This window comes from Lacerta agilis, chromosome 13 (assembly GCF_009819535.1).
Source record: "Lacerta agilis isolate rLacAgi1 chromosome 13, rLacAgi1.pri, whole genome shotgun sequence".
Classification (NCBI taxonomy): domain Eukaryota; kingdom Metazoa; phylum Chordata; class Lepidosauria; order Squamata; family Lacertidae; genus Lacerta; species Lacerta agilis.
The window spans coordinates 26,732,950-26,793,959 of NC_046324.1; the positions used below are offsets into that span (position 1 = coordinate 26,732,950).

General features: G+C 53.0%; 5 protein-coding genes across 7 annotated transcripts; 4 read left to right on the top strand and 1 right to left on the bottom strand.

Annotated features, from left to right (window-relative positions):
• Positions 1-9,664: 9,664 nt before the first annotated feature.
• On the top strand, positions 9,665-35,842 carry SEMA4B (semaphorin 4B). Its single transcript, XM_033167003.1, has 14 exons — positions 9,665-9,840; positions 24,442-24,602; positions 25,499-25,561; positions 25,740-25,838; positions 26,609-26,720; positions 26,995-27,111; positions 27,847-28,007; positions 29,504-29,682; positions 30,378-30,528; positions 30,773-30,986; positions 32,772-32,887; positions 33,366-33,532; positions 33,646-33,731; positions 34,159-35,842. The coding sequence occupies exons 1-14, from the start codon at positions 9,747-9,749 to the stop codon at positions 34,944-34,946; spliced, it is 2,508 nt and encodes an 835-aa protein (XP_033022894.1). The 5' UTR covers positions 9,665-9,746; the 3' UTR covers positions 34,947-35,842.
• Positions 35,843-37,149: 1,307 nt separating this feature from the next.
• CIB1 (calcium and integrin binding 1) lies at positions 37,150-41,033 on the bottom strand. The gene is made up of 7 exons (XM_033166983.1): positions 40,892-41,033; positions 40,496-40,530; positions 39,771-39,873; positions 38,805-38,958; positions 37,656-37,774; positions 37,420-37,508; positions 37,150-37,224 (listed from the first exon to the last, which is right to left on the bottom strand). The coding sequence occupies exons 1-7, from the start codon at positions 40,940-40,942 to the stop codon at positions 37,203-37,205; spliced, it is 573 nt and encodes a 190-aa protein (XP_033022874.1). The 5' UTR covers positions 40,943-41,033; the 3' UTR covers positions 37,150-37,202.
• Positions 41,034-41,092: 59 nt separating this feature from the next.
• On the top strand, positions 41,093-43,482 carry GDPGP1 (GDP-D-glucose phosphorylase 1). Of its 2 annotated transcripts, XM_033166981.1 has the most exons (3): positions 41,093-41,233; positions 41,325-41,492; positions 42,127-43,482. In XM_033166981.1, the coding sequence occupies exon 3, from the start codon at positions 42,175-42,177 to the stop codon at positions 43,336-43,338; it is 1,164 nt and encodes a 387-aa protein (XP_033022872.1). In that variant the 5' UTR covers positions 41,093-41,233; positions 41,325-41,492; positions 42,127-42,174; the 3' UTR covers positions 43,339-43,482. The 2 variants fall into 2 exon arrangements, with proteins under 2 accessions (XP_033022872.1, XP_033022873.1); XM_033166982.1 differs by lacking the exons at positions 41,093-41,233; positions 41,325-41,492 and adding an exon at positions 41,781-41,860.
• A 1,414-nt stretch (positions 43,483-44,896) lies between these two features.
• Positions 44,897-55,996, top strand: LOC117056487 (tubulin polyglutamylase TTLL13-like). Of its 2 annotated transcripts, XM_033166895.1 has the most exons (16): positions 44,902-45,059; positions 47,055-47,354; positions 47,643-47,683; positions 48,018-48,136; positions 48,974-49,104; positions 49,286-49,442; positions 49,623-49,766; positions 50,129-50,214; positions 50,684-50,909; positions 51,990-52,174; positions 52,671-52,859; positions 52,984-53,155; positions 54,153-54,353; positions 54,792-55,158; positions 55,524-55,761; positions 55,842-55,995. In XM_033166895.1, exons 2-16 carry the CDS (start codon positions 47,068-47,070, stop codon positions 55,852-55,854), a joined length of 2,556 nt encoding a protein of 851 aa, XP_033022786.1. In that variant the 5' UTR covers positions 44,902-45,059; positions 47,055-47,067; the 3' UTR covers positions 55,855-55,995. The 2 variants fall into 2 exon arrangements, with proteins under 2 accessions (XP_033022787.1, XP_033022786.1); XM_033166896.1 differs by lacking the exon at positions 49,623-49,766 and having other exon boundaries at positions 44,897-45,059; positions 55,842-55,996.
• A 1,353-nt stretch (positions 55,997-57,349) lies between these two features.
• NGRN (neugrin, neurite outgrowth associated) lies at positions 57,350-59,025 on the top strand. Its single transcript, XM_033167550.1, has 3 exons — positions 57,350-57,507; positions 57,600-57,710; positions 57,888-59,025. Exons 1-3 carry the CDS (start codon positions 57,392-57,394, stop codon positions 58,393-58,395), a joined length of 735 nt encoding a protein of 244 aa, XP_033023441.1. The 5' UTR covers positions 57,350-57,391; the 3' UTR covers positions 58,396-59,025.
• The last annotated feature ends 1,985 nt before the right edge of the window (positions 59,026-61,010 follow it).

The window sequence follows — 61,010 nt, forward strand, 5'->3', positions numbered from 1 at the left end:
CACTTCCCCTGGCAGAGATTAACGCGCGCCTTGCCCGTTTCCTCCACTGATTTGGCCATCAACCGACAACGGGGGGCGCGAGGGGTTTCTGTTGCTGTTTGAAAAGGGCTTCTTTTGCAGCATCTTCGGCTGACAGGGGTGAGGGTCGTGCTTACCTGACATAGGGACAGGAGGCGATTCTGTCCAAGGGGGCTGGGGTGACATTTCGGGGTCCCGTCCCCTCCCCAGCCTCCGATCAACCCGCCACACCCCCGCCTCTGCATTGTGTGGACCCCTCCCCGTATTCAGCCCCCCCCATCTCCTCCCTTTCTTGATGTCACCAGTTGGTCTGGAAGCACCGCCTCGATCCCGCCCCCCACCCCGACGGCGCCCCGCGATTCCGGCACAGACAGGGAGGGACGCACTACAAAGAAAGGCGACGGCGGGCCACGGCAGGAGAGGCTGGGGCCGGGGAGAAGGGGTCGCGTCTGTGCAAGAGGTGAGAGAAAGAGAGGCGGGCGGGCGGGGGGTGTCTCTGCCTTCAAAGGCTGGCTCTGTGCAGGGACTCAGCCCCGAGACCTGTTAGCAGTCAAGACAGACAGTGCCTCTGCCCATGTGCCGAGAGTATTTTCTCCTGGCAGTGGCAGGACAGGCGGAGGGAAGCCCCTCTTCCCTGGCACAATAACGCGCCCGGAATTTTGCCCCCCCCCCAAAAAAAGAAAGCCCCTGCAGTTATCGAAATTTAGCGTGGGAGGGGCAGTGGTTTTATACAGTATTGCTAAAGGGCTTCCGAGATTTGGGGTGTGTGTATGGCCGTCTGAATGGCTCTTTTCAACATTAGAGGGGCGCAGGTGATGGCCCCTCTGGCGCGCCCCCCCCCCCAAGCTTAGCCTTGGCTGGGGATGTGACAACCAGTATAGCTTGCAACGGAGCTGAACTTTGGGGTTCTGCCGTGGCCCTTGGCAAGCAAAACAACCTGATGCCCACGTGCCCCACCCATCTTAGCAAGGCGCTGGACCAGACCCCGGTCACCACACAGCCAGCCCTCAAGGGCCACCCTTGAGGAGAGGAAGGCATCGCAAGCGGGGTTCTAATGGCCCCCGCACACTATCTCGCCTGCATTTGCAAAACCCTTCATCTGCTGTGCCCCCACACCAGGCTGTGCTGCCAATCTGGGCTCCCATTAACGAATGTTTGTATCTGTCTTGGATAGAGCATGCTTGCCAACTCAGATTCTGTGAACAAAAGTGTATTTCGGAAGGACTGTCTGCCACAGGGGGGCGGCAGAGAGAGAAAGAGAAAGGGAGGGGGGGAGAAAGAGAGAGACTGTCTCCCCAGAACCCTAGGGCACCACCTGCTTTATAGGAACATATTTTTAATTGCTTTTATATTCAATCTTGTTCTCCAATGAGTTCAAGGTAGTGTATAGGGTTCACTCCTCCTCAATTAATTCTCTCAAACTTGGGGCACCATCTGCTGTTGGACTACAACTCCCATCATTCCTAGCTAGAGTGCCTGTGGTCAGGGATGATGGAAGTTGTAGTCCAACAACAGGTGGGGACCCAAGTTTGAGAAACACTGGGTTAGTGTGTCAGTCTAGGACCCAGGAAACCAGGGTTCAAATCCCCATGAAGCTCATTGGGCCAGGTACTGTCTCTCAGCCCATGGTTGTTGTGGATCCGGGATCCACATGCACACCACCTTGAGCTCCTTGGAGGAAAAGCTGGGATAGAAATGCAATAAACAAATACCAATCATCCCCAAAACCTCTTTACTACTGCACCAGCTGCCCATGTTGCAGAGAACTTTGCACTTCATGTCCGTGGACCATGACATCTTGAGAGCTTCAGGCTGGGGAAGGCTGAGATAGACCATATCTTTCAACTATTCCGACTTGGTTGGGAATTTTCATATTTAAAACCTTATTTCCTTCTCCCTCTCTCCTAGGCCCATTCTGAAAGCCCCAGCTGACCTCAGCATCGTTGGCCTCCTAGCCAGGTAAAGCTAGTTCCTTGCATCTTAGCATCCATGCCAACTGCTCAGAGCTGAAGGAGGTGAGTGTGAGGACCCTCAGCCTGTCAGCTTGTGTGCTTCCTTTATGAGATGAAGCCTCAACAAATGGGCAAAGAAGTCGAAACAGCTGCCAGCCGAGAGGGTATTTGGCATCTTCTGGGAAAGGCTGGGCAATCAGTGAGGGAACTTGTCTGCAAAAAAGGTTTCTCCCCCCCCCATGAATTTGGGGCCTTCCTTGGTCAAGTGCCATTCTGTGAACCCCAGCCTACAATAGTGGGACCCACCAGGGTTATTGGGGAGGGCTTCCCCTGGTGTCATGTGGTGGGAGGCAGCGCACAGCCACATATCTTTCTTTCTGACAATATCCCGAGCTATATAAGGGTAGTGTGTGTGTTGGGGGGGGGGAGAAGGGATTGGGAGTCACCATGTTTTTAGGGTGGCAGACATTTCCTTCCTTCTCTCCAACCTTCCACCAAAATGTCTGAGAACTCAACTCCTACCAGGGCATCAACGGAAATAAAGGAAGTAGCCTGGAACAGCCAGGTCAGAGTATTTTTCCCTTGGCTTTATTAGAAAGCTAGAAGTGGGGAGGAGTGGCTGTGGTGGTGATGATTTATTCATTTATGTACCACATAGATTAAGGTTACCAGACGTCCCTGTTTCCCGGGGACAGTCCCCGGATTTACAAATCAGTCCCCATAGAAAATCCATTGAAGTTGAAAAGTGTCCCCGGATTCATTGAAAAAACTCTGGGAACCTTTGCATAGATGCCAAAATGGTTTCTAAGCAGTTTACAATGACAAAACCAATATGCAGAGTACACAGCGGCATCAAAACTCCCTTATTTTTAATTTACAATGAAACAAGCAATTTAGAAAGCATGACGATTAAAGACAGTTTGAAAAAACAATAAAACCACAAGTTCAAGTTCAGGGAAAGGCTTACCTAAGCAGGTGTGCAACCAGGTGCTGGCAGAATGCCAACAGTAATGGGGTGTCTCGAATTTCATCAGGGAAGGCATTCCACAACACTGGTGCCACCAGCAAAAAAATTAAATAAAACCCAACCTCTCTGTTATCACAAGCCGATAATCATGAGATTGTGGCCCCTGCTGTGGTGCTGACAACCTGACATTTGCCCAAGGAAGCTGCATTACAGAATTGCTGTGTTGTTTTTTTTATGTGGCTGAATCTCTCCCTCTACCTGCCTTTGTTTCTGCCACCCTTGGTGCCCTCCAGACCACTCACCTCACAGAGTGTTTGTTGTGGGGGAGGAAGGGAAAGGAGAATGTTAGCCGCTTTGAGACTCCTTTGGGTAGTGATAAAGTGGGATATCAAATCCAAACTCTTCTTCTTCTCTTCTGGGGATAGTTTTTTTCTCCAAGGGAGGAGAGGGGGCATCTGATGGTATGCACTGGGTCATCCAACTGGACCAGTGGCTGGATCTTGCTTCAGCATTGGCAACAGGACAGCACCCAGCACTGCACTGGGTCACACCCACCCCATACACATTGAAAGTGCATGGTTTCCCCCAAAGAATCCTGTAGTTTGCTCCTCAGAGAGCTACAATTCTCAGCACCCTTAACAAACTGTAGGATTCTTTGGGGGAAGTCATGCACTTTAAATGTGGGAGAGTCCCTGAGGGCAGGCAGTTGTGGAGGGGGTGCAGCAGGTCATATGGCACATGGTGGTCTGTCTCCCAATACTTTGGAGGGGCTCCCTCTCTCTCTCCCCCCAACACAGCGCCTGGATCCTATAGGCCAGGGGTGGCCAACTCCCAAGAGACTGCGATCTACTCACAGAGTTAAAAACTGGCAGTGATCTACCCACTTTTTGGGGGCTCGGGTCAAAGTTGTTGAGTTTTTTCAGGGAGGAGGTAAAATGTTGAGCTCTTTTTAGGGGGGCCACAGTTGTTCAGCTTCTTTGGGGGGACCCAATGATCTACCAGTGATCTACCGCAGACGTCCAGTGATCTACCGGTAGATCACAATCTACCTGTAGGACATGCCTGCTATAGGCAACAGGGCATGGGGTTGCCCTTCCCTTCTCTGAAGGCTGAAAGGGCCAATGCTGAGCTCCTACTCAGTCTCTACAGGCTGGTCTCGCAGCTGCCTGCCCCTGCCTGCAACCAGATCTGGGCCCTGCCCTGAGCTAGGAGATCAAATGACACCATTGATGATTGTGTGCTTGATCAAATGTGCTTCCAAACGGATCCCTTCCTCCCAAATCCCAGGGCACGACAATAGACTTGGGCCAAGCAAAGCTGGCTGGCTGCATTTTTCTCAGGCCCAGAGGTGTCCTGTGGGTGGGCAGCCAGCCAGCTAGCCACCTGGGCAGCCACCTGGAACCTCAGCCTCCAGAAGTGGAGGAGAGTCCAAGAGAAGGCTCAGCAGGGGACTAACTGCCTTTTTGATAGGGAAGGAGTGCATGCACACTTCGACATTTGCCCTCCTGGCCACCTTGTGAGGGAGCCCACTGTTGCCAACAGGAGGCTCCCCAGGCTGCTAGTCCACAACAAGCAAGGAGCCCCAACACGGGGGTGTGGCTGTGTGGTCTGTAGATTGAAGAAAGGGGTCCAAGCCCAAGGGCGCCTCCTTACTCCAGGCATGGGCTGCCAGCCCCACCCCCATTTATCCATTGCCTCTGCCCGGTTGAATTGATGCATTTGTTTCAGTGGTGGGGTTGGGTAAGGATAGCGGTATTAGAAACGGACCTGCCACTGGAGATGCCTGAGCACCTCTGCAGGCAAATTGCAGGATTGCAAAGGGAAGGGCAGAAGCTCTGGGCAGTTTGGTTTAGAGCCCTCTAGCCCCCTTCTTTCTTCTAGCCACTGGTTGCCCTTGGAGAGCTTTGCTCCCTCATTCCACCTCTCTGCCCAGGAAAGGGGAGGCCTGGGGTGGAGTTGGCCTCTCTCCCAAGCTGCTTTTGTCCTGGCTGCCAGGGCTTTGCCTCCTTCCTTTTGCAATGGGTGCTGCTGCTGCCTCCGCCGCCCTTTGCTTGGGACCAATCCAGAGCCACATCTTGGCCACCCTCCCTCTGGAAAGATGAAAACAGCCACTGACTTTCCTCCTCCCCCACTTCCTCCCCCCCCCCCCCGCCTCTCTCTCCCCCCCTATTTTGCTCCGCTGGGCCCCTGATCCTCCCCGTGCTGATGCCAATGCTCATTGACCCACCACCTCGACCCTTGCTAGTTCCCTTGCTAGTTCCCCGGGCCATTCTCTCATGCTCCTTTGTTGCCATGGCAAACCAAGTGGCAGGCATTCATCACGGGTTGCCGTGGTTACTGCTGGACGGATGCAGCTAGGAGGTCCTAGAGGGGGCTCCTGAGCAGAGTCCCACCTGGACCCTCTTCATCATCCTCTCCCTCCTGACAGCTGTGTTTTGGAGGAAACAAGCCTACTCAACGTCTCAGCGCCCCAAAGAAAGAGAAGCAGGGAAAATTCTTTTTGTTTAGGGCCAGGTCTGTGCATTGAAACCCTCCCTCCCCCATCTCCTCGAGTGCTTGTTCCTCTTGCTGCACAGTTTGTTTTCCTAAAGTGAGTGCTCTGGGTGGGACTGTCTTTGAACGTGGTTTTGAACCTGTAATGGTTATAGAAAGTGGCAGCCGAGGTTATATCGCACCTATACTGTGCTGGTTAACTGCCTGTTCATTCCTTTGCCCAGTTCAAGGTGCTGGTTTTGGTCTTCAGGGTCTTAAACCATTTAGGACCAGGTTACCTGAAGGGCCGTTTGCCCACCTGAACATTGAGATCAGCGCCTGAAGTCCTAAGGTCTGGCCTGCCAGCAGGAGAGGTTAGATTGGTGGGCAGCAGGGACAGGGCCTTTTGAGTGGAGACCCCACGTCTCTGGAAGCCTCTCTCCAGGGAGAGATGTACCGGTATATCTTGTTACAGGTAGGTAGCCGTGTTGGTCTGCCATAGTCAAAACAAAAAATAAAATAAATTCCTTCCAGTAGCACCTTAGAGAGCAACTAAGTTTGTTCTTGGTATGAGCTTTCATGTGCATGCACACTTCTTCTGTGTATCTGAAGAAGTGTGCATGCACACGAAAGCTCATACCAAGAACAAATTTAGTTGCTCTCTAAGGTGCTACTGGAAGGAATTTATTTTATTTTTTATTTTGTTATGTATATCTTGGACACTGATAGCCTTTAAGGAAACTCTGAAGATGTTTCTGTTCCAGCCTGTGTTTGATTATTTCATATGCTGTGCTTGAATTTCTTTTAAAAATTAGTGGTTCTGTTGAAATTGCTGCTATCTTTATGAGCTTAAAACAGCATGTGAACAACTTTTAGAAGGTGGTGGGTTATAAATATTTGAATAAATAAAAACTCAAAATACAGCACAACAATACAACACATACCATCTTTAGGCATTACTGCCCTGAAGAGGAAGCACACACATAATGGAACAGCACTGCCAAATCATTGTCCAGCTAGTTCTAGCTTCTCCATCATTTGACTGCTATTCCTGAAGCAGATAGCTTCCTGTGCTCATGGAGGCTCCCCGCAAATGCTCCCACAGTGCAGGAGGATTCCTGCATTGTTGTTGTTGTTGTTCAGTCGTTCAGTCGTGTCCGACTCTTCGTGACCCCATGGACCAGAGCACTGCATCAGAAGGAAGGGACTAAATGGTGCCTGAAGAGGACTTCAGTTAAAACCAGCTCCAAAATATGTTGGGTGAGCAATAAGAGCATCTTTGCCTGGCACCCAAAGGACATCAACACCAGACGAGAGTCTTGGTTGCAGATGCTGAGGTGGGCGCTGCACTGGGTCCTCTCTCTCTCTCTCCACAGTTGCCACCCACTGGACTTCAGAGGGCTTCTGCTGAAGGGCTCAGGTGACAATCATAAAGTCCAGGTGGGCTTATCTGTGAGGAGGAGGAAAGATCCACAGCTGTGCCTGCCTGATATTGTAAAGCTGCTATTACAGAAAATACCCCAGGGTGGCTTCCAACAGCATAATTGAAAACAGACACACGTAGCAATAAATATAAAACCAGCAGTAATAAAAAAGAAAGCAAAACAAAACAAAAACCCATAGCCAGTTTACAGCTTAAAGCTGTAAGGAAATGCAGAAGTCCTTTGCCTGGCACTGAGATGACATCAGGCCTTTAATGGTGACGGGCAGCACTTTGAATTGTGCCCAGAAATGGATGGGCAGCAGCCTGGTGGCCAGGGGTCCTATGTAGAGCCAGTCCCAGCCCAGCAGCTGCATTCTGTCCTGACATTTCTGGGGAACCTTCCAAGGCAGGCAAGCAGGCCCATGTGCACCGCAGATTGCAGCTGTGGTTTAAGCTAGGAAGCTTCAGCTCTCTAATTATTCTTGATGGAGGGGTTGAGTTCTAGTCTGAAGAACATCAGAAGAGCCTACCTGCAGCAGCTGGGTCATACCACAGGCTCACCTAGTTCTGTACAGTATCTTGTTCCCAACCAATGCGGAACTCATAAGCAAGCAGGCCCTGAGCCCTCCTTTGCACTGGGCAGCACAGGCTGTTTGGAAGCAGGGCATAGCTGCACACTGGCATCTTAAAGCTTATGTGATGCAGGATTAGGCTTCCCAGGTCACCTTCTGAAAGGTAGAGGGCTCGGCCTAAAAGTGCACCCAGGGCAAAGGCAGAAGAACCTTCAGAAACCATCTAGTCAATAGTGTATTAAAGAAAAGAAAAAACTGGCACAGAATTAAAGCATTAAGAATTCAAAATAAACACGTCCAAACAAGCTGACCAGGAAACTCAGCTCAGCACAGGGGTTGGCATTTGCAAGTCAAGGCCCAGAGAACTTTCTATTGATTGTTACAGCTTTTGTACAGCCATAGAGAAGGAATTAATCCGTTTATTCTTTAGCTGAAACAACTTATATACAAAAAAACCCTCCAAAATATTAGACCAGACAATTCAGCAACAGGCAGAAGGCAGGAAACACATTCAGCGAATATTATAGTCACCATTTTAATTTATTGTCTGTTGTTTGTTTAACAAACATAGACATAGGATGCTCAGTCAAGTGGTCCCCCACCTCTGCCTCTCCCCAAATCATGGGTCTTGGCATCAGGATCAGCATGGGAGAGTTCCTCAATAAATAGTTACTGGGGAAACAGGAGGGGCAAGAAAGACTAGTGGGCATCAACGGAGCTGAATGTTGGGAGACTGAAGACAGTTAAGACAAAGCACTTCTTCATGCAGTGCATAGTTAAACTACGGAAACTGCTCCCACAGGAGCCAGTGATGGCCACCAACCCAGACTGCAGTAAAAGAGGATTAAACAATTTGATGGAAGAAAAGGCTATTATTGGTGACTACTAGCCATGATGGCTCTGCTCTGCACCCGCACTTAAGAGGCAGCAATGCTGCTGAATGCCAGTTGCTGGAACCCACAAGCCGGAAGAGTTGCTCTGGTGCCTGGGTTCAGCTTGCCAGTTTCTCACAGGCATCTGGTTGGCCACTGTGAGAACAGGATGCTGGACTGGATGGGCCATTGGCCTGATCCAATAGGCTTTCCTGATGTTCTTTTGTTTACAGAGAAAAAGCAAGACACCCACTGGGACATGATAATCTTCAAGGTTCCACCCTCCAAGGCAGATGGAGTCTGTGTTAAGAGATTCAGCTCATTCAGGATAAGATTTTACATAAACAAAATCAAGGAAAGGGGTGTGATCCCTGCTCAGGAGTGTTGTAATGATGGTGTTGATATTTCATATTTTACTTCCACCCTGCTGATGGAGAATGTGGTCCCTGACCCAGGCAGCTGATAGGGTGGACTCTCAGCCATTCACTGCTGATGCACCAGAGGGAGTTGCAACCCAGGAGGAGAAGGAGGGTCAGACTGGGCAGAGCCAGGTGCCCAGGGCAGGCTCAGAGCAGCGGGCCAGTTGCCAGGGGAACAGGCAGGAGCCTGTTGCAGGCCTGCCTCTCTGAGGCTGCCCTGCTGGTTGGCCCCACAGTCTGTGTGTCTCTCCCTCTCTGTTTGCCAGCCCTGCCTGGGCGCTCTGCCAGGGCGGGGTGGGCACGGTGCCCAGGAGAGCATGGAGATTAGCCCAGAGTTCAACAATGCCCACAGGGCAGAGGAGCTGCCAGGGAGGTCTGGCCCAGTGCGGGGGGCATGCGGACACCCCAGTGGGGTGTCCTTGAGATGCCCCCAAGCAGCCTAGCTCCTGGGAGAAGCAGGCATGGAGCCCAAGGAAGAGTCGGAGGGGAGGGGCGCCGGGGTGGGGCTGTCTTTGTCATAGTGCCCCGGAGGGAGGGAGGTTGCCTTGGGCCCAAGAGGCTCTTTTGTTTTGGGCTGCGGTTTTGGGGTTGGCGGGAGGGGCACCCATGGGTGCTAAAGCTGCCGTGTGCTTTGGTTCGAGGATAGCTGCCTAGCTCGGGATTGGGGCGTCAGTTTTGGAGGGCGGGAGAGAGGAGGAGGAACCGCATGGAGTGGTGCGGTTCTGGGAGAGATTAGCAAAGGGACGTTCACGGCTGCTTTCAACGGCCGGGGGAAGGTGTTCGGAACTTTCCCCACATCTCCTCCTCTCCCTCTCTCTCTCTCTCTCAGGTCCGGACCTGTCTCTCCCCGAGGGAGGGGGCGGAGGCGCGGCTACTCCCTCCCCGACGGGGGAGGAGGAACCAGAAAGAGCAGCAGCCAGAGCAGCTCCGAAGTTTTGCAACTTGATCCGCCCGCCTGCCTGCCTTCCTGGTCGAGCGAGCAAAGCCTCCGACGCTCCGCGGCCCGCCGCCGCCGCTGCCCAGGCCCCGCTCCCCTCGGACCCACCGCGCCATGGGGGTCCGAGAGTCGGCGCTGCTGTTGTTGGGAGCGCTCCTGGCCGCCGCTGCCGAAGAGGAGCCGGTGCCGCGCCTGAGCCTGCGCCTCGGTAAGCCTGAGAGGTTGGGGGCGGCCCAGCCACAGCGGAGGCCCCGTCGAGGGATGCTCCTCGCCGGGGAAGCGGCGGGGACCGGACCGACGCTGGTCTCTCGGCCTGCCCCTTCGGGTCTAGTTGGTGGGGGGCGCTGATATTTCATGCTGCTGGTGGGGAGAAGATCTCTGCAGGCTGGTGGGACGCTTTAGTATCTTGCGGGGGCTGGAGGACGCGGAGCCCAGGGTCTTTTCCTTCTGTTCTTTGTAAAGCACACACAGCCCGAATACCGTGAAAGGCCCCGTGAAGAGGCTTTCGCTTTGGGCTTCTTCCTCGACGTGGCGAGGACTGCCCTGGCACTTTTGTTCTCCCCATTGGAGTCGGAAGCCTTGAAAGGGGGCTGCCAAGACCATCTAACCCAACCTCTCACCTTAGGAAAGGATTTCTTGACTGGAGAGCAGTGCCGCTCCATGAAATCAGGAGCTGGACCTGACTTGTCCCATGGCCGGACTCTGGCCAGCATCCATATGATAGCTACACATGTCTTGCACCTTGGTGGGTGGGTGGCACCAAAAGCACCCTGGCCAGGGCTTTGTTACCCTTGTTTTCCAGCCCACCCAGTACCAACCCCCTTTGATCCAGTGGGGGGCTTTGGCCAGGGGCTCCTGAGCATGTCCCTGGGGAAACTGTGGCTTCGGACAGCTGATGTCTGTGTGGATGGGGTCTTTTGGAGCTGAAGGGGAGTCCAGCTGACCCTGCAGCAGTCGTGGGCTGAGCCTGAGAAGGGGGCTCCCTGTTCCCTGGGCACTCCCATTCATTGCCAGAGCAAGAGTAGCTGCCAGCCTCTCGCATTTCAGGGGGTCGACAGTGACTGCCCCAACATCTCTTGCTCCACAGGGCCTGGGCAGTGAAGGAGGTCCTTCCTCCCCTGGGAGGTCACTGCAACCACTCTTGTGGTCCGTCAAGGCCACTGCTGCTACCCCACATCCACAGCAGTCCCCACTCTCCCTGGGCTGTGTTTTTGTTGCTCCCCAGACCAGCAGGGGGCAAGAGGAAGAGAAGGAGAAGCTTGAGCACCCTCCCTCCCTCAGTTTTGTCTGAAGGTGGCGGGACCTGCCCCAACAAGCTTTTCTGGCAACTGCATTTTGCTTCAGTGGAGCTGATGAAATAGAGGCTGGGTAGCTACTGGGGACCTCCAGAGATCCAGGGAGGGATTGGGGTCTGCTCCTGTGCATGTGCCAGCCAGGTGCCAGCTGCAGTGGGTGACCCGAATGGTCCCAACAGACTCACCTGTGGCCTCCTTGAAATACTTTCTTTTGTGAAAACCATTAATTATATGGGGAGCTGGTTTATGGAGGGGATTAGTAGTAAAGAACTGCTTAGCAAAATTGGGTATAAGACAAAACACCCATCTAGTGAGCAGACTTTGGGGTGGCTGCTATTTCCTCCGGCCTTGGTTGGGTGTGTGCGTGCAAGAGGCAACAAAGTGCTGTCTCAGCTTGCAGGTTGCTTCTTCCAACACAGGGCCAGGTGTGCAGGTTGAGTGGGTTTGAGGAAGAGGAACCCATCCTTCTGACAGCTGCCACATCAAGTGACAACTTGCCTATAGGAAGCGCTCATCACAGGGCACAGCCCTATGTGACCTCAAAAACAATCCCTTCTGATAAGGGTGCTTCACAGGACTTTGATTAGGAATAAGCCACTGGGAAATGAGATGGGCTCACCTAGGTGCCTCTACCTGGAAATGCCTCTTGCTGACCAGGAAGGGGTTGGAGTTTGGAAGACTGTGCTCCCTCTTGCTGTTACTCCCCTCATAGAAACCAGTTGGCTGCCCCAGCAGTAAGGAAGACATGTCATGTCCTGGAGGACCCAAGCTAGAAGCATCTGCAGTCAGACAAGCTGTTGCATCTCCTTCCTTCTCTTCCCACAGCTTGCAAGGGAAAGAGAGGGCAATTTTTTCTAGTGAAGCTTCACAGTTTGAGGTTCAGAGCAGGTGCATAGTTGGCCACCAACTTTTCCAGTTTTTAATGGAGGTGGTTTGTCAATGGCTACTAGCCATGATGGCTGTGCTCTGCCACTACAGTTGGAGACAGCAATGCTTCTGAATGCCAGTTGCTGGAAACTGCAGGGGGGGGGGTGCTCTTGTGCTCAAATCCTGCTGGTTCCCAAATCCCACAGGCACCTGGTTGGTCACTGTGAGAAGAGGATGCTGGACTAGATGGGCCATTGGCCTGATCTTACATTCTTATGGAGGCTTTAAGAGATGATTAGACAAATTCATGGAGGAAGATACCAAATTCTTGGTGCCAGTGGCTACCAGTCACAATGGCTATGCTCTCCCTCCACTGTTGTCAACAGAATGTTGCTAAATGCCAGAGAGTTGCTGCCATTGTGCTCAGGTCCCATTGGGGCATCTGGTCGGCCACTGGAGGAACTGGGTGCTGAGCTAGATGGACCCCCTTTGGCCTGATCCAGCATCCACATTCTTCTTAGGGCCTTGTTTTCAGTGTCCATGGGAATGTTGAACCCCACAGCACCATGTCCTGAATTCCTCTTGCTTGACCAAAGGTATGGTTCCCTAAAGCATCACAGCCGATCCCTTTCGTGGACACTGTTGTCTTTTGGTTGTGCCTTTGGACTCTCTTTTGCTGGTGTAGGAACTTGGCCAGCCCAGTCCTTTCCCCTCATATTCACTCATTTCCTAGAGAGCTGCTGCAGCAACAAAGTTGTCAAATGGTTTGTGATACTATTGAGTCTAGACCAGGAAATTCCTGGATTGGATAGACTGGTGGGAGTGGCCCTCTGCCCCTTCTGGGTCACAAGCGAGGGCGAGAGATTGCCCAACCCTGTGACGAGGTACGGAGTCACAGATGTGTGCTGTGCTGGTGCCCACGGATCACCATCCTGTGGAAGCTGGCTCATCCAGACTGACAGGCAGGTGCCTGTTCCTCGGGGAGAGGCAAGCCTCCTGTTCCCTGCTTAGCTGTTTCCCTCTTGCCTTTCCCATAGTTGGACCATCTGTCCTCTGCTGGTGAATGTGAGCTGGGGCTTTTCTAAGGGATAATCGGAACTTCGCAAGTGCTATGTGATTGTAGTTTGCAACACACACCTCTGCATTTTCTCTGCGAGCGCGTGCACACACACACACACACGCTTTTGCTTGGAGTCCTATTCCAATGGCATTTGGAGGACAACACAAGAGTAGCAGAGAAGCCTCAGAACTGGGAAATCTGGCAGTGCTAACACAGAGACGTTTTATATTCACTTATTTATTTAGTTCATTAAATTTATATAGTGCTTGATTGTAGAAAACCTCAAAGTGGTTTACAGAAAGAATGAAACAGCAAGGTCATTAGCAAAGCAATTAAAACATTCAAAAAATTAGAAAGCAGCAATGAACTAACAAACACATCAGCATTCTAACATGTCTGGGTAGGCTTGTCTGAACAAAAATGTTTTTAGCAGGCACTGAAAAGAGTACAGCGAAGGCGCCTGCCTGATTTCAATAGGCAAGGAGTTCCAAAGTTGTAGGGGCTGCCACCCTAAAAGACTGAGTTACTACAAATGTGGAACAGATATTATGTGACGCCTGTAACAGTTCCACAGATCAAAGTGGTCAAGAGGTCACATATGGGGTAAGGCAACCTCGCAGGTAGACTGGTACCAAGTTATTAAGGGCTTTATTTGTATGCTAACAGTAACACCTTGAACCTGGCCCAGTAGCAAATCGACAAACAATGCAGGTCTCTGAGCACATCTGTTATATTCTGGCCCAGTCTCACTGTCAGTATTATGCTGCAGCATTTCAGCTTCACACAAGAGATGTCATGAACTCAAACAAAACTATGTTTGGAATAAGAGAATAAGAATAAGAGATTTTTTAAAAGTGGAGGGATGCACAAACATCAGTACAACTGAGCTCAACTCTCCCACTTCCCAGTACACAGACTATATTGGAACCAGGAAGTCAGCTCTTAGAGAAATAGTAATCTTTGGTATCACAGATCCCATTCATCACCCAGAGACGAAAGCGTTAGTAACTTCCCAGGCACGTGGTCAGCTTTGTTAGCTAGTTTCTTCCTGCTTCTGGGAGGCCACAGGGCTGGAGAAGTGGGGCAACTGGGAGAGGCTGGAGGAAAGCTCCTCTCTCTTGCCTTGAGAGCCACAGAATCGCCTTCTAGGGCAGTTGCGGGAGCTCCCAGTGTTTACAGAGGTGGCCTGTGTGAGCTGCTCTCTTGATTGGAGGACTTCGCTGTCGCTCTGTGTTGGAGTGGGGAGGGTCGGGCATGGTTCACTCTTGTTGTATGTCAGGAGACAGAGATCATGTGTGAAGAGGGTGATTGCAAGAGCTTAGATGAACATCCTTCCTTGGGGCCTCTTTGAAGTCAGGATGTGGCTGGCTTCTTATTGCAGTGACAAATCTAGACAGCAGATTTCTGTAAATAAAACAGTGTTGTTCCTGAATGTTTATCGTCTTGTAGTATTTGGAGGAATCTTGGGGCGCTTCCAGATGAGGGTGTCATATTGCAAATGAGCCATTTAGATCCAGTTTCTTGGTACAGTCTCTTCCATACACTGTTTGGGTATTTGTTGCTGCACATTCTGTTGGGCAGAGATTGATATATTTGTGCTATTCTGGACATGCACACAGGATTTTCTGTACCTGAGCACATGCAGGTTTTTTTTTTAATAAAAAAAAATCAAAAATCACCAGAAGCACACAAGCAAATGTCAGCAGCTGTTAATTATCACATTTCACAACAGGCCAAATGGAGGGCTGACCCCTGATCTAGCCAGTGCCACTTATCCCCTGGCTAGTGGGGAGCAATATCCATTTCCATTTGAGTTTTTAAAAAATAATACTGAGGTCTTGCACAAGAGTGATTTCAGGTTGACTGCATCCAGCAGCTTTGTAAAAAGCTGGAGGGGCGGGTAGGGGTAGGATGGAATATTGTGGGACCCTCAAAGCACAAATGCAACTGAGTTAAGTGGAAAACTACCACGTTATCTTCTGAAACTGCCTCCGCAAATAGAAGCAGAACCTCCATGTCTCTGTGTCCCCTATTCCCAATTACATGTTTGGTCCAGCAATACACTGTGGCCAGTGATATCAAAAGATATCAATAGTTTTAGTCGGGTCAAGAGAATCACAGAGGTCATTTATCAGGGCAACCACGGTGTTTTCAGTACCAAAACTGAGCTTACACCCAGCTTGAAATTGCTCTACCCTCAGTGTCCTCCCAAGATGCCTGCAGCTGAGTTTCTCCAAGTCCCTTCCCCAAGGGAGTATTACTATCTGGACAGTAAATGGCCATATTTATTGGGTCCAAAGTGGATTTCTTAAGATGTGGTTGCTCAGCCACCTCTTTCAAGGCAGCTAGGACTACCCACTCTCTGAAAGAAGTGTTGCTTACCTCTCAGACCATCTAGCCCAGGGGTCAGCAAACTTTTTCAGCAGAGGGCTGGCCCACTGTCCCTCAGACCTTGTTGGGGGCTGGACTATTTTTGGGTGTGTGTGTGTGAAATGAACGAATTCCTATGCCTCACAAATAACCCAGAGATGCATTTTAAATAAAGCACACAATCTACTCATGTAAATAAATAAAAGCACAAATTCTACCCATGTGGGCAACCTAAGGCCTGGGGGCTGGATGCAGCCCAATCACCTTCTCAGTCCAACCCACAGACGGTCCAGGAATCAGCATGTTTTTACATGAGTAGAATGTGTCCTTTTATTTAAAATGCATCTCTGGGTTATTTGTGGGGCATAGGAATTCGTTGAGGGTTTTTTTTTTTTCAAAATATAGTCTGGCCCACCACATGGTCTGAGGGACAGTGGACTGGCCCATGGCTGAAAAAGGTTGCTGACCCCTGATCTAGCCAATGCCACTCATCCCCTGTCTAGCTGTCAATAGCCAAGACGGGCAAGGATCAAGGGTGTGGTCAGCCACACCTTTGCCAGGTGCTTTATCCACATCCTCAGGCATCCTCAGTTGAAACTGATCCCAAAAAGAGACTAGACACCTTCATAGGAGCTGCATCCAAGTTGGTCAGGTTCACAGTGAATACCACTTTAAGACACAAATGTTTCATGTCGCTTTCCTTCAATAAGGTCCCTGCTAGGACTGCTCTGTTTTCAGTCTTCCCCAGCCTGGAGCTGTCCAGAAGTTTTGGACTACAGCTCACATCAAGCCCAGCCAGCACAGCTGTAAAAAAACAACTGGAAGGCACCAGGATATTATTATTATTATTATTATTATTATTATTATTATTATTATTATTATTATTATTATTTATTTATTTTATTTTGCTATAATCCTGGCACCACCACCCTCATAAAAACACTTGACAATTCTGGACTCTATACTGGAAGGGATCCCTTCAACTTTGAAACTTTGGGGAACCTCTTGAGGACTAGAGTAGTGTGGAGACTGCAGTGACTGTGTTTGAGGAGGGGAAGAGAGATGGGTGGCCTGATCAGGCTCTAGGGTTCTAGAAGAGCCCAGACTGCTCACTAGATGCCCTCACTTTTTACAGCAGTAACATAATACTGTACAACTTCTGCATGACACTTGAATTTCAGAACTGCACAAGTATTTGGAGGGGAGAGTGCACATTTCCCCTCCCCACAGAACATCACACTTTGTGTCCAATGGGTTGGAGGGAGTTTCCTGGTCCTCCCTGATCATGTGGTGGTGGTTGTTGTTGTTGTTGTTGTTGTTGTTGTTGTTGTTGTTGTTCTTCTTCTTCTTCTTCTTCTTCTTCTTCTTCTTCTTCTTCTTCTTCTTCTTCTTCTTCTTCTTTTCTTCTCCTCCTCCTCCTCCTATCATTATTATACCCCGCCCATCTGACTGGGTTGCCCCAGCCACTTTGGCTGGCTTCCAACATATATAAAAACATAATAAAACATTACACATTAAAATATGATGGACTCTGCCTTTCTCTGCCCCATGGTGGTCCCCACAAGACACTGAATGGGCAGCCGGAGACACTCCCCCTGTGTCTCTTGTTAAAAATTTTCGCAATGCCTGCAGCGGCCCTCTGAGATGTTGGCTGTTTTCTGTGTAAACACAAGCTGGCTGTGTTATCAGTGGGTTTGGGAGGCGTTGATTTGTCCAGCTGCTGCTGTGGCCATTCAAGGGGCAGGAAGTCATGGGGCGGCCCAGCTCCAGCAGGCAAATTCTGGTAATTCTCCTTCACCTCTTCATGCCTGACCTTCCCGCTAGCTACGCTGTGCTTGGGCCTCTCAGCCGTTCTGTTGCACTGCCCCACAAACTTACTGTTATCCTGCTCTATGAACACTTGCAGAAAAGCAGGGATTTCAACAGTCAGCTGTTTTTCTCAGGGATGAGGAACATGTGCCCCTTCCCCAGAAATGGTTGCACTACAATTCCAATCATCCATGAGCCATGCTAGCTGCTAGGGCTGCTGGGATTTGAAGTCTAGTACCTGGAGAGCTTTCTGTTGTTCCCCATCCCTGCTGGACACCCATATAATTTTATTTCTATTTATTAAAAAATTGCATTGCTTAATTTAATAAATGCTTCTAAATGGTTGACACAAAAACAATGCAAATACCACCACTCAGAAAAATGTCCCAAAACTAGAGAAAACTAAAACTGAGTAATCTGCAAAACAGAAAACTTTGAGTCAGAGTTCAAGACAGCTTAGGTAAACATAACGTTTTAAAATAGTTGTTTAAAGGTCATTCCTGCCTCCTTCTCACAAATTACCCAAGGGGAGGGCATTCCAGGGGTTGCAATGGCTTAACAGACCAGGAAAGCATTCTGAGAAGATGCTTTTGGGGGAGTGGTAATTTTCCTTCTCCATACTTTCAGGGTTGAGATTTTTAAATGTCCTAGATCAGGAATGGCTAATCTATGGGCCCTCCAGATGTTGGACTTCAAATCCCATCCTCCCTGACCCTTGGCCACCCTGACTGCAGCTGATAGAGGGCCACAGATACACTCCACACCTACTCTAGGTCTTTGGCCTGGGTCTTCCTGACACCCCAAGCTAGCTGCCTGAAGCGGCCGCCTCAAACTTTGCCCTGCCTATCTAGGCTAGCATCCTGTTTCCTGCAGTAGCCAAAGAGATGCCTTCAGCCCACAAGCAGGACATGAAAGCAACAACTTCTCTCCTGGTGCAGGGCAGGGAGGGGGAGTGCTGCTCCCCAGCAACTGGTATTTAGGCACAGTTGCATATAGCCATTATGATGGATGACTACTGACTAATGATAAGACTTCTCCTCTTCCTTTGTGAATACCTGTATGTCCCTCTTTTCCATAGCAGAATATTCTTAATTGAGGTTTTATTTTAGAGATGGGGTGTGTGTGTGTTGATTTGACTTACGTTTAGTAAACAAAACTTGTAATTTAATTTTACATTTGTAGATAGATGGGAAGACACTTCAAATGTGTTTTCAATAGCCAAAAGTAGTTAAGACGAAACATTTGATTGTGGTGGGGAGATCAATAAAGGGCACAGTGTGGTTTATATTCAAATGAAATGAGAGCAATTCTTGGAAACGGATTTTATGGGAATACTTGTAACTGTCTCAAGAGATGTCAGCTCAACAGTTTGAACTTACCTTTTATATTAAATTTGGATTTGAAGGAAATTTTGGCCTGCTTGAAGAACTGAGCGGAATAATATCTGCCCTTCCTATGGAGAAGCAAAAAAATTCCTTCCAGTAGCACCTTAGAGACTCTCCTATGGAGAGTCGCCTGAAAAAGTTATTTGCAACTTTGACTTTAAGCTGTGGCCTGCCACTGTGCTGCTGCACTCAGCCAATTCATTCGCTTGCTGGTTAACTTTATGAAGCAAGGCATTTCTAAAGGTAAGCTTTGCATGGAGAAATGCAGCAATGGGAAAATTGCTGGTGGAAGTTGTCAGAATCGGGGCCTCTCCAGCCTTCCCAGAATGCTGCTGTCTGTCACCCAGAAGGAGTCCGTGGTCTCTAGAAAGCAATGCAGCTAGCCCCTCTGTGATTTCATAGCCCTTTCACTGTGTTCATCCTCTCCTCTCCTCTCCTCAGCGCAGCTAAACTTGTTCTCCTGGGATAGAAGGGGCTTTGCTGAATCCCACCCGCTCATCCAGCCTGCCAAAAAGCATTGTGCTGCCCTCAGCAAAACCCAGCCAGCTCTGTTTGTGCTCACAGATCTCTTGCCAGGCACAGCTTGTTGTCCCAGTGTTTGAATCTTATGGAGAATCCCATAGGAGGAGCAACTGTTGAGCTGGAGGGAGATTCTGTCCAGCGCTTTGCTTTGCTTGGATGGGCTTATGGACAGGCTGGGGCAGGGTAAAGCCTTGCCTCCCCCCCCCCCGGGCCTACCTTTAGCCACTCTTGGGTCCCTTTGCTGATGCAGCTCTCTGTGCTGTCTGTAAGCCTGCTTCAAGCTTAGTCAAGGCTTCAGGGCACAGTGGCGAGAGGCAAAGAGAAAGGGGGGGGGGCACAGAAGCCTGGCCTGTGACTTGCACCTCAGTTCCTGGCTTCCACAGTTGCATAACCTTTGCCAAGCAGGATCCTTTGGAATGCAACTCCTGTCTTCTAGCCATGGAGGCTGAGACTGCTAGGATTTATAGTCCTAAACATCTGGAAGGCTATGGGTTGGTGAAGGCTGTGTGTGTGTGTGTGTGTGTGTGTGTGAGAGAGAGAGAGAGAGAGAGAGAGAGAGAGAGAGAGAGAGGCAGGGGAGGACATGACATCTTGCCTGTGAGAGCCAGCTGACAAACTAGGCATTCTTTGTGCCTAGTTGGATACAAGAGGGGCCCCTGGGAATGCTGGCACCTAGTTGTGGGTCAGGGCCTCTCTGTGCTGCACAGAAGAGGCTGAGCCAGCTGTTCCTTCTCAGCCCAGCCTGACCTTCCTGCTGATGGAGCCCCAGGACTTCCTGCAAAGTTTCCCTTAGGGATGCCCAAACTTTTTTCAAAGAGGACCAGATTTGATGAAGTGAACATGTGTGAGGGCCGACCAAAGCTGTTGAGCTTTTTTTAGGATTGAAGTTGTTGAGCTTTTTTTACTATTTTACCCCAGGAAATAAACTGCCAGATTAGGCCCCCAAAACGGACTTTGGACATGCCTACCTTAGGTCCAGGCATGTGGCAGCGTCCTGCTTCTTGGGGATAAGGAAGAACAGCTTGAGGGACAGAAGGTGATGTGACTGGGAAAAGGGAAGAGAGGAGCTGGGCGCAGCCTGGCTGGTGTCTCCTCCTGCCCACCCCCTTGGAGGGATGCTCTACCCAGGGAGGCCCACCTGACTCCATCATGCTCAGTTTATAGTCCCTAAATTTAGATGCTTTTGTCCCCAGGTTCTGGCTCATAACATTTGATTTCTGTTACAGTTTTTATTTATGATTTTTCAGTTGTATACATTTCAACAATAGCTTAACAGTAGTTCTAACATTTCAAACCTCGACTTACTTCCTCCTCTTTCTGCGGTTCCTTAAATTTATTTTCATCATTCCCTGCATATTTTATCTTAATTTATTCTTTTATTCATCTACTTGGATATACATTTTTTTTAAACTGCCAGTTATTACACTAATCCTGCCAATGTCTTTATCTGTTTACAGTTTGCTTGTAAATATACAACAAACCATTTCCATTCATTTATGGAAAAGTTTATTATCTTGATTTTTATTATCTTGAAATTAGATTTCTGACCTTTTCATATGTATTGATGAATGGGCACTTTTTGGTATTTGTGTATTTGGCGTGTGTGTTTCTTAAACGATTCGTATTGTATGAATTGCATGTTGCTCTGAGGCATCTTTTGTGAAAAGTGATGAATAACTCCATTAATAGATGAATGTTTTAGCTTCCTGGGGTTGGACAGAGCCAGCAGGATCTGCCCCCTGCTCAAATGGCTGCCCAGCCTCTGCATCAGAGAGAGATCCTCACCGTCCCTCCAGGTCTCCATTGACGAGCCACACTTTTAATTCCAGAGTTTCTTCGAATGTGTTCCTGCTTCTTCTGCCCATGAGATCAATAAAGGCCCAGTGGTATCCCCACAGGCAGAGTGCCCTGATACTCTGGCCAGCTGCTTCTTTGCATGGCCAGTTATCCAGGGACAGTCCCTCCTTCCAGTCCTCTTCACCTTTTGTCACACATTCAAGGGGTGACTCAGTTGCAAGAGAGCAGGTCACCTGTGGGGAGGTTGGAGCTCCTTTGGTTTCCTCCTCTTTCCTCTCATTTGCCTATGATGAGTAATTAGCAGGGAAAACAAGGCAAGACAGACTCTTGCTGTCCCTTTGCCCCTTTTGTATCACACCTATGCCACCTGTGAGGCTCAAGGGCATTAGTCACCCTTGGGGGACAGGCACCTGCTAAAGCTCTCAGCTGGGAAGTCTTTGGGAAGAGGCATCAGTGTCTGAATGTCCTCCCAGGTGTTCTTTTGATCCCTCACTGTACCTGTGAGATGCTCACCCACACAGCCTCACCAGCGAGACCAATTATCGTTGAATCTTTCTCACACTCACCTGTGTGGGAATGTTTTCCTTGCCCAGTTCATAGGGACACCAGTGCTCAAAGTGCCACCTTTCAGGTTCTCAACCAGATTCAAGCATTTTCTCCTGGCTAGGCCTGGCTGGCAGGTTTTAGATGAGGCTTGTATTGTGGGAGAACCAGGTGGAATGGGGAGAGTGTCACAAGGTGGATTGATGGAGGTGTGCAGGCACTCAGGTGATTGATGCATGGGGTGTTCATGTAGCACTGCCTGTTTCAGTAGGCAGCTTCCAAACTTGAATGCAGTGGTGGGGGATAAGCAGTGTAATCTGAAGGTAGTCGTGTGTTCTGTATTTGAAGCATCAGAGAGTCAAGTTTAAAGATGGAGAAGCTGGGGGGGGGGCATGCCACCTGGGCAGCAGACTGAGGGTGCTCACGTGGCCACAGACTTCCCCCGTTATGCTGAGATGTAGTTTTATTTAAATGACAGCAATTGTTTCTAAATTTGCATCTGTACATTTAAATTAGCACATGCACATTTTATGCAGATCAGTGTCCTCTTTCTTTCTTTGGGGTGATGCATTTACTTTCCTGTCTGTTTTGGTGACCCATAAGTGGACTACCCCTCTGTTATCCTTTAATTCAGTGATTTCCAAAGTGAGCAGTACCACTCCCTGGGGGGCACTGAGATTACCTAGGGCAGGGATCGGCAAAGTTTTTGTGGTTTGGGCCGATTCACGGTCTCGCTTACGCCGCAGTGGGCTGGAGTGCGCGCACACACGCATGTGCCAATGCTATTTCCAGCACTCCTTCTGCCACATAGGAGGTGTGCGCAGCTTTCCATCATTGGCTGCAGGAGCTTCCTGCAGCCAATGGGAAGCTGGCCAGTGTCGTGGAAGGCGGTCCCTGCTTTGCTCCGTGCCGGTTTAGTGCAGCGCACGGGAGCCAACCAAGCAGGCAACGGGGGTCCCTGACGAGGTGGCGGGGGTCCATGGGTCAGTTAAACGACCCCCATGGGCCGCTTGTGGCCCATGGGCCGCAGGTTGCTGACCCCTGACCTAGAGGGACACCAAGAGGCAACGGGATGACAGGGGCTCCCTGTCTATCAGACTTTGAAAAGCTGGTGTCACTGGATCAGGTTCATCAATTTTGTTGACTTAATTAAACTAGTAGTTTAATTAGATTTTGAATAAGTGTGCAGTTGTTACTGTTCTGAATGTCATTGTGCTACTTACTACCTTCCTTAGTGGATCATGCAAACAGCTTTTCTTAATACTGCTTTTTATAGGGTAAGGTAGGAGACACTGGGGATGAGTTTGTGGAACCTGAAAAGGTTTGGAAATCACTGCTCTAGTTTATTAAAGAGGAATTTACATTCCTGCATTGTGGGGGGTTGAACTAGATGACTCTTGGGGTCCCTTCCAACTCTACACTTCCATGATTCTATGAATTTCCAAACTCCCAGAGCCCCTCAGCTATCAAAGGAGCAGCAGAAGGGCATTGGAGGCTCCTCCTTTCTCATCCACGGTCCACAGAGCTGCAGGGAGATGGCTGTTGCCCATGGCTGGCTGGGGACAAACAGTGTGACTCTTTGAGCCACGTGTGGGCTGAAGTTGAGAAGCTGCTTGGCAGGGCCGGAGCACCAGCTGCCCTCACCTACACCAGGCCTGTGTTGCCACCCAGGAGAAAGAGCAAGGCTGGGAGAACTGTTCAGCCTTTTAGTGAAGCAGGAGCAGGAACGGGCTGGAACTTGTCCAGTGGCAAACAATCAGGCACAGGCTTGCTTGAAACACACAGAACAGGCTGTGCTGCAGAGCTGAAGTTGTGCAACAGGGAAGGTCACCCAAGGTCACCTGGGTGGGGCTTCGCAATCTAGCACTGAGGCTGTTCCCAGACTCTGCAGGCAAGCTCCCAGGGAGAGTCCCTGTGATGGGTGCCACACCCAGGTGCTCTGCCCTTCCCTCCCTTCTGCTGAAGCTACACAGACCCCGCCAGCCTCCCCAGCCAGTCCTCTAGGCATCCAGAGCATGGTAACTCTGGCTTACGCTCCAAAATGAGAGGTACTGGGGCTGAAAGCTGAGGCCTCAGCTGTGTGTCAGTTCAAATGGGTAGGTGCCAGTGCCCCACAAGGAGTTGGGCCAAGAATGGCAATGGGTGACTCACAGGGTCCTGTCCCCCCACAACTCAATAGGATCTCATCCTGCACTGCAGCTGAATCATCCAGCAGTTTCAGGTACCCTCAGGTAGAGGTGAGTCATTTCCTGTTAGCAAGAGCCCTGACTGGAAGCCACCAGGCCCTTGCGGGAGGGTCTTTCCCCCAGAGTCAGGTGCCACCTCTTTGCTCTGAAGCGGAAGGGGAAAGGAGCACAGGCAGAGTCATCCCAGGTGTGGAGGTGAATTTCGAGCAGCAGCCAGCTCTGCCTTGGGGAGTCATTCATCTTCTGTCCCTCATCCCACCCCCACCCCACCCCCAAATAAAACTCCATCATATATGCAAGAGGGAACCAGTAAGCCAGTTGTGGAGATTTTGGCATGTGCGACACCACAGTCTCTGGGAATGTTGCCTTGCCCAAGGCTGTTGTAGAGACAACAACACCACGAGCGCCACCAGGTACCATAGAACCATAGCACTGTAGAGTTGGAAGGGACCCTGAGCATCATCTAGTCCAAACCTCTGCAGTGCAGGAATATGCAGCTGTCCCATATGGGGATCAAATCTGCAACCTTGCCATTATCAGCACAGAGGTGGACATGAGAGAAAAGTAACTGCAAAACCTGTAGTGGGTAGAAAAGACTGGGAGCAAAAAAACTGCTTTTGATAATCCGAAAAGGCTGGACTCTCATCTTCTGCCTTACTGGATTATTGAAACTCATTCACCTTTTCTGTATTTGTGTGTGGCCAGTTCCCTGAGCAAAATGCTGCTCTTGGGCATTCTGCAATACTGAATGTTGTTTGCAACACTCAAATGCCTTTTTGGAGAGTTCTGACCTGTTATGTCTACTTTGAGCTTTGTTTTGACAAATGAAGGTGCAATAGAGACACACTTGATAAGTTGTTGAAATGTGGCAGCGCCTTTGTTCTCTGCTTGGTGAGGGGGCAGGTCTGCTTGGGACACTGGGGTTCAACCTGCCACTCATAGGCCATCTCTCTTTTCTTACCTCCTTCCCCCCAGGCTCCCCCCTCCGGCTCTTGACCCGCTTTGAAGAGCCTGGAATCACCAACTACACCACGATGCTGCTGAGCCCAGATGGGGGCACCTTGTACGTGGGTGCCCGTGAGAGGCTCCTTGCCCTCAACACCACCTCCTTCTCTCCTGGGCCACAGCACCAAAAAGTAAGTGCAGGGTGCCCATCGGCCACTTTAGAGCCCCCCAGTTCAGATGTGCAGTGGAAATATGCAGCAAAGCTGATGGGCTGGCTGGTTGTTTCTGTTATACCTCTCAGTCTGATGGGACCAGCAAGTCCCTACTCATCCTGGAAGCAGTTTGGGCAGCAGTCAAGGAGCCAGTCCTCAACACTGGCAGCAGAGGCTGCCTCTCCTTCCCCCTCTGATGGTTCCTAGCCTGGGAGGGTTCCTAACCATTGCCACACACAACGTCACTCTTTGGGTTCAGGCACAGAAACTGGCAACCTGGAGCCTGTGGTCTTTCTATAAGCAAGCTGCTTCAACCTTTGATTGAGGACATCTTGGAAATGCTGGTCAGCACCCCATGGCCTTCCAGGTGCCAAAGGAGGACTGGGCAGCAGCTGCTGCTGCTGCTTCCCTTAGCCCTGCCCCATGGCAGTTACTCTAGATGCCAGGGTTCTGCTCTTGCCATAATATTTGGGTCAAAGAAGAAGAAGAGGAGGAGGAGGAGTTTGGATTTGATATCCCGCTTTATCAAATGCTTTAAACTTTAGGGGAATGCTGGGGTTTTCCATTTAATGCATCTGCAGCCCTGGCACTGGACATCACTGGGCTGGTCCCCCTTGCAGCTGATGAGCTGTCCTTTGGGGCAGGAGACTGCCACAGCTGAAGTTCACTGAGAGGCCCCAGAAAGTACCAGTGGGAAAATCAAGGAAGATTGGGAAATCAAGGGTCCATTGGGAATGGGGCAAGAGGGGCACTGCTGGGGCTCACAGCCTGCCAAGGATGGCTCTGAAATGCCATTCTAGAAACCGCCCTAGACTGAGGCAAGGGGAGTGCCTGGACTGAGCCCCCTGGTCACTGCCTCTCTTTCTGTCCTGCAGCTGCTGTGGGGGGCTGAGGAAGAAAAGAAGCGTCAGTGTGTCTTCAAGGGCAAAGACCCCCAGGTGAGTGCCAGGGATGTGACTCCCCCCTCCCTACCAGAAGTGGGTCTGCCATTCCTGTGCCAGGGGGGCTCCTCTGCCCCTTGGATTGGGCTGTGACCCACTCAAGGCATCCCCTCCATTGCTGGGGGGCATTCTGAGTTAGGCGGAGCTCAAAGCTTTCCTCTTCTGTCCTGTGCAGAGAGACTGTCACAATTACATCAAGATCTTGCTGCAGCTGAACAGTACCCACCTGTACACCTGTGGAACCAGCGCCTTCAGCCCCACCTGCACCTACATTGTGAGTAAGCTTGTGGGGGGAGGCACACCTTGCTGCCAGTATGGGACCCCTCACCTTGGAGAATCAGAACAACTGTATCAGGTTGGGCCAACCAGCTCAGCTTTCACCAGCCTGGTGCTCTCTAGGTATTTCAAACTACAACTCCCAGCAGCCCAGCCAGTGCAGCAGTGTCACATGCAAGCTGGGGCTGATGGGGGTGGTAGTCCATAGCATGTGGAGGGCACCAAGTTGACAGAGGCTGATCTGGCTCAAGAGACTCTCCCATGCACTCTTCAGCAGGATCAAGGAAATGCCCTTTGGAGATGTTTGTCCTGCCAGGGGTTTCCACCACCTCCCTGGGCAGCCTGGCCCAGTCCTGTGTGGACCTTCTCGCACAGGATCAAGCCCCATTCATGAAGAAGCCTCCAGCTGCCAGTTGTGGGCAGACCCTGGATGGAGTCCTGTTTTCTGGGAAGGAGCAACTGCTGTTGACTGCTGTAGTGTTGGAAACACAACTTAGTGCTCTCACAGGCCAAGACCCTGGCAGGATTTGCACCTGGAGGCTGTGCAAGGGTCTTCTTGACGGCCCTATAGTTAGAGTCTACATGTTCAGGGAAGCCCCAGCCCCTACTATTTGGGGTTAGTGGGAAGGGTTAGGCTAGGTCCTGTCTCCTGGCCTATTTGAGCCCCCACACCTTTTTAAAAAACAGAAATCAAACGTTTTTGCCTCAACACTACCCCCAAATACATACTTCCTGGCATCTTCCTGACTGCACCATTCTCCCCTTTAGAACATTCCAGAATTCAGCCTGAAGCGAGAGGCCTCCGGGAAGCTGTTGCTGGAGGACGGGAAAGGGCGCTGCCCCTTTGATCCTGCATACAGGTCCACGGCCATCATGGTTGGTAAGGAGATCCTGGGTTATAGCCAGTGGCTGCCTCCCTTCATTCCATGGAACCAAGGAGGGAAGGGCCTGGGCCACCCCCAGGACTGGAAGAGTCATAGAATCATAGACGTGGGGGAAACCCGAAGGGTCAACTAGTCTGGTCCCCTGCAATGCAGCAGGGAGAGGGGAGCCAGCCAAGTCTTTCTAAAGCATTGAGGAAGAGGAGACTGTCCCTGGGTGTCTGGTAAAGGGCTCTGAGGGTCTCCCTGATTGATGGGCATGCTTTCTGGCAGATGGAGAACTATACGCGGGGACTGTGAGCAACTTTCAAGGCAATGAGCCGACCATCCTGCGGAGTCACGGCAGTCGCCAGGCCATCAAGACCGAGAACTCGCTCAACTGGCTACAAGGTGTGTGGGGTAGCGTAAGAACATGAGAAGAGCCTTCTGGATCAGGCCCATCTAGTCAATCATCCAACCAGAGGCCCCAAAGGGAAACCCTGCAAGCAGGATCTGAGCACAAGAGCCCTCTCCCCTCCTGCGGTTTCCAGCAGCTCGTATTCAGAAGCATGGCTGCCTCTGACTGTGGATGCAGAGCAGAGCCTTGTGGCTAGTAGGCATCCATGGTCCTCTCCTTCATGATGCTGGAGGAGGTGAGTGAGCAGGGAGGCTCCGCTGCTCAGTGAAACGACTGGGGAGCATGTTTATTGCCTCAAATGGCTCGGACATCAAGACCTTCACTGGCCCTTCCCATGGTCTTGGGGGCAGGAGTGAATTCGCAAGAGCCCTCTTCAAGCCAAGGTGTTCTTCCACTGGCCAGACCCTCTGCAGCTCTGGTTTGGACTCGCCATAGGGATGGGGGGCTCCAAGCTTCTTCCTTGCATCCGGATAAATGGGATGAGGGAGCAACTGCAGAAAGGCCTGCCTCTTTGCCATCAGGAGGGCTGTAGCTCAGCAGCAGAGCATCTGCCTTGCATGTGGAAAGTCCCAGGTTCAGTCCCCCATGGCATCTCCAGGTAAGGGTCAGAGAGACTCCTGCCTGAAACCCTGGAGAGCTGCTGCCAGCCAGTGTAGGTAATGCTGAGCAAGATGGACCAATGGTCTGTCTCTGTAAAAGGCAGCTTCCTGTGTTCCTATGTGCCACAGATCCCTTCTTTGTGGGCTCGGCCTACCTGAGAGAGAGCCACCCACCCAGCAGCCCCCAGGGGGACGATGACGACAAGATCTACTTCTTCTTCAGCGAAAGTGGCAAGGAGTTTGACTTCTTTGAAGACACTGTGGTGTCGCGCATCGCCCGCGTGTGCAAGGTGAGGAGGGCTTCGTCTCTTTGGGGACCGGGATATTTTCCCCCTTTCTCTTTTTGCTCTTTGCAAAAGTTTGGAGGAGGCAGCAACCTTGCCCTTCTGCTGAGCCAGGGCCAGCCCAAGACATTTTGCTGCCTGAGCCAGAGCAGTAAATGGTCCTCCCCGCCCTCTTAAGTCAAGGTTCATTGTGCCCAAGGCTGGCCGAGTTTTTTTGGCGCCTGAGGCAGGAGATTCTACAAGTGCTTCTCCCTGGGAGAATAATGGTCATAAACTAATAAACTAGCCATATGCTGCTGCCCTTGCTGCCTTCTCTGGGCCTGCAGTGCCCCCTGGTGCCCATCTCTTGCTCTCTCATGCCTTCTCGGCACCAGCAGGAACAGCAAGTGGCAGCTGGAAGCTCCCAGCTGGGTTCAGCATGGAAGGAGAGCTTTAAAAAATTAAAATCCACCTTTCTGTCCCAGGTGGAGAACTCGATTTTTTATGTGCAGCAGGTTTCAACCAGTTCCTCTCAAAGTTTTATTGAAGCATTTCTTATTTATTGCATTTAAATCCCACCTCTTTCTCCCTGGAGCTCAAGGTGGCTTACAGGCTTCTCCTCCCCTTCATTTAATCCCCACAGCCACCCTGTAAGGTAAGCTAGGCTGAGAGATGGTGATGGGCCCAAGGTTACCCAGTAAGCTTTGTGGCCAAGTGGAGATTTTGAACCCTAGTCTCCCGAGTCCCAGTCCGACACTCTAACCCAGGAGTCAGCAAACTTTTTCAGCAGGGGGCCAGTCCACTGTCCCTCAGACCTTGTGGGGGGCCGGACTATATTTTTTTAAAAAATGAATGAATTCCTATGCCCCACAAATAACCCAGAGATGCATTTTAAATAAAAGCACACATTCTACTCATTTAAAAACACCAGGCAGGCTCCACAAATAACCCAGAGGTGCATTTTAAATATAAGGGCACATTCTACTCATGTAAAAACATGCTGATTCCCGGACCATCTGTGGGCCGGATTGAGAAGGCAATTGGGCCACATCCAGCCCCCGGGTCTTAGTTTGCCTACCCATGCTCTAACCACTACACCACTCTTTACTGCAAGTGTAATCCTAGACTGTCTTACAAATAAAAGTGGATCCAGTTACACCCTCAAAGGACTCAAAACAAGGCAGGTGTTTCCAAATAGGCTGCCAGGGAAAATTCTTCTGGGCATCCTGGACCTCTGCTCTGTAACGTAATACCACTTGGGACCAAACTAGATGTGTGCATCTGGGATGCAGGAACTTGCCTCCTCCCATTGGGTGGGTGGGTGGGGAGGGGAGGGAAGTACAATTTGCATCTAGCTACATCTCATTTGGCCCCAAGTCTAACCGTCTTCCAAGCCTGTCTCAAGTCCAAAATTAAAAGCCCATTAGATGTCCTTCCTGCTACACTGTGGCTTTTCTAGGCCCAGCTCTTGCAACTTGGCATGACAGCACCACCCCTCACCCCTCCCTTTCTCTCCCTGCCAGGGCGACGTTGGGGGTGAGCGTGTTCTCCAGAGGCGGTGGACGACCTTCCTGAAGGCCCAGCTGCTGTGCTCACACCCCGAGGACGGCTTCCCCTTCAACGTGCTGCAGGACATGTTTGTGCTCACCCCAGGCGAGAGCTTGGCAGAGACCGTCTTCTATGGGGTCTTCACCTCTCAGTGGTGAGCAGCGAGAGGAGGCTGCCTCTGTGGGCTCATTTCCCCCCCAAAAAAACTGGCCTCCCGCTCTCTCAGATATTTCCATTTCTTCCCCTTTTACATACTGCTTATTTAACAGATTTATCTCTAATTAACACCTACTGGTATTTTTTCTTTAGCAAATTCCTCATCCCTCAGCTGTGCCTTTACCAACTCCTGCATATAGATCAAACAAAATTATATTAAATGACAAGTGAGGTTAAAAGGTAAAGGTAAAGGTACCCCTGACCGTTAGGTCCAGTCGCAGACGACTCTGGGGTTGCAGCGCTCATCTCGCTCTATAGGCCGAGGGAGCCAGCGTTTGTCCGCAGACAGCTTCCAGGTCATGTGGCCAGCATGACTAAGCCGCTTCTGGCGAAACAAGAGCAGCACACAGAACGCCATTTACCTTCCTGCTGGAGTGGTACCTATTTATCTACTTGCACTGGCGTGCTTTCGAACTGCTAGGTGGGCAGGAGCTGGGACCAAACAACAAGAGCTCCCCACGTCGCGGGGATTCAGACTGCCAACCTTCTGATCGGCAAGCCCTAGGCTCTGTGGTTTAGACCACAGCGCCACCCGAGTCCTTGACAAGTGAGGTTATAGTAGTTTAAATGTTACATTCTTCTTTCTCAGCTGTCCCATCCTTGACCCTCCTTCTCCTTCCTCCTCTCTCCCAGGGACAGGAAGGGCGCTGGGGGCGCTGCAGTCTGTGCCTTCTCCATGGCGGATGTGGAGGAAGCCTTCAGTGGGCTGTACAAGGAAGTCAACCGGGAGACCCAACAGTGGTACACGGACACCCACCCTGTGCCAGAGCCCCGACCTGGAGCGGTATGTCCATCACCCAGCGACCAGCTCCATGGGCTTGGGAGCGGGAAAGCCTTGGGACTGATGCTGGTGGATCTGCCTGCCCTCCCCCTTGAAGGCTACCAGGCTGCCTTTGGCTTTTGCCTGAGATCCTGCAGAGGGTAGGGGCTGCCAGAGTCCAGTGCTGGACAACCTAAGCTGCTGCTGCTGTTGCCGCCCACCCCCTCACTTCAAGATGGTTCTTTCTTTTCAACCCCTCTGCCCACAGTGCATTAACAGCCAGGCCCGGCGGATGAAGATCACCTCCTCACTCCAGATGCCCGACCGGGTTCTCAACTACCTCAAGGACCACTTCCTGATGAGCAGCCCCATTCGGAGCCAGCCGCTCTTCCTCCTGCAAGGTCATGCCCGCTACCAGCAGATCAGCGTCCAGCGTGTCCAAGGCCTGCACCGCGCCTACAATGTCTTGTTCTTGGGCACAGGTGGGTGGTGGCAGCGGCGGCGGCGGCTGGGAGGATGGAGGCAGGGGGGGAGGCCCACTGGCAATGGCTAGAATGTCAGGAGGAGGAAGAGATGGTTCATAGCTGGGCAAAGGGAAGGATGGACCCTCCAAGGTGCTGGCTTTCTGGAGGAGAGCATTATTAATAATAATAATTATACACACACACACACACACACACACACACACACACACCTCCCATCTGGCTAGGTTTCCCCAGCCACTCTGGGTGGCTTGCAGCACATAAAAATTGTAAAACATCAGACATTAACATGTCCCGATACAAGGCTGCCTTCAGATGTCTTCTAGAAGTCAGATAGTTGTTTATTTCCTTGGCATCTGATGGGAGGGCATTCCACAGGGTGGGTGCCACTACCAAGAAGGTCCTCTGCCTTCCATGGCTACCAGCCACGATGGGTATGTGCTGCTTCCACGGTCAGAGGCAACAATGCTTCTGCCAGTGGCTGGGAACCGTAGGAGGGGAGAGGGCTCTTGTGCTCTGGTCCTGTTTGTGGGTTTCCCGCAATGGGCATCTGGTTGGCTGCTGTGAACACAGGATGCCGGACCAGATGGGCCATTGGCCTGATCTTGCAGGTCTCTTCTTACGTTTCTCCTCCCAAATGGCTTAGATCTTCTCTTGCAAACTTGCTCCAAGCATCCTTAGAGAGGAGGCATCCTGCAGAGAGCAGGGCTGCGTCCTGAGTACTCATGGAGTACTCTTGGAGGTGCCCCGGGCTGCCCCCTTTCTTGACATTCAGTTCTATCCTCCCTATCATGGAACCCAAGGGAGCAGGCACCTGGCTCTCAGGAGGTCCCCCACCCAGGCCCTGACCAGGCTTGGGCCTGCTTATCTTCAGGAAGGTGGTGATAGTGACCTCCACCACCTTCTCCATTGCCTGGACTGCTGTGGCTGCCCTGTGGTGGGTGGGAGAGACCTGTTTAGGGAAGTTTTTAATGTTTGATGTTTTATTGTATTTTTAATATTTTGTTGGAAGCCTCCCAGAGTGGCTGGGCAAACCCAGCCAGATGGGCAGGGTATAAATAATAGTAGTAGTAGTAGTAATTATTATTATTATTATTATTATTATTATTATTATTATTATACTCCAAGTCTCTCATTCTACAGCTGGCTTCTTTGTTCTTGCTGCTGCCTTCAGAATTTTCCCTGTTTCAATTTGCCATGTGTGTTATGATTCTTTAAGACGCCTATTGAGGGGTCTGAATCAGGTGGGGGAGGAATTAGAGACTATGCTGAATTTAAAAGTGGGAGAGGTCAGTGGGAGAGTGTTGCAGAGTGAGGCACATCTTGTCTTAAAGGCTGTTGACAGGATAGCCCAGGGTTCCCCAAACTTGGGTCTTCAGCTGTTTTTTGGACTACATCTCCCATCATCTCTAGCTAACAGGATCAGCGGTCAGGGGTGATGGGTGATGGGAATTGTAGTCCAAAAGCAGCTGGAGACCCAAGTTTGGGAAACCTTGATCTAGCCCAACCTAAGGCCAATCTGGCCACAAAGGGGACTCTGTGCCGTTTCCACTTACTCAGAATAGCAGGCAGGAAACATGCCCAACAGCAAGAGAGACCAGGCTGTCAGGTGTCTGGGAAGGCTGTTGGTCTCTCTTCAAACATGCAGGTTTTGGTTCTCTGTGGCTGGCCCTGGACAGGTGGGGAGGGAGAGAATGGAGCTCTGCCATGTGGGACTGGCCGGCAGGGTGGGAGACAGCTGTTTGTCCTGACCCTCATCATTGTGTTCCCCTTTCTGCTTTGCAGATGACGGCTGGCTGCACAAGGCTGTGGTGACGGAGCAGCAGGTCCAGATCATTGAAGAGATCCAGCTCTTCCCTGCTGGGCAGCCTGTCCTCAAGCTGCTTCTGGACCCCGCCCAGGTAAGACAGAGGGGCATCCTGGGAAACTCCTGCCAGCATCCTCATCAGAAGAGGGAAGCTGTCTCCATAGAGAGAGAAGTGGCCAGTCTGGGGGTTGTGTGCCTTCCAAGAGGACTCAGCCCTGAGCTTCAACCCTTGCCTTGATCTGCGTGGGCACCTGGGGTCTCTGGAGGGAAAGGTGTGCCATATCTTGCCTCCACTCCTTCCCAGAAACGTCGCTGTGTGCTAGCCTGGACTCAGGCAGATACTGCTGAACCGGCAGGGGACCCCCTTAGCTAGGCACAGTGGGAAGGACTTGCTTCAAGGGCTGGTTTTGAGAGCTTCTGTTGCCTGATGGCCAGCTGCTCTACCCACAGGGGTCAGGTGCTGCAAGACTGGCTTGCAAGACTGGAGACCCTCTGACAGGTGACCTACAGGGGGCACGGTGGGTCTGCTCTGTGGAACAACCCTGACTTAGCTCCTCCTGTCATCCCTGCAGGGCCTCCTTTATGCTGCCTCCTACACTGCTCTCGTCCAAGTGCCGCTCTCCAACTGCAGCATGTACCGGACCTGTGCCGAATGCATCCTGTCTCGGGACCCTTTCTGCATCTGGAGCGGAGGGGCCTGCCATCCACTTCTCCCAGACCGCTCATGGCCTCATGCAGGGTGAGTGCTTCTTCCACCAGGCTTAAGTGGGGATGCCCATCTCCTTCCTCCCCCTCCCCCTCAACCCATGGGTGGCCTCTCCCTTCACTATTGCTGCCTCCATCTCTCACCAGGCCCAGCCGGCTTCAGGACATCGAACGGGCTGATGCCACCCAGCTTTGCCAGACGGGCAATGGGCAGCCCAGCAGCTCAGCCACAGGTAAAGACCAAAGCTGGGGTGGGGGCTTTGAGAACTCTGGGAACAAAAGGGGGGAAATGAGATGAGGGTTTACAGGCACCCTCTTTCTGGCTCTGTCCTGCCTGCTGGCCTAGAGTCTCTCTGGCAACTTATTTGTTTATCACATTTATATTCCACCTTTCCCTCAAGCAGCTCAAGGTGGCATACATTCTTCTGTTCCCCGCAATTGTATCCTCAGAACAACAACCCTATGAGGTAGACTAGGCTGAGAGGCAGTGACTGGCTCAAGGCCACGGCCAGTGTATTTGATGGGTGAGAGGGGATTTGAACACTGGTCTCCCAGGCCCCAGTCCAACACCACACTGGGTCTCCTGGGCTCAGCTGCCTGGCAGCCTTCCCATGGCACCCAGGGCCTAACTGGTGGGTGTCCCTTCTCTCCCCTCTGCAGAAGAGCCCCCATGCAAGGCGGTGGTGATCTTGGGCTCCAGCGCTGTGCAGTCGCTCCCTTGCCCGCAGCTCTCCAACCTGGCTTCTCGGCACTGGCTGCACAATGGGGTTGCCATCAACACCTCGGCTGTTCTGGTGCTTCCCGAAGGGGAGCTGGTACTGATGGGCAGCCCGACCCAGGCGGGACGATATGACTGCTGGTCGCAGGAGGGCGGCTTCCGGCAGCTGATGGCCAGTTACTGTGTGCGGGTTGAGCCCACGCTGGGAGCTCGGATCGTGCCCCTCCAGAACCCCCTGGAAACCATCAGCACCTCCAGGAGCGTCTCGGCGGCGGCTGCAGGGAGCAGCATGTCGGCTCTGCTGGAGGGCAAGACCTACTGGACGGAGTTCCTGGTGATGTGTGTGGCCTTTGCCGTCACAGTGACGCTCCTGACCCTCTTCGTGCTGCACCGGCACCGCAATGCCGTGAAGACCTTCCTCAAGCAGGGCAAGTGCACCAGCGCCCATCCCAAGAAACCCCGCAAGATGGGGCTTCCCGCAGAGAACTTGCCCCTCAATGGGGCCCATACGCCCAGCGCCATCCTAGACCACAAGGGCTACCAGGCCCTCCACGACAGCCACGCGGCCAACACGCCTCTGCATGCTGCTCCTGCGGCGCAGCCCGTTGTGGCCTTCTCAGAGTCTGACCGACGCCCGCTCAGCGTCCACGAAAGCGTTGTGGAGGTTTTGACTCCCACCCAGCGGCCGCGTGTGCGCCTCGGCTCCGAGATCCGGGACTCGGTTGTATGAGACGCATTGTTGCTTCCACAGACACTGCTGTGCTGAGCCTTCCGAGGAACCAGGAGCTCCTGGTGCCCCCGCCCAAACCAGAACTGCCCGAAGAACTGTGAACCGACAGAAGAGGCCCTGAGGTTTTGGGCACTTGGGCCGCGTCCTCTCGCCCTGCGCTGGGGCACCTGTGCCTCTCCGCGCTGCCCTGGACTCCTTGCAAACAATGGCTAGAACCTGCTGAGAGCAGAGCGGGCACTCCTAAGCCTTGAGGAGCAGGGGTAGCCTGCTCTCTGGCTGCTGCAAGGATGCTCAGCTGGGCAGAAGGGGAGACACTTTGGCCCGGGTTGTCGTCCTAGGTCAGAGGAGCCAGACCCAAGCCCCACTGGGCTGGGGCAGGACGAGAGACTGCAAGGAGGCTGCAGAAGGAGGCCCTGTCCTTGGCCTGCCCAGTTCCTGCATTTCCTTCCAAATAGAGCACCCTCTGGGCCAAGGAGTGGCACCTGCGAGCTCTCTCAATGGGTGGGTGTGTTGTGTTGTGTGCATGGGGTGGAGTCTGGCTTCTTGTGAACTCTGTGGGGTTAGGGGGAGAACCTGTTGAATGTTTAGGGTGTTTGCTTGGTGTGTGGAAGTGTGAGAGAGGGGCTCAGGTGCCATGTTGCGAGGGGGAAGGGACACACGCCCACCAAACACAGATACCAGGCCTGCCCTTCTGACACTTGCAAACACTAGGTTTGGCTGTCTGCCACTGTGAATTCTGCCTGGGCTCCAGCACAGAGCTGCCTCCTGCCCAGGCCAGGTATGGGCCACTCGCAACAGCAGCCCCAGAGCTCCCTCACGCTTCCCACAAGTGCACTTGCACAAGCCTTGTGTGTTGGTTGTGTTTATTTTTACATAAAAGTTGACGTCTCCTTTGACAACGGCTTGAGCCTGACTTCTCTCGACGCTGCCCAGCCTTCTCAAAGCAGCAAAGGCTCCCTGATCCCTGCCTCTCCACCCTCCCTGGCATCCCCGGTGGCACGGTGTGTGCTTTGGAGCCTCCAGGTCCCACCAGCATCCCTGTGTACCCCTTGAGTGCTGGGAGCTGTGGCACATATCTATGGGCAAAGCCTCAGCCTCTACCACCAGGGGAATCTGGGCAGAATGGCTACTGCTGCTGCCCCTGTGGGCCACGCAGCAATCCCACCCCCCGGCCGCCTTTCTGGCTGCATGACTAGAAGTGTTTCCGAATGGGGCAAAGACCAAAGGTTAGAAGGAGACAGAGGCAGAAGGAGCAGGGGACAAGTCCTGTTGGAGGAGGCAGTAGAGGAGCTTGCTCCAGCAGCCTTTTCCACTCTTCTCACGAGGGGCAGATGCAGTCACTTCTCCTTGCACTCTGCCAACATGAACTTAGTCATCTCTCCACTGACGGGGTAAACAAAAAAGACCAGGGGACTTACAAGTGCCAGGTCCTGAGTTTTATTAGTAGAAGTGTAGAAACCAGACAAGATCACGGCAGGTTTTGTAAAAAGAGGGTGGATATCTAAGGCTTTCGGAAACGGCCACCAGCCTCTGGATTGCAAGTGCGCCTCCAACCCCCCCTCCCTCCGCCAGCTCAAATAACTGGCCAGAAAATTCAGATCCACCACCCCACCCCAACCTGCCAATATCACGAGTGGGCCAGCAGTGGTGACTGCACTTGTCTTTGCACCAACTGCTCTCCCGACAGCTGATCTCCAAGTGGGGAAGGTGAGAAGCTGGAAAGAGTTTGCAAAGGAGTGGGCAATCGATAGGAGCTGCTGTCCATTTCCCAGGGTGCGAAAGCCAGTCCAGGACCCACAAAGAGACAGGCAGAGTTGGAGGCAGCCCCTGCTGCAGCAAAGGCACGGAGTCGGTGGGAATGTCAGTGTAGGTACAACAGCACCAGGGAACAATGATCGTCGTCACCCAGGATAGAAACCTCCCTGCTGCAGGCGAGAAAGGTCCAGTGCTCAGCACTCAGCCGGGGTCTTCCCTGTCCCAGGCTGCAGTGAAGCAAGAAGTCAGAGTACAGACCATGGCTCCCAGCATGCCTTGCTCCATACCCATCTCCCCAAGAACAGTGGGGGGGGGATGAGTCTCAAAGACACCCCACCCTGTCAAGAGCCTGGTTGCTGTCCAGACCTAGAGCTTGGGTGGGGTTGTAAGGCAAGATCTTCCCCTTGGCACAGCTGTCCTCGGGTGGCTAGAAAGAGGTGCTTTGTTCCCTCTGTAGAGAGATGGAGACATCTTCCAGCAGGAGGGAGAAGTAGGGAGGAATCAGAGCACAATTTTGAAGGAACTGGGAGAGAAAAGAGAAGAGGAGGAATAATGAGTTTGATTTTGCAAACTTGGGACCCCAGGAGCTCGTAGGCAGAATACTCCCAGAGCAGGCTCGTGAAGCATTCACACATGCACACACCCCTGGCTGTGAGCTAGCTGGTCAACCAGGGAGCAAGCCCAACCCCAAGTGAAGCAAGGGAAGGGCAGAAGGTACCTGGTGAAGTCTGGGGAGCGGGAAATAATGTGCTGGAACTCAGAGAGGTTGATGGTCCCGTCTTTGTCGATATCGGACTCCTCCAAGATCTGATGGAAACAAAGGAGCCTCGTGGGGCAAGAGCAGCAACAGTTCCCAGATTGGGCCGACCTTCCTCTTCACCCCACCCAGGGAGAGAGGTGAGAACTTGAACCCAGCTCCCCAGCAGCAGTAACACCACCTTGGCTGGCACTCACGTTCTGGATGAGCTGGTCCATCTCCATGGCACTCAGCCTGCTGTCCTCGCCTTCCCCCGTCAGGCAATTCACCAGGTTCTCCAAATCCTTCTTGTCAAGAGTTCCATCATCATCAAAATCTGGGGGTGCGGGAGGAGAATGGACCATTAGTTGGCACTTGCTGAGCTTACTAAACTTGCCTGCTCCCAGAGGTCCTTTTATTTTGAGGGGGGAGGCCTGCTTTGCTTCTAAGAAAGAAGCAGACTACATTCAGCAAAGCTCTGAGGGGTATTCTAGATTTCTCCACTGCTCTGCTTTTGAGAAGGGACAAATGGATACTGTAAGGGACTGTGAGGGGGGAAGCAGCAGCCCTGCAGTGTAGGGCAGTCCTGGGGAACCTGTGGCCCTCAATATGTTTCTGGATAATCTCTCACTCACTGGCCATGCTGGGATTCCAACCAAGTCTGAAGGAACATGGATTCACATATATCCCTAGTGTGGGGGTCAAAGAGGCAGAGACCATCTTCCAGCCTCCATGGCAACAGCCACCTAGGCATCCCCAGGCAGGAGCCTAAGAACAACCTGCTGCATCAGGCCAATGGCCCATCTTGTCCAGCATCCTGTTCTCACATTGGCCAACCAAGTGCCCCAAAGGGAAGCCCACAAGCATTACTCTGCCTGACCATGGAGATATAACATATCATAATAGCCTTAGTAGTGCTCCTTGGAGACTCAAAAGGCCAGCCCAGGCTACTTCAAGAAGCCAGAAGGGTTTCCCATTGCTCATCAAGTCCAGCAGTGCCCACAGGCAAGCAAGATAAAAGCCACTTCCCAACCGACCCCTTCCTAACATTGGGGGTAAGCAAGGAGATATGCCATCTCCAGATGTCGAGAGTCCTTCACCCATGCCTGTTGGTAGCCATCAATCCTCCTTGAATTTTTCTAATCCTTTGACCAAGCTGCTGGGAAGCCAGCGCCATCCTGTCTTGAGGCAATGAATCCCATAAGCTTGTTTTGCACACTGTGTGCCAATCCGTATCCCCGCGTGGCTCTTGCATTTCAGCTCTTTCAGAGAGAGTGCAGCTGCACTCTTGGCTCACAGAAAGTCTCCCAACAAAGTGCTTCCGCTTTCTCTCTCGCAGACTAAGCCCCAACCAGGCTGGAACTCACCAAAGATGCGGAAGGCGTAATGCGATTTGATCTCTGGCGTTGCAGAGTCACTGAAGACGCTCAGCATGTCCAGAAAGTCCTCAAAGGACAGGCCGCCTTCCCTGTCATCTGTGGTAGAGAAGACGTGGCAAATGCGGTGCCGGAAGGGGTTTGCCTGGAAGCACAAAGAGGGGAGGGGGGGAATGTAAGGAGCTTCCTCCAGTGTGTTATCCAAAGCCAGTGCAGGTGGAAAGGAACAGAAGGCTAAACCCATACCAGCAAATGGCCCTACAGATCTACCCGTGGCAGGTGTTGGGCCCTCCAAGTGATGCTGGATGCCCCCTGCCCCCAGTGATCATCTCCAGCCAACACAGCCAGTTATCAGATTAGATTTACTGTACTGTATTTGCAATACTTATATCCCCACTTTCATTATACATGATTTCGGGACAGGTCCCAACAGTAAAAACTACATAAATCCAATCAAAAATTGGGACAAAATTCTGCAGCTTAAGGTATAGTACAAAGATCACTCCCCTCGTGCTCCCTCTCCGCTATACAGGCCTAAACTCAAAAGACCCAGAGGAAGGCACCAGCTTACTGGAGGATGTGATTGTTCCACAACCATGGTGCCACCACTGAGAAGGCCCTATCCTGAGTCCCAGCACCCAGGACCTTGTTTGGTGATGGTACCACCAAGATGGCCATCCTGGCAGATCTCAAATCACAGGCTGGACAATACAGGGATGGAGAAGACTGCCTTAAGAGGTGGGCTCTGGGCCATTTAGGGCTCTACATATCAAAAACAAAACAATGAGTTGGGCTCACTAGCAAACAGATGGGATGTGCAGCCCAGCCACAGCTCTTGGATGCACCCAGCTGCAGTCTTCTGTACGGGTCACAGAACAATAAACATGTATCCGGTACAGACCTTGCCCAGGGCCTCTCCTGAGAGGCAAACAGTGTTCCCCTCCCCTCCCAACATACCCGCAGTTCAGGCAGCATCAAGATCTTGCTCTTGGGGATCCTTGTGGTGAAAGCCTGATCCCGGTCCTCCTTGGGCAGCAGTTCACTGAATCGCTTGTGGGCCCTGGAAGAGAAGATAGCGGGCAATGCCAGCCAAGTTCCTTCCTCCCTGGACGGATGCCCTGCCCAGCTGGCGCCAGCTTTCCATCAGCCCTGCAGCACCAGCTCTTCCTCTGTGGCTGCTCTGAGGGGGGGGTAGAGTGTTTTCCCTGTGCTGCTCTATGCCTGGCAGTGCCCTCCTCCTCATCCCACTTATCTACCCACACTCAGCTTGGGGAATTCCCACTGTCATCACCACATCCCCCCAGGTGAAGCTGCAGGTGCCTCTGAACCCTGAGCAAAGTCTGCCTGTCAACCCAGGGCTGAGGCCAGGGTGAGGGGACTGGACCTTGGCATTCCCAGGGGAGAGGGAGGGCCACAGCAGCTCAGGGATGGGGCACCCAGTTCAACCCCTGCTGGTATCTCCAGCAGATACCTTTTGTACTCCTCCCTGTGCCAGTAGAAATGGCTTGGCTACCTTAAAATCATAGAACCGCAGAGTGGGAAGGGACACCAAGGGTCATCTACTCCAACCCCCTGCAATGCAAGCTTGCTCAGCAATGGCAGGGTCGTTGAGAAGCCTGTCTCCCCACTGCTCACACCCAGGCACCCTAGAAAGAGCCTCACAAAGGAGGGGATATACTCACAGCAGGATCTCTTGCTTGGTCAAGAAGGTCAGCTCCTAGGAAAGCGGGACAGGGTGGAAAGGAGGGAGAGAAGGTTAGTCTGCTGGAGAAGAGGGAGGCGTGGAGGGGTCCCATCATGCCCCCCTCACCAGTCTGCCCCCCCCCCGCGCCCTGGGGCTGCCGTCCAGACAGGGCTGGACTCCTCCTCCCAGAAGCCTGCACCATCTATGGGCAACAGGGATGAGCTAGAGCCCCGCCACATCTGGAGGAAAGCCCCCTACGGGGGGCAAGCTGACGCCCACACACAACTTCGGCCCCTCAGCTCCACCCCCACCCCACCCCGCCAAGCGAGAGCCCAGCGAAGACGAAGGCAGCCCAGCGAGCTGCACAGCGAAGGGACGGGACGGGAGTGGGTACCTGGTATTCCCCAAGGAGGTCTCGGGGTAGGCGGCTGCCGGAGGACCCCATGGCGACGACGGTACAACTTCAGGCAAACTCCGGGAACTTCCTTGTCTCCTCCTCCTCCCCACTCCCCTCGACGGGACGTCACTGTCGCCAAGCAACCACCCCGTAGCCCCGCCCATTCCGAAAGGAGGCAGGCGGAGCCCGGCAGAGCCCGCTGCGGGGAGTGGGGCGGGGGTGTCCCGGGATGCGTCGCTGCTGGCAGACTCCGAGGCATCCCCTCCTCCGCTCGCCAGCCGGCCGGCCAGTTAGAACAGGTTGGATGGAGGCCCCCTCTCCCACGGTTCCCCGCACCAGGTAAGCTCCGGCGATCGGAGCCGTCGAGGGGGAATCTGCAGCGATGGCGTCGCGCGCTGTGGCCAAGCCGGTGATGGACTTCCACCCCCAGATTATTAGACGCTGCTGCCAGTCCCGCCCGACGACCACGACTAAGGAAGCGCCGCCCGGGACGCGGCCACGTGGTCCACCGGCAGTCCGACGTGAGCAGCACAGCGGCAGCAGGTGAGGAAGAAGAGAGAGGGATCCGGCGGGACTTCGTCTGCGTGGCCCAGAAGAGGTAGGAAGCTAGGAGCGGGCCGGGCTGTGTTGCTTGTGGGGCAGCGGGGAGGCTGCAGTCTGGGCCCTGGGCGGCGTCCCCTCCTGGCGATGCTGCTGCGGATCCCCCAGACGGCGGCCCTCTGGACGCGCCCCGGAGCACGCCGAGCTTTTTCGCCAATAGAGGCTGGGGCTGGCGAGCCCCCTGTACGTTAAGGAGCCCGAGGGGGGCGCCATGGTCGAGGAGTGGAGGGCACCCACTGGCGCTGCCTGGACTCCCAGCATAAGGAGTCCCCCCCCCCCCATTTATTGTGCTTTCAGGAAACGGTACAGCCCAGCAGGGCTACAGAGCAGCAAGGGGCGGAGAGTTTCATCCTTCACACTGACCCAGTAAGTCTGCCTTTGCCATCCTGGTGCCTCCATATGTTTTAGACTACAACTCCCATCAGCCCCCAAACATCTGGAGGGCACCAGGTTGGTGTTTGCAAAGGAAGGGCTGGTGGTGCCAGCCTCAGACTCCTCCTCCACATATGTTTGGCCTCCCAGTCCAGAACTGAGTTACCCAGCTGAACTTTCAGGCACTGAAAGCAACCAAGAACAGCTCTCTGGGGCTTCATTGTGGCTTTCTCTAATGCGGGCTCTTCTGTCTTTCTTAGTTCTATTTCAGAGCAGCAGAGGAGCCTCTGGTTGCCTCCACCCTAACCATGGAGATGGGCCCCACCAGCCATGAACCTCTGAGACCCCAATCTCAGAAGGGCTCTGATCTCTCCTCTGCAGAGGTTTTTGCCTATGACGAGAGGGACTTTGTGCTGAGTGGAGTACAGTGGCAGGAAAACAGAGGGAATCGTGGACCCCCTGGCCACACCATGTCCCGCTTTGACAGAGTTCTTCAGTCAGGCTGGAAGGACAGACAGAACCGGGGACTCTTCCGCTACTACTTGGAGGAGCTGCAGACCCGGATCCTGCCAGGGACGGTAGGATTTGTGGCCCAGCTGAACATCCAAAGGGGGTCAGAGAGAAGGAGACCCCAGGAGATCCAAAGCATCCAGCAGAGATTTGACCTCCAGCAGTTCAACTTCAACAAGATCCGGCCTGAGGAGATTCTCTTTGGCATGTCCAGGGGCCAGACTTCCTCCAGGCCCTGCTTGGCAGGTGCTCAGATCCCGCCTGGCTCTGCCTTTGTCCTTGTAGTGATCAATGTCAGCCCTTTGGAGTTTGGACACATCCTTCTCATCCCTGATCCCACACTCTCATTGCCACAGATCCTCACCCCACAGGTCGTCTGCTTTGGCCTGGATGCCGTCCTCCTCAGTGGCCACCCTGGCTTCCGTGTGGGTTTCAACAGCCTTGGGGCCTTTGCCTCGGTCAACCACTTGCACCTGCATGGCTTTTACTTGAACTGGGAGCTGCTGGTTGAATCAGCCCCCTGTGAGCCTCTCCTGCCCGAAGCAAACTTCTATCTGCTGCAGGAGGTCCCAGTTCCCTGCTTTGTCTTCTATAGCGAAGGGCAGCATTTAGAGGAGCTGGCACAGCGTGTTTGCCAGGTCACCAACTATCTGGTAAAGAAGGAGATCGCTCACAACCTGTTCATAACCAGGGGTGCTAAACCAGAGGGGCCCGTCCACTCAGGAGCTCGACCTGGAATCCGGATCATAGTCTGGGCCAGGAAATCCTGTTTTGGTACCAAAGAAGAGTCTGCGTTCAATGTGGCTCTCTGCGAACTGGCAGGGCACCTGCCCATCAAAACTGCCCAGGATTTTGAGAGTCTCACAGAAGCACTGGCCATTCACACCCTTCAGAAATGTCTCCTTCCAGACTCTCTGTTTTCCCAGCTCCAGTGTGAGCTGGTGGCCCTCCTCAAAGAGTGACCTCACAGGGATGGTTGTCCTTCTGGAAATTCTGCTAATGTGTGCCTGTTCAGTAAGGAGAGGAGGGAGACCTTGTTTACCCACAAATGCCATGGTAGGAGCGCATGCAAGATTGCTGGTCAATAAAGCATAAATTCAACTGAATTCCCGTCTTTGTTCTTTTGACTCCCAAGCTGTAATACAATATTTGCTTTCCTTAAAGCGCTTACATGGAGTCAGACCATTTAGCTCAGTATTGTCCACCCCAGGAGTAGCCAACATAGCCAATTAAGGGAATCATACTCCACATCTAGGTGGGCAACACTCTTGTTACCCCTGGTCTACAATGTCAGGTGTGAGCTCTCTAAGGTATCAGGTAGGAATCTTTCCCGGCCCTACTGGGAGATGCTGCCTGGACTTGGACTAGGAATCCTGCTCTGCACTTTGCTATAGCCCCAAAGCTTGTCTTGCATGGATTGTTTAAAAGGGACTAGTGAGTTTAGTGCAGAGGTTTCTGATGGAGCAAGGATCCTGGCACCTGCAGGCTTACTCCAAGAGATTAGTGGATTAAACATGAGTGCTAAACTGAGTATGTGTGATACCTAAGCTTTCCCAGTTAGAGCCCCTGTCAGTGTAGACAGTACTGAGTCAGATGGACCAAGGATCTAATTTGGCACATCCTTAATTTGACATCTTTCTATATAAACCAACTGTTGCAAATAAGTAGGGTTGTATACAATGCCATGCTGCTGAAAGCCAGGGTGGGTTAAGCATGAGCCTTAGGCACTGGTTGTAGAGATATTTTTAGGAAAATGCCCTAGTATTGCCTGAGCCACCCCTGAATAACAACAGTCCTGAAGCTATTGGTGGTTATTTATTTACACCTCCAATTAAGAACATAAGAAGAACCTACTGGATCAGGCCAATGGCCCATCTAGTCTAGCATCGTAGCTTAACATGTCTCTGAGAAGCTGGCAAGTAGGATTTAAGCACAATAACAGCACTATCCCTTCTTGTTGCTTTCAGAAACTGGAATTCAGAAGCATTGCTTCCTCTGACTGTGAAGGCAGGGAAAAGCCATCGTGGCTAGAAGCCATTAATGGTCCTTTCCGTGAAGAAGAGTTCTGGGTAACTAAAGCTTGTACACTTCGGCATGATAAAGGTGATTTCAGCTTCTTTCAAGGCCACCTTTTTATTTTACATCTATCTACCCGGTAATTAATGACGTTTTAGTAAAACAAGGTCAAACAATGTCCAGATAAATACAAGGGAAGAAGAGAGGAGAGAGGCTGCTCAATGGCTTTCCAAAGCGGTCACAGGCAGCGAGGACTCTTAAACCGGAATCTCCAAGACCGGATATCCGCTTCCACTCCCTCTCTCCCTCTCTCTCCCCACCGCCATGTCAGGGAAGAGACGTCCAATTGGAATGAGCAAATCCGAGAAGCCGGTTTGATGGTTCATGTAAATCGAATCACAACGCGGGCCAACGGCGAGCGAGATCCTGCCTCGCGTCACAAAGAGCAGGTCGCCAGGCGATGACGAAATGCGGAAGCGCAGTGGGAAGGAAGCGGCGCTCCATCCTTCGAACCGCCCTTTATGGTGGTGGCGCTTCGGCCCCGCCCCTTCGTCCGCGTCCGCCCGAGGGGGCGGGGCCCGCTGTCGGCATGGTGACCGCGTCAGGGCCCGAGGCAGCCCGAGGCCCAGGCGCCGCCGCCGCCGCCCCGGGGGAAGCCGCGGGGCCGGTAAGGAGCCGCCAGAAGGAATGACTGGCAGTGAGGCGAAAGAGCCCACAGGCCTGCCGGTGGCGGCGCAGCCCTGGGGTTTCCCCCACCCGGGCCGGCCCGGGAAGCCTCGAAGGTGCCCCGCCGACCCCTCTCCCCTCCCCGGTGACTCCTCTCGTTCCTGCGGAAGGGGGCCGTCGAGGATCCGCCTCCTCGCAGGGTGAACCTGAGGCCGCTTTAGTGCTATCCTACACGTTTAGTCAGTTTGTGGGTGTGAACCGGTCGGGCCCCAAAGCAACCCCGGCCAGCCTGGCGCCTCGGAGCCCAGAACCGCAGCCAGAACCACTAGAGTTCCTCGCAGGCCCACACACCTAGAGGGCGATGCCAGGCTGCCTAAGGCTGCCAAAGATTGGGTCGCTGGTACCTTGCAGGTGTAGTTGGGAACAGCTCCCACCCATCCACCCCTCCTGGCTCTTGGCTTACCTGCCGCCTGCTTGTATTTGTAGAGCAGCCACTAGAGTGCTACAGACAGTCCCCTGCCCCTCCTCTCCCCAAAATCTGCTTCCCCAGCGCTTCTCCCTGTGGCACACCACCCTTCCCCTTTTGCAGACACGCAGATCACTTGCCTATGGGTTCCTCTCCCGGAGGCTGTCTTCCCCTATCTAGTGCCCTACAGACTGTTTTATGACTTCCATAATCCCTGACCGTTGACCATACTGCTTGGGGCTGATGGGAGTCGCCATCCAATACATTTTGGGAGGGTGGCCAGTTGGGGAAGACTGCCTTAATGCCTTCCTTCTCTCTATCCCCTCCCCCCAGGCCTTTGCAAGGAGAGCAAGTTGTGCTGAAATTGGAAGTGCAGAGTTGGCTACAGAAATAATATTTTAATTCTTTGGTTGTATTCTGTTGGTTTTGTTAATATCATTTATTTTTGTTTAAGATGAATATTGTAAACAACCCAGTGATCGTGACAGCCTAGAAATATAGTAGATAAACAATGAATTATATATTAGTACAGTAGTGCTCAATCCATGATTAATACTGCTAAGGTCAGCACAGGTTTGTGCCACTCCCTGCCAACCTCTCCAAGCTGCCGTCTCCCTGGCCCTTTCTTGTTCAGTGTCTCTGGATGTCCCAGTCTTCAGGCAGGGCACCTCCTCTGTCTTTGGCTGCTAAACTGCATAATCCAAGCCTCTCAAGTAATTTGTGGGATATGTGCTTTGCTGATAAACTGAATCAGCTGCAAGTAAAATGTGGATTTAGAAAGGCTTCAGTTTTAGAATCTGGAGACAGGGCCGTCTCATCCATAGGGGCTAGTGGCGCCACCCCCCCCCAGGGGCACCCCCTACCCTACCCGCACCCGCCCCCACGGGCGGGCTGGCGGCCAGGCGCTCACACGCCGGCAGCGCAGCCGCTGCCGCCCATGCCACTCCCGGGTGGGCTGCGGGCTGGCCACCCTTGCCTCCCGTCCCGGGAGCCGTGGAAGGGCGCGCAGAGCCCCGCGCCGCTCCAGCACCAGCACCACGGCCCTCATCCCCCGCTCGCCCCCCCCCCGAGGGGTGGCAAGTGCGGGAGGCGGCGGAGAGGCGGCACGCTGGAGGCGCCGGAGGGTTCGCCGCACCACGGCGGCCGATCTCCCTAAGATGGCCCTGTCTGGAGAGTTACTGCCAGAGCAGGTATTAATATGAATGTGGAACTGCCATTCTGATTCATTATGAGGCATTTTGGCAGGAAGTTTTAGAGGAAGGGAGGATGTCCTAGGTGGCTGAAGAGGCTTGGAAGAAACCCACAAAGATGGTGCTACCATTTTTAAATTTACCTATACCCCATATTCAGGAACATCCCTTGGCAGCTTACAAATAATTAACATTCCAGTAAAACAAAAGCATTAAAATACCATAATACAAAGGAGCATTATAAAGAAGACAAGTTTGCTTTGGATTATCAGTAGCTAGTAAGAAATGTCAGAGTGGCAGGATCTGCTGACAACCCTTCTTCCCTGTGCTCTTTTGCAAGAGTGCCTGAGAGAATGAAGATCAATACAGACGAAAGCAGTGAGTCTGAGAACGAAACTGATGAAGACGAAGATGAGGATGACGAAGGGGGCCTGTCAGATGAGTCTGCCAATGAATGCCTTAAGAGGCTGGATGCAGAAAACAAGGAGAAGCAGCGAACCCAGGGCCAAGGGAACAAAGGCATCAGGCCACCAGGGCAGAAGAGTGACCAGCCGGGGGTCTCCCTGATCGATTTGGAGGAGCAACTGACAGAAGAATGTGAGCTGGAAGAGACAAGAAGGAGGAAGAAGAAGAAACACAGGTGGGCCACTTCTGGGTTTCCCCCTTGGAACCCCTTGTGAATCTCTTCGGGACAAGCTATGGAGTTTCCATTTGCACTTAGGAGTGCAGACGCCGCCGCTGTTGGAATCCCAGTTCTCTACTTTGGCCCCCCCAAGTCATTGTGTTCTGTGCCCCAAGGCCACAGGGGTCAAGGCCTGGTGGGTTGGCCCCATGTTTCCATAGGCATTTCCCCTCCCAGCAGCCGCTGCTTGTCAGCTCAAAGTTTGCTCTCTCCAGCCACTGAGCCACTGTTCCATCTCAATTCCAGGCTGCTGTCCATCAACCTCGCCAGCTGCAAATATGAGAGTGGTAAGTTAGGGTTGTTCCTTGGTGGCTTTCTCCTGTACTCTGAGAGCATCATCACATGGGCCCTGGTTATTGCTTTTGTCTCCAGGATTGGCTTTATGCCACTCACAGGGGAAGGAACCAACAGCAGTCAGGGTGACTCCAGGCAGCTTCTGAATTGGTTGGGCTAGGGGACCTTTGAGGCACCTACATTAGGATAGAAGTTCCCAGGGTCACTTTTGTTTTAGAGGGTTGCCCCCCCCCAGCTGCCAGAGAGGTGACTCCTGCTGCCACTGGCAAGATCCAGAGGGGTTCCAGTGCCTCTTGGATCCATGTGGCCCTCTTTCTTTTGCTGCAGTTAGGCGTGCTGCTCGACGCTGTGGTTTGAAAGAAGTGGGGGAGGACGAGGAGTGGACCGTTTGCTGGACTGACTGCTCGGTCTCCCTGGAGCGTGTCATGGAAATGAAGAGGTTTCAGGTAGCTGGAGCAGAGCCCTCTAGAGGGGAGGGAGCTGTGGCTGGCAGGCAGGGAGGTACCGGTAGCTAGTCTCTGACAGGTCACAGCACTTTTGATCTCTTATGCTGCCTCAGGCAGTTCTGGGATTTGAGTGGCTTGTGCCCCTCTGCTGGGGGAAGCCCCTGGTGTCAATCAGCACATTTGTCCATGGGCATAGCCAGGATGTTTGTTAGTGGGAGCAGAACTTCAGTTGGCTATTGATTTTTATTGATTTGTGGGGGGCAGCTGCCCATGCATCTGTCCGATTAAGCCCTGGCTCTTCCATGGCTTTGCCACTACCAGGAGGGCATGCCTGTGTGCACTCCACTGCCTTGCTCTGATCCAAATTATCACAAGGAGAGGGTGGTGGGCAAGGTCTGGCTGCAACCCCTCCTAGACAGACACTGCTTAGCCACAAATTAGACTACCAATGGCAAAGCATTGTTAGAATACAGCAGCTAGATTGTCGACATTTATGTTGTGAACTGCCCTGAGATCTTCAGATGGAGGGTGGCATATAGATTTAATAAATAAATAAATAAAAATAAACCCACCACTTGCAAAGTATCCTGCCATCTGCACCTGCTGCACTGGTTCCTGTGTATTTCTGAGTTCAATTCAAGGTGTTGGTTTTTATGATTGATTGTACTCAGTTTTAATATGGAAGCTTTCTAGGGAATCCTACAAGAAAATTCCCCAGGCAGTTTCTACATTAAAATGGATATTGGAAGGTGGCGTAAAAAATACCCTAAATAAACAGCAATACTCCTTTCCAGAGATGCCGGTGATTCTCTTCCCCTGTCCCTGCTCTATTTTCAGAAAATCAACCACTTCCCAGGCATGGCAGAGATCTGCCGCAAAGACCTGCTTGCCCGCAACCTCAACCGCATGCTTAAGCTCTTTCCCAAGGAGTACAGCATCTTCCCACGCACTTGGTGCCTGCCAGCTGAGTGAGTGAAGGGACTCTGATCCAAGTGGTGGTGCTGGGGGAAGGGAACTTAGTCATCCTATGCCAGTTCTGGAGCACACACATGAACCCTCATTCAGATGAACAATTCCTGCCACTGGCTTGAGAGAGGGCACCCTTTGTGGAATCTCCCATATGCCAGCTTCTGTGTTGTCCCTTTATAGCTATGGGGACTTCCAAGCCTATGGGCGCATGAGAAAGAACAGGACTTACATCTGCAAGCCAGATAGCGGTTGCCAAGGACGGGGCATCTTCATCACACGCAATCCCAAGGAGATCAAGCATGGCGAGCACATGATCTGCCAACAGTACATTGCCAAGGTGGGTCTGGTGGACACCGAGAGAGAACGGCCTCCCTTTGCCTAAATGCACAACTCATGCCCTCTTAGCATAGCCGATTGAGAAAACTGGCCTCGCCTGGGGATATTTGGTGCAAGGCTCCTGAGCTTACTGGCTGCCTGCCCCTGACTGCCAATCACAGACCCACCCCTCTCTCTGCAGCCCTTCCTCATTGATGGCTTCAAGTTTGACATGCGCATCTACGTCCTGGTCACCTCCTGCGACCCACTGAAGATCTTTGTCTATGAGGAGGGGCTCGCCCGCTTTGCCACCATGAGGTACATCGAGCCCAGCAGCAGCAACCTGGTAAAGAAGGGATGTTTCCCAGGAACTGGCATTTGCTTTGTAGAATTATAAGCTGTTGTGGTGCCTGATGTGATTTCTGGGAGCTCTTCAAGAGGGGGTGGATGGATGTGGTGTCCCTGTGGCACTTTGCAAGTAAAAGGTCAACCCAGATCCATTCAATGGAGTCTTGCTTTAGAGATGCTGTCAGGAAAATGAACTGCCCTCCTTGCATCCCATCACAGGCAGCACTGAGGCATGTGGGCAAGAGGGTTCTGGTGCTGCTCAGGCAGGACTGATGAATGCTGTTGGTCCAGGGAACCTAGGCAGGAGGGGAACGGGCCTCCAGGTGCGGACAGTAAACCCTTCCACTGTCTCTCCTGCAGGAAGACATATGTATGCACCTGACCAACTACGCCATCAACAAGCATAACGAGAATTTTGTGCGTGATGACAATACAGGCAGCAAGAGGTATTTTCCTTGCCAAGCCCCTTGCAGGAGCAGAGCTGGGCCTTCTGCTTGGGGGCAGCTGCCTTCTGCTAAAGTGACTGCTTAGATGGGCAGAGGCAGCTGGAAGCAATGCAAGCTGGAAGGACAGTGCAGGGTGGGGGACAATGCACGGCTTCAGGTTTCCTCTTAGCCAGAAACTTATCCAAGACCACTCAGGCCATCAGTATTATGGAGGAGGGGTAGAGGGGACACATTTTATATGGAGAAGATCCCATGTTCAATCTTTGGTAGCATCTCCAACTAAAAAACATGGCTGAAAGCGGGAAGGGTCTTAATGCTTGTTTGGAAATATGCCCTGCCGAAAGGAGAGTCCTGGTTGTCCTGCTGAGCCCCTTTCTTTGTGGATGTGGGGATCAGGGTTTGGGGTTTGGCCATCCTCAGGATCAGAGTCTGGCCTTGACATCCCTGCAGCCCATTTTCATCTCCATAGGAAGCTGTCCACGCTGAACAGCTGGATGCGGGAGCACAGCTATGACACGGTTGAGCTGTGGCGGGACATTGAGGACATCATCATCAAGACCCTCATTGCTGCCCACCCAGTGCTGAAGCACAATTACCGCACCTGCTTCCCCAACCACATATCAGGCTGCGCTTGTTTTGAGATCCTGGGCTTCGACATCCTCCTGGACAGGAAGCTCAAGCCTTGGCTCTTGGAGGTATGTGGGGTGCTGTTGTCCTTCTGAAGCAGAATTCCCAATTGGAGCCTGAACTGCTTCTCTGCAGCAAGACCCTTCCATCTCTGCAATTCTATGATTCTAATCCCAAGAACACTCTCAGCCCCCTCTTCAACACTCTTTTGTTCTTGATCCCAACAAAGTCTGGGAAGAGTCTCAGGCTCTTCCTTGATAGTTCCTTCTACCCAATCCAGGTAGTCTCCATCACTCAGTGGTAGATGGTAGATGCATGCAGGTCCCAGGTTCAATCCAAGTAGGGTTGAGAGAAAGACTCCTGCCTGAAACCTTGGAGAGCTGCTGCCAGTTAGTGTAGACAGTATTGAGTTAGATGGACCAAGAGTCTGGCTCGGTATAAGGCAGCTTCCTTTGTTCCTATTTCTACTCTTTTGTATCTTGAAAGAAGCAGGAAAGATGTCTACAAATACCTTGGAATAAAAAATTCTTTCCAGTAGCACCTTAGAGACCAACTGAGTTTGTTCTTGGTATGAGCTTTCGTGTGCATGCACACTTCTTCAGATATCTCTTCAGATGGTCTCTAAGGTGCTACTGGAAAGAATTTTTTATTTTATTTTGTTTTGACTATGGCAGACCAACAAGGCTACCCACCTGTAACTAATACCTTGGAAGTCAGAGGTGAGGTAGGGTGGGTATCTTCGGACAATAGTAACACAAACAGGCACATGAGACTGAGTCGGGATGCTTCCAGATCTAATTAAAATTGTCAGTCCTGATTGTCTGCAAATGTCAAACTTCTCCCAGCCTATCGTTCATTCCCAGTCCAGCCACTTCAGGCCCCTGGGGACTTGTTCCATCTCCCTGAAGCACCCACTGTGATCCTGACTGCTCCAGTGTCTTACTACCCCCTACCTAACTAGCTGCAACTGTATACAAAAAACTGCAAACTATTTCTTGAAAAAAACTAAGCATCAGAACAGATGCCTCTGTCCTAGAAGGAGTGGAGGTCCTGAAGTCTCATGGGCCAAACCAGATCCCAGAGTGGCCCACTTTGTAAGAAGCTGCATGTAAAACCCAGGCCCTTCCCCATTGCTCTTTCCCCTCCAGGTCAACCACTCCCCCAGCTTCACCACTGACTCCCGCCTGGACCGTGAAGTGAAGGATGCCCTGCTCTGCGATGCCATCAACCTTATCAACCTGCGTGCTTGTGACAAGAAGAAGGTGCTAGAAGAGGACAAGCGGCGGGTGAAGGAGCGCCTCCTCCAGGCCCACCAGCCGCCTCGAGAAGCCAGGTAACCCTGGGAGGGGCCCAGCCTGACTGTGGCTGTAATAAGTGCCTCCCTTGCCTTGGCCATGCTGCCTCCTTCTCCCCCAGAAGCAGCTTTTCCTGGCTTTGCCTTCAGAGACGCCCAACACCCAGTCCCTGCAGCCTTGTCGGGTTGCACAATAGCCTCCAATCACCACGAGGGAGGGAAGAAAATGGAGCAGGGAGCCAATCAGATGGGTTTGCCTTTATTTCTCTGGTCCTGTAATGGAACATGTGGCAGTGCAGGAGTCCTGGATCGTGGCATGTGAGTCATTGGTTGCCTTGGCAGAAGCTGTGGGACACCCCATGCAGACAAGGTGGGGGAGCAGGGGGAAGAGAGGGAGGAAAGTGGCTTGGGTACCAGTGACAAGGGAGGCCAAGGGGACTCAGAGGACAGCAGTGCCCATTAGTCTCTCCCTCCCCGGCAGAACCTAGGATTTCTCTGCTGCCGGGGCCCCAGCCTGAACTCTCTCGATCTGCAGGCGGGAGCAGTTGGAGAGCAGTCAGGCCGCCTGGTTGGCCCAGGCTGAGAAGTACGAGAGCAGCCACCTGGGTGGCTACCGAAAGATCTACCCATCGCGGGGCACAGAGAAGTACACCCCCTTCTTCAAGCACAGTGGATCCCTCTTCCAAGAGACCGTGGCCTCCAAGGCCAGGGAAGAGTGTGCCAGGTAGGGCAAGGGGAAGCCGTTCCTCACAGGGCAGGCTGAGCCAGGCCTAGTCCTTGCATGTACACACACATGGACATGCAAAAGGATGACACACCCACACACAGTGTCTTGTGTCTTCTGTCAGGCAACAGCTGGAGGAGATTCGCCAGAAGCAGGAGCAGAGGGAGAGCACAGCTGCGAAGAAGAAGAGGGACGTGAAGGAGAACTTGCAGGGGGAGTCAGCAGGGGAGAAGGGGAAGGGCAAGCCAGCCCTCACTCGCATAGCCTACAGCCACAGCAAGACCTGGAACCCAAAGGTACCTCATGTGGGAGTGAGAAGCAGCGAGTCCCTCCCTCTTCTAACAGCTGGGAGGAGGAAGGACTTTCAAAGCCAGCTACTGCACCTAGAGATGGAACTATTCTACTTTAAGATCCTGGTGAATGTTTCTTTTTTAAAACTTGCATGGTTTTAATCTTCTGCCTGCCCCAAGGAGAGGTGAGGGATCCCATAGTCCCACCCCAGCCTCCCTGCCCCTTTCCACAGCTATTGCCCGCATGTAAAAAAGGTAAAGGGACCCCTGTGCATTAGGTCCAGTCGTGTCCAACTCAGGGGTTGCGGCGCTCATCTCACATTACTGGCCGAGGGAGCCGGCGTACAGCTTCCAGGTCATGTGGCCAGTATGACCAAGCTGCTTCTGGTGAACCAGAGCAGCACATGGAAACACCGTTTACCTTCCTGTCAGAGCGGTCCCTATTTATCTACTTGCACTTTCGAACTGCTTTCGAACTGCTAGGTTGGCAGGAGCTGGGACCGAACAATGGGAGCTCACCCTGTCGCAGGGATTTGAACCGCCGACCTTCTGATCAGCAAGCCCTAGCCATAAATGCAAGCAGCCTGTTTTTGCTGGAACTGAGTTTGCAGTTCTGAGGGAGCCAGTGGCTTTCCGCATGCAATGCAATTGCAGAAGGGTCCTTTTTTGCCTTTGGGCAACCTGGAGCTTGAAATAGCCTGAGTCCTACCAGACTTGGCGATAAGGGTGGGCCTTGTACTTTGTCTGGCATGGCTGCAGAGGAGCAGGCCAGAGGACTCTGGGATACAAGCTGCAGGACAAAACAAGATATGGGGGCTAAAGCTGGAACACACTGTCATCAATCTTGGCCTACCGAATTAGATCTGGTTTTGCTTCTTATGTGGAGGAGCAGGTGTGTTATTTTGTTTTCTGTAAGCTGCTTGGTGAGCTGTTGAGGATCTAAATATCTAAAATGAGCCCAGTTCCTCTTCTGAAGTCTGACCCAGGTTGCCTTCTTCCCTAGATGTCCTCCATACCATATGACAGCATGACACCCCAGGCCATTGTGGAGGAAGAGGAAGTGGAGAGAGTCAAAGCCCTCCTACGGAGGGAGAACCTTATCCGAGGGCTGGGCATCGTCGACCAGCTGACACGCCTGCTCCGCAACACGGAACCCAAGCCTGTGGAGATCCAGAGGCCACACATTAACATCTCAGAAAGCCAGGTATGCAGGTGCTGTTTCCAGACCCCAAGACGCACACTGGATGGAAAGTCTTGGAGGAGATCTCTCTCCACCAAGGGAGGAGGGTTGGAACAAACATTGTTCCCTGGCTCTGGAGGGAGCTGGGTTCCTGCTCCTGCCTTGCAATCAGCCTGCCTTGCTCTCCGGCTTTGTTCTCTGCCTGCAAAGCAGAAATCCTTCTGACTAGTCTCAAAGGGACAACTGTTTGCTTACCAAGGCTACGAAAATGTTTAATGGCTGGTTTGAGGGAACATGACCAATGGGGAGTGGATGCCTACCATTCCCTTTGGCTGTGCTATGTAGGTCTTTGTAAAGAAGCTGTCAGTGTGGGAGGGGAACACCTCAAAACCTGGCAGCAGTCACAGGTGACTCCTGTAGGGTCCCCTCTCCAAGCCTCACCCTGCTGCTTTTTTCTTTCAGCCTCACTTTCTCCAGGATCTGTTTAATAACCGAGAGCCCCAGAATCTGATGACCCTCGTCCCCCTCTCCCTCCTAGGGGGCTCCGTCCAGGAGCTGGGCCAGCAGATCATGCAGCAGCAGCCCACAACCCGTGTCCAACTACTGGGAAACCAAGGCTTCATCCCAACCATTTTGGGTGCCCTGTCGGGCCTGGGGCCATCTTCCCATGAGTCCTACTCCACACACTTCAAGCCGCAGCTCCACATCCAGCCCCCCAAGAACATGAGCTGGTTGGGTGCGGCCATGGTGGGCGAGCCGGGTTCTCTGGCCCGGATGCTGAAGGCAGGAGGGCGCCGGTTTGGCAGCGCCAAGAACAAGCTGGAAGTCGGTGAGTATTGCGGGTGAGAGCCTTGTGGTCCTCTGGTGCTGCCCCAGTTGCTCCACGACCACTGCCAGAAGCAGGAGGAGGGTTGAGACACCAGGAAATGTAACCTTTCCCTGTCTGCGTGCTCAGGAACCCCAAGACTCAGGAACAGGGGCAACATGAGGGACACAGCATGCAGTGGAGACAGGGCAAGCAAGTATCCTGGCAGGTGTGTCCAGCAGTGGTGCCAAGGGGCAGCCAGACCACTGAGGAGCAGGGAGCACAGGCGGTCTTCTTCAGCACCACCACCTCCTCCTCCCTCCCCCAGCATGTTGCTTGCCCTACAGGCATGGAGCCCAGCCACCCATGCCTCTCTCCTTCTCTTTCAGGCAGCTCTGCAAACAAGCAGCCCCTGTACATGAGGTCCGGTTCCCTGGGCTGCCTGTCGCACGGTGGCAAAGCTACCAGCCACATGTACAGCAGCTTTCCCTTCCCCTCTGCGGCAGCTCCGCTAAACCGCACTGATCTGCACGGACTGGCCATCAATTCTGCGTCTGCCCCGCTCATCCGGCGCACCAGCCCACACCGCTCCAGCAACATGGCCACTCTGCATCTCAACCAGCCCAGGTAGCCTCCTCATCCTAGGCCCGCTAAGAAGGTCCTCAGCCAAACCTCCTCATGATTTCCTTGTCTTTCTCCTCCCCCAGGAAAGGCACTTGACTTGACCTCTTGGCGGAACAGCAATCCAGGAGCCAGAAGAGCTGGGGGACTTTGCTGCTGCGGCCTGTGCCAAGAGGAGCAGTAGAGGAGGTGAAGCCCCTGCCCTGTGGAGGCAGTGGCAGCAGCAGCAGCAGCAGTAGCCTGGTGCCTGGCACAACACATCCACCCCAGCCAGGCAATTGTCCAGGAGCCCCTTGCCAACGTACTCCTCCATGCCAAAGTCATTTCCCGCTTTCTCCACTCCAAAGCAGCAGCAACAAATTCTAAGAACAGTATTAGGCACCTTTGGCCGTGCCCCCCCTTCCTCCATGCCAACTCCCCTGCCGCCAATGCCAGTCAGCCGGCCAAAGGCCAGGTCCCAATCCTGAAGAGCACTATGGGCTGGGAACGGAGTTTCTTTTGTAGCCAACTTTTTATTAAAGTTTTATACGGTTATACAATCTGGGGTCTCTCTCTCTCCTTTGACTCGCAAAGCACAGCATCTTGTTCTCCCAGCAGCTACCCTCCTTTCTGGAAGCAGGAACAGGGACTTCCTTACCCCCCAAAAGTTTTTATCCCTCTCTCATAGCACTAGAGCTTGCAGACACCCAATGAAGCTGAACGTTGGACGATTCAGGAGATATAAAAGGATGTCCAGCACACAGTGCAGAGTTAAAACTATGGAACTCCCTCCCGCAGAAAGCACTGATGGCCACTGAGTTTGGTGGCTTTAAAAGAGGATTAGACAAATTCATGGAGGAGAGGACTATCGATGGCTACTAGCTACAGTGCTTATGTTCTGCAGCCATAGTTGGAGGCAACAATGCTTCTGAATATCAACTGCTGAAACCACAGGAGGGGAGAGGGCTCTTGAGCTTAGATACAGCTTGCAGGTTTACCATGAAGGCATCTGTTTGGCCACTGTGGGAACAGGATGGTGGGTAGATCCAGCAAGTTATTCAAAGAGGCAGAGGAATACAAAGAGTTCATTGTTCTTTGCGCTTCATCATACTTGAATTCCAGTGAAATGGATGCAAAGGGGATCATGGGTGTAGGCAGGGGAGCAGCTGCCCCCTAAATCAAGTAAATAAATAAAAATACTTAACTAACTGACCAATTGTATCGCAGATAGCTCGGTTCTGCCCCCTCCATAAATCCTGGCGATGCCCATGGATCCTCTACAGTACTGCTAGGCAAACTGCGGCAGACCCTACCCCACCCAGGGCTGACCTGGGTGGGATGGAAAGCATAAGCTTCCGGGCCCACAAGGTTTACAGGGGGGAAAGGGGATGGACCTTATTTTAGGGCTAGAGTATCCAGTTGGCATGCAGCAAGTGAAAGACTCTCCTGAAGAGCTGCTGCCAGTCTGTGTAGACAACATTGAGCTACAGGGATTCCGCATCAGGCCATTAACTCCGAGGCGCGCTTTTCCTACTGAAACTAAACTCGACCTCCGTGGTGCCCGTTCCGGATTGCGCCCTTCCTCCGGAAGAGCCCGCCCCGCCCCCAAGTGCTCCTGGGCGGCGTGGCCTCGCCAGTTTCTTTCCTCTGAGCGACGATGGCCGGGTCTGGACGCTTGGTGGGTCTGCGGCGGGTGGCTGCTCGGCTGGCGGCGAGAGAGGCAGAAGGCAAACTGCCCGAGGAGCAGCAGGAGGTAGAGCAGGAGGTGGAGAGGTAGGGCCCGATCCCTCGACAGCTTCCCTCCCTGGCCCAGGAGATCCCCTGCCCGAGGCGCTCATCTCTCTCTCTCTCCCCGCCCACGACAGGTTGCTGCAGCGCCAGGAGAAGGCGATCCGCCTGCGCAAAATCCAGAGGCTGATGGAACCGCGCGGGCCCCCCGAGCGCACCTTGACCCGCCAGGCCATGGAGCAGATCCGGTAAGAGCGGAGGCAAGGGAGGTCAACCGCGGGGAAGGTGGCGGCGGCGGCGGAGGAAGGGGAGTCCCGACGGCAGCTCGCGACAAACCGCGTCTCTCTATCTCCGCCCCAAAGCGGGGCACGGACGACGCTTCTCCAACGCGCCACTCTAACTTCTCTTTCTCCTTTTTGCGCCAGGTACCTGAATCAGGAGCTGCCGGAGGAGTGGCCCATCTCCCGCCTGGCACAGAGCTTCCAGGTGGATCCCGGGGTCGTACATCGAGTCCTCCGGAGCCGCTTCTCCCCTCCACCGGAGCGGAGCGCCAAGCAGGACGCCAAGGCCACCGCCGCCGTGGCTTCGGCCCCCAAAAGCAGCGCACGCCCCAGGATCATCATGGCCACCGAGGCCACCGGCAGTCTACTGCCAGCCCCTGGCGTTGCGACCGCACTCTCCCGGCCAGTCGCCCCCAAGGCGGCACGTGCGGGCCCCTCTGCACCGGAGAAGCAGCAGCAGCAGCAGGGGGAAGAAGAAGAGGAAAAGGAGGAGGAAGGTCGGGGTTGGCGGGGGCCGAGCCCTGCGGAACTGGAGGCGATGGTGGCTGAGGGCACCTGGGAGTCCCAGCTGAAAGTCGTGCAGAAGGGCCGAGAGTTCTTTGACAGCAATGGGAACTTCCTCTACAGGCTCCCCCAAACCCAGCAGACCTGATCATCTGGCAGTACTGTACTGGAAGGCAGGCTGGCCTCTTTTTGCATGTCAAGGGCAATACCTTGTCTGGATTGTCTCTGTAGCTAAAATGGCCACATCCAGCCTCTGAAAAGGGTGGGGGGGGGGTTCTGTTGTGGTGGAAAGTGTTTTGGGGCCCCTCCTAACTAGATTCTGCTCCCGGGCAGCTAGGAGAACTCTGCTTCCTGCAGTACAAGGGACCATCTTGCCTAGGCTGTTTCTTTGCTGTCTGCTCACAGTAGAATCATCAAGCATTGAGAGGTGGACACCAGGCTTATATAAAGGGTCGTGCTGAGTTTTGTCTTTACAAGGTGCTGTGACGCAGGTGGCTAGAATTTCCCTTGGACACATGCAGGTGAGAGACTCAGAAAGAGCCATGTGGCTCTGCAGGGACTCAATGGTAGTGACTACAGCAACAGCAGCAAGGTCTCCCAGGCCTATGGAAAGCAAGTACATGATGATAAGCTTCCATGCCTTTCTGAAAGCATTTCGGAAGGGATTAGTAGCTTGGGTTTCTTAAAGTTCTTCAGATGCCTGTTACCCCTTCTTGAGAGGAAGCTCCAGCCACCTACTATGAAAAGCAGGTTGGGGAAGCTCACTTACTCTTTTAGTATAGAAGTTGGTAGGTTGTTGTTTGGGTTTTTTGCAGGCACCAGAGAAGCGACTCTTAGCAAACTGCCCAGCTGTCACTCAGCCCCTCCTAACCTGATGCCTTCCTGGTGTTCAGGACTAGATAATTCCCATTGGCCCCAGCCAGCACAGCTGATGGGAGCTATAGTCCAAAATATCTGGAGGATACCAGACTGGGTTAGCTAGGCCCTGCTTGAATGTCTGTCTCGTAGCTGGTGTGTGAAAGGGTAGCCCAAAAACCCAGTGCTTGGAAGTGCCTTGCCTGCCCTCTCCCTCCAATTACTTGGAGCTGGGTGAAAGCTGTGCTCTTGCCTTGATGCCTCATTTGGGTGCCAGAACTCTCCTGCCCTGCTCCTTGGTGACAGTCTGGCCCTTCAGATCATGAAAATAATGTTGCCTGGGCAGGGTTGGTGGCAGGACACAGCACAAGGAATTAAAAGGATTTTGATGGATAAAATTCTTCTCAGCCTAATAGAAGGGATCCATATTCTGTGCTCCTACCCATGTCTGTCATGTCAAACAAGCCCAAACCAATTCATCCTGAGCATGAGGGAATTCCTGTGTGAGGAACATGAAGTGCCTGCTGTCAGAGGGAAATGACTTTGTGATTCTCTTATCAATGATTTGGGATGATCAATAAAAGTGCAAGATCTGTAGGGGAAGAGGAGTGAAGAAGATGTGAGTGTGCTCTACCCCTAAAAACCTCAATTCTCTTTTTTGATGGTTTACAGAATGTAAAAGATTGTGCTATAGGCCAGTGGCGGAGTAAGGCTCCGCGGTACCCGGGGCGGCAAAGGAAACGCCCCGGGGGCGGGGCGTCGTGACATCACATTGTGACGTCATGACGCTCCGCCCCCAGGGCGTTTCCGGGGGTGCCGGCGCCGCTTCTGCAGCCCTCTTTTAAGCCGAAGAGCTCGCTTTTAAGCTCTCCGGCTCAAAAGGAGGCTGTGGAAGCGGCGATCCGATGACAGAGTGCGCCTGCGCGCGCAGGCGCACTCCGTCGTCGGGCCGTGCGCTGCTGCTCCCAGGGTGACGGAGGGAGCGGCAGCGCGTGGGAATGGTGGGAGGGGCTGCCTCTTGTCCCCCCCACGTGCCGCCGTTCGCTCCGTTGCCCCAGGAGCAGCAGCACCGCACAAACCGTGCGCTGCTGCTCCCGGGGGGGACGGAGCCAGCGGCAGCGCGTGGGGCTGACAAGCGCCGGCCCCTCCTGCCACTCCCCACGCTGCCGGTCACCCCGGGAGCAGCAGCGCTGCACGGACGGGGTGCTCCCTCGGCCGTGCGCTGTTGCTCCTGGGGTGACGGAGGGAGCGGCAGCGCTTGGGAATGGCGGGAGGGGCTGCCACTTGTCACCCCCATGCGCTGCCGCTCGCTCCGGTCGCCCCAGGAGCAACAGCGCACGGCCGAGGGAGCACCCCATCCGTGCAGCGCTGCTGCTCCCGGGGTGACCGGCGTTGCCTGGGGAGTGGCGGGAGGGGCGCCGCTTGTCGCCCCCACCCGCCGCTTGTCGCCCCCACCCGCCGCTTGTGGCCCCTGTCGCCCGGGGGCGTACCGCCCCCAGCGCCCCCCCTAGCGACGCCCCTGCTATAGGCAGAGGGGTCTCCCGTTTGCTGGCTTGGTGTAATACTCTTAGGGGCTTCTAAAATTGAGGTTTCAGAGTTCCCATTCTAATCAATAGGAGGTGAAGCCAAGCTGGGGGGGGGGGTGCCCCACTGCATGTCTCTTTGGTGAATGGGAAGCACATGAGGGTCTTTGCTTCCCTCTGCCCTCAGAGCAGAGAAGATGAGAGAGGCTGAAAAACCCAGAAAAAGAAAGTAAGCATACTGGGCAAGGCTCACCTTTGTGGAACTGGCATTGCTCTTAGGAGGACTTCATGGGACTGGAAAAAACTGGATACCAATATGCTACAGAAAAAGTCTTTACTACTCCTTTGGCATGGAAGTGGAAGCAGGAAAATAAATTTACACTTT

What these genes read in the sequence shown, in the direction of transcription:
- GDPGP1 (XM_033166981.1), top strand. Translation starts at nt 42,175, where the DNA reads ATGGAGATGGGCCCCACCAGCCATGAACCTCTGAGACCCCAATCTCAG.
- CIB1 (XM_033166983.1), bottom strand. Translation starts at nt 40,942, where the DNA reads ATGGGGTCCTCCGGCAGCCGCCTACCCCGAGACCTCCTTGGGGAATAC. An exon ending in TGATGCTGCCTGAACTGCGG is followed by an intron (nt 38,959 to 39,770) that starts GTATGTTGGGAG and finishes TTGTGCTTCCAG; the next exon opens with GCAAACCCCTTCCGGCACCG. An exon ending in TTACGCCTTCCGCATCTTTG is followed by an intron (nt 37,775 to 38,804) that starts GTGAGTTCCAGC and finishes CCGCACCCCCAG; the next exon opens with ATTTTGATGATGATGGAACT.
- SEMA4B (XM_033167003.1), top strand. Translation starts at nt 9,747, where the DNA reads ATGGGGGTCCGAGAGTCGGCGCTGCTGTTGTTGGGAGCGCTCCTGGCC. An exon ending in GCATCGCCCGCGTGTGCAAG is followed by an intron (nt 28,008 to 29,503) that starts GTGAGGAGGGCT and finishes TCTCCCTGCCAG; the next exon opens with GGCGACGTTGGGGGTGAGCG. An exon ending in CGCTCATGGCCTCATGCAGG is followed by an intron (nt 33,533 to 33,645) that starts GTGAGTGCTTCT and finishes ATCTCTCACCAG; the next exon opens with GCCCAGCCGGCTTCAGGACA.
- LOC117056487 (XM_033166895.1), top strand. Translation starts at nt 47,068, where the DNA reads ATGAAGATCAATACAGACGAAAGCAGTGAGTCTGAGAACGAAACTGAT. An exon ending in GCCAGGGAAGAGTGTGCCAG is followed by an intron (nt 52,860 to 52,983) that starts GTAGGGCAAGGG and finishes GTCTTCTGTCAG; the next exon opens with GCAACAGCTGGAGGAGATTC. An exon ending in TTAACATCTCAGAAAGCCAG is followed by an intron (nt 54,354 to 54,791) that starts GTATGCAGGTGC and finishes TTTTTCTTTCAG; the next exon opens with CCTCACTTTCTCCAGGATCT.
- NGRN (XM_033167550.1), top strand. Translation starts at nt 57,392, where the DNA reads ATGGCCGGGTCTGGACGCTTGGTGGGTCTGCGGCGGGTGGCTGCTCGG. An exon ending in GTAGAGCAGGAGGTGGAGAG is followed by an intron (nt 57,508 to 57,599) that starts GTAGGGCCCGAT and finishes CGCCCACGACAG; the next exon opens with GTTGCTGCAGCGCCAGGAGA. An exon ending in CAGGCCATGGAGCAGATCCG is followed by an intron (nt 57,711 to 57,887) that starts GTAAGAGCGGAG and finishes TTTTTGCGCCAG; the next exon opens with GTACCTGAATCAGGAGCTGC.